Source organism: Pteronotus mesoamericanus, unplaced genomic scaffold (genome assembly GCF_021234165.1).
Source record: "Pteronotus mesoamericanus isolate MK-2021 breed Mesoamerican mustached bat unplaced genomic scaffold, CSHL_Meso_final contig_42, whole genome shotgun sequence".
In the NCBI taxonomy this organism is placed as follows: domain Eukaryota; kingdom Metazoa; phylum Chordata; class Mammalia; order Chiroptera; family Mormoopidae; genus Pteronotus; species Pteronotus mesoamericanus.
In genome coordinates, this window is record NW_026555157.1 from 9,636,548 (window position 1) to 9,708,636 (window position 72,089).

The 72,089-nt window shown below is 35.2% G+C and overlaps 1 pseudogene; it reads right to left on the reverse strand.

The window, feature by feature from the left end:
* Nucleotides 1-6,034: 6,034 nt before the first annotated feature.
* Nucleotides 6,035-40,174, reverse strand: LOC129073639 (peptidyl-prolyl cis-trans isomerase A-like; annotated as a pseudogene).
* Between the last annotated feature and the right edge of the window lie 31,915 nt (nt 40,175-72,089).

Sequence of the window (72,089 nt, forward strand, 5' to 3'; positions counted from 1 at the left end):
GGAGGGTGGCTGCCGCTGCAACTTTTGCGTTTGCCCTTTAAATGTCTTTTTGCATCCCCAGCCACCTGTCTCTGGCAGAGAGCGCCCCTAAGCTTTTTGGGGTTGCGTTTTGTCTGTATTTTCTCGGCTTTAGCTGCTGCAGTTTAGGGGTTCCTGTTTATGATTCAGACCCCGTTCTTCTCGGGGGGAGCTAACTGACCGTTTCAATGTCCCTCTGGTGCCAGTGCCCGTGGGCACCCAGCCCACCCTCTCGAGCCTCCACCGCAATTCTCACCCGTTGGGATGTGTGAGAATCGAATCCACTGTCCGCGGCACCAAGGCTCCTCTCCCACTATCGCTCCACTGCTTTCCAGGTGATTACTCCATTATTTAGTTGCAATTCCAGTTTGGTTTTGGGAGGAGGTCAGCGTGACTCCCTTTCACTCCTCCGCCATCTTTTTCTCTCTCCATATGCCTATTTTCTAAGTTAATAGCAAATTGCATGCTTAATAGATGGCATAGTTATTGAGCTAACAAGTTGTTGAAAGACATACTTCCTCTTTTGCCTATCCATACCATAGTCAGAAGGAGCAAAGTCTCCCTAAATATTTTTATTAGAAAGAAGAGACATAATTATTTCTAGTAACAAAACAACAACAAAAATCAGACTCTTATGAGAGAATCTATAACATTTAAAATTTAACTATGTAGCCTGCACATCAGCATGTTTATTAGTTTATAATCAGTTTGATTCCTGCAGTAGTGACAGGTAATAATATGAAATGCTTCTCTACAGAGGACCAAGATGTACACAGGGCACCAAAATTTATTGTTACTTTCAATCAGATACAGTTAAGAAAGTTATTTGCAGAGCTACATGTAGACTTGTACCCAGGGCCTTGACTCCAACACATTCTCTTCCCTAGGAATCTTTACTTACAATGTTTTTATTTCACAAAGTCACTTTTTTGTAAGCCATAAAAAATACAATAGGTATCTACTATTTTACTCAGTGGAATGTGAGTAAATGCACCAAAAAGAAAAGAAAAAAGAAACTAAGCAAATAGAAATAAAATATTTGTCAGCTGCCAGGGTGAACAAAATTATCTTATTCACCAACGACAATTACCCTTCAACTACAGCATACCCTAAGGGAAGATAAAGAGTATGAAGCTTTGTTAGTTTATGAAGAGATTTAAGTAATCCATCCTCTCCATCAGCTGGAGAGACATGGGGAGTCCCACAAGAGATGGAGAGGCTTTGCCAAAATGTAATGTGACACCGACTATGAATTTGTTTACTGTTTTATGTTTATTGTTGTTTGATTTTGTTTTAGCATGTTTAGTATGCTTATAATTTGGTCTTACTTTTATTATTGGTTTCTAAATGGTGGGTTGAAGGTCTTGAAAAACTTATGAATAATTCCCTCCATTAAGTGGGATTTGTGAAGAAAGCCTGGGAAGACTTCTGAATACCCTAGGACAAATCAGAGGCCATTGTAAGGAAGAGCCAATGGCTCTTAAAAAAGGAACTGAGTTTCAGGATTCCAGAAATGCAATAGTAGTTTCTCAGTTCCTTTGAACTAATCTGAGAAGTATGTGAGCAATTGGATTCTGATTCTCCAATCAATGGTACATTGATCTTGCCTAGAATAAGTGCAGTAGGTTCCTTCTAATCATGTGTAAAAATAAGTCTGAAGTTTTTATTAATGCATGAAAAATCACCAGTAAAAATGTTATCTATATTTTCCCATAAGTAAAATTTTAGGAAGGAAAATTTATCTTAAAATAAATGGACTTATATTTATCTATTTTTTTTTTGGAGCTTTTTAGGTGTGATGACTTCTGAGAAATTTTCTTGTTCAGCACATTCAGTGTAAGAGCCATGTTTTTAGAAAGCTATTATAACATACACTATATTTTTAGAAAGTAAAATGTCCTATATTGAGGGAAAAGTGATTAAATATAGCCTAAATACATAGAACATAACCTTGAGCTTGAGACTTTCCAGGATAAACTACTGTAGATTAGAAATCAGTAGAGTCTTGGGAAGATTTTACTTTTATATAATCTCCTAAAGCCACTATTGTAGATTAGAAATCAGTAGAGTCTTGGGAAGATTTTACTTTTATATTATCTCCTAAAGCCATCTCAGTAGCTAACAATTAGTAGCTAGTAGTAGCTCAGTAATTGGGACTCTATACTTGGTTGTTTACTTGCAATAATAAGATTAACAATAAAATGCTCCATGTGGTGCCAGAATGTCAGGCCAAGGGTCAAAGAACAGTATTGGGTGATGTGAAGCAGACAATAGTTTTAAAAATACAGCCAACAAAAATTGGAGTCTGCATCTGGGATGTCTTTGGCCTGCTGTTGTGTCTGCCTCAGGGGTAAGATTGGGAACCAGAATTCAGTCCAGAGTAGAGTTTGCTAACGAGAGCAAAACAAATAATGTCCTAGTAGTTCTAAGCTGATTTTTAAAAATGCAGTGATAAAATAGATGCATAGTTATCATTATCAGAGTACAAGATTCAACCTGAACTCCTGGCAAGGGTGTAAGAGGTGAATCTCAGTGTGCTGGGCTGGGAAGCTCTTTGTTGTTCACTGCCATGGTTTCCTTTCCACAATGGGAGTGTAGGGAAGAACTGCAGAACCTGGAAGAAGCCTGGCAATACTCTTTTCTCTGTAGTCTTTAATGATGTGGAACTCTCTCCTACATTTTAAATAATTTTGTCAAATACATAAATAATGATTATGTCTCTTTTACAGAGTGTGATGTCAAAAGTAGTTTAAAACTCTGTCTAATAAATTTATCTTGACAAAGTTCCGATGTAACAGAATTTTTGAAAAAAGTATAAGGAGTAAAAACAATCTTCTAGCAACTTTCAAATATATAACACATTTGTAACTATGTGTGGTGATGGATATGTGATAAGACATTAGGGTGATCATTTCTCAGTATATACAAATATTGAATTACTATGCTGTATACCTTAAACTAATATAATGTTATGTCAATTACATCTCAATTATTAAAAATGAACAAACATATAACAACAACCTTTTAAAAATGGTATTGAAATCAGGTACCCATTGTGAAGGACATTTTGATGTATGTCTATGTCTGGATGTACTAGATTATTGAGTTTAGGTTTTCTAATCTGTAAAATGGAATACATAACTGCACTAAATCACAGTGCTTTGGGAAATCAGTGCTCTAATGTAAGTATAAGCACACTTCGGGGGCGTCTGTTACAAAATTAGTACTCAGGAAATGCTCACTACAAAAAATCTCAAAATGACGTAAGTTATAAATTCCCTGTAACATTATATCTTATAATTGATAATAATATTAGTAATTAGAGTTATCATTTATTTGGAGAGTTATTCTTATTTTAATAAATAATCTAACAATGTCCTGAAAGGGAGCAAGCCAAATGACTAGAAAACGAGTTCACTGAATGAGTAGCTTATTGAATACAGAGAATTTTTTTCCTAAAAGTTTAGTTTATGTGCTGGGACTGCCCTGCAGCTATTTTGCCAGAGCAATTTTAAGGCAGCTCCTTTACAGAGCAACTGGCTTTAATCTCTCAAGGGTTTTGTATCCTGGAATTCCCATTTGCTAGCCAATGTTGGGTCTTTCCCTCTAATGCAATTCTTGTCTTTCTTTCTGCAGAACTATTTCTGCCCATTCTCAGTTTCCCTGTCCTCAGCCCTGCCAAAACCACCTCTGCCCAAGTATCTGCTTGCTTCTGCCTCACTTTTGCTTTTGCTCCTTATTTTTCATCTCTTGCTCCAGCTCGTGCCTTTTCAGCCTCACCTTCCCCAACCTGTCTCCGCCTTGGCCTCTGTTAAAATATTTGTTAAACCATTTTTCATAAGTTGGCTTTTCAGTTCACCAAAGTTTTGGTGAATTGACTTCCATAAATTAGCAAAGTAAGAGACATCTTGAAAACTTCAATATTAAAAAAAATCGCATTCTTCTTTTTTTAATTGTGACTGTATTTACCTGACTGAGATTTTCAACAACTTTTATTTTTAAGATTTTATTTATTTATTTTTAGAGAGGATAAGGGAGGGAGATAGAGAGGGAGAGAAACATCAATGTGTGAGGCAAACATTGACTGGTTGCCACTCGAAGCGCTGCAACCAGGTACCGGACCACACCCAAGGCATGTGCCCTGGCTGTGAATTGACCCCCGACCTTTTACTTTGTAGGACAGCGCCCAACTGACTGGGGCATGAAGGTCAGGGCTTGACAACTTTTCTATTCACCATAGCTCTCCAATGACTAGGAGTCTTTTTCTTGAAGATTTTTTTTCTTTTTTCAGTTACTTGAGGAATAATTTATCTGGGTTAAGTAACACACATGATTTGAGTTTATGTGCATACATACACATACACATAATACATACATAAATAATATACATTTTACATAATATATATATTTTACATACTAGTGGCTTTGATTTTCTCTTACCAAGTTTGTTCTGCCCTTAATAATCTAAAGATCAGTTGTCTTGTTAGGAAAATATGAAAAAAGTCTTATTCTTCAACTTCTACTTCCCCTTTTGTCTCCTTTATCCCTTCTTATTTCTCCTTTTTCTTACTCTTTTAAACAGAAAACATCTCCTTTCATTGTACTTATTTTATATTACTCTAAATTTATTATGATCTCGATCCTTTAATACTGCCCTTAATACTACTTAATGATACCTTTTGAAATGCTCCTGTTTCATTTGTTTAAAGTATTTAAAAATCTGAGTTATTTTTAGAGCTCTTTTTGTAGTCATCCCAACAATTTTTATAAGCTTCTCTCTTTTTCATAATACTTTTCAAACAGACAGTGTGCATTAGTTTTTAAAAAAGGCTACACAATTAAAATACATAAACAATAAGAGAAAAATCCCCTACAATTTCAACAAAGATACATATAATACATTATGGAATCATTCTAGAATTCCTGTCCATCTATATGTATAGATATGTTTATATATTATATGTATATATACAAAGTAGAAAGACTTATAGATACAGAGAATGGATGGACAGATTTCAGAGGGAAGGGGTGTTGGGACCCTGGATAAAAAGGTGAAAGGATTAAGCAAAAATAAAAAAAGAAAGAAAGAAAAGAAAACCTTAAAAACACAGACAACAGCAGGGGGAAAGCCGGGGTGGGAGGAGGTAGAGGAGTGTAAAGGGGGAAATAAATAGTGATGAAAGGAGACTAGACTTGGGGTGGTGAACACACAATACAATATACAGATGATGTATTGTAGAATTGTACATCTGAAACCTGTATAATTTTATTAACTGATGTCACCTCAATAAATTCAGTTAAAAAAATAGATAAAAATAATATTCTGAATTACAAGTGACTTTGTCTAAAAAAATAAATAAAATACGTAAAATAAGAAGACAAACCCCCCCACAATCGTGCCAAAGACAGTCTCTCTCTCTCTCCCTCTCTCTCTAAATACCCATATAATATTTAGTGGTATAAATACATGATTTACCTAATCAAAATTTTACTATTTTACTTTTGCCACTTAGACTAATTCTAATTTGGCACAATTATAAACAATGCTATCTTAAACATCATTGTGCTTATCTCTAGGGCTCTTCTTAATTCCATATGATTAATTATTGAAATGGAATTTCCCCATTTGTATACAAGCCTAAACATATATGTATTATTAAGACTTTAGACAGGTATTTGCCAAGTTTTCTTCCAGGAAGAGTAACAATTTTACTGAAATTCTTTAGCGATGCATATTATAATGTAATTAACTGCTGGTTTCTATTATTTTTGGTAAAGTTGATTTTAATAATAAATGAGAAATTATATTACTTTTTTGTTGTCATTTAGTTTTTACTTCATAATCATAAATTTGACTCTACAGTCCAGCTAGACTTGGACAGTGTAGAACCCAATAAACTTCAGCGAGAGCAAGAATATTATAGAATATTTCAAATCAATGGGAATAAAGTATTGTACTCTCCTGAGCTACAGAAGGAATGGACTTGTGGTTAAGACAAAACATAAGTCATATTGATTAGAGCTGTCCACAGTCAGCGACAGTGATCTTTTTGCTGGTCTTGTCATTCCTACACCTAAAGAACTCCATGGCTACCACAATATCCATGTGGTCTTTCACCTTCTCAAAGACCACCTGCTTGCTGGCCAACCACTCAGTCTTGGCAGTGCAAATGAAAAAGAGGGAACCATTGTGTTGGGTCCAGCATCTGCCACGGAAAAAACTGCAGGACCCATGTGCTTCAGGATGAAATTCTCATAATCAAATTTCTCCCCATAAATGGACTCGCTACCTGTCCATTATGGCCTGTGAAATCACCATTCTGGCACATATATCCCATAAGAATTCTGTGAAAGCAGGAATATTTATAATCAAATCCTTTCTTCTCCATTCTCAGAACATGAAAATTTTCGGCCATCTTTGGAACTTTGCCTTCCAACACCTGTGAGATGTGGCCCAAGGGCTTGCTGTCCACAGCAATGACAAAACACCTAGCTAGGGGTGTTGACCAAGGCTGGACCCAGGTGGCTCTCGGGTGCCAGTGTTTTGTTTTTTTTAAGTGAAATTTCTGTTCACTTTCTTAGGCTATTTTTATTTGGGGAAATTTATCCTTTCAGATTAAGTCATGAGGGTCTTTAAATATATTTGTTACTTTTGTTTGCCCCCTTTGTTTTTCAGTTGTCTTTAAAATTTATGTCATGATTTAAATGTTGCTGCAGAAAATTTAGTTTTTAAGACTTCTCATTTTCTTTTCTTTATTGACCAATCTCATAAATGATTTTGTCCAAACTTTTTAAAAAGATTATTTATTTATTTATTTTTAGATAGTGGGAAAGAGAGGGAGAAAATAGAGGGGGAAAAACAGCAATGTGTATGGGTACCTTTTTCACGTCTCCTACTGGGGATCTGGTCTGCAGCCCAGGCATGTGCCCTGACTGGAGAAGGAACCAGTGACCCCTTGGTTTGCAGGCCGGCGCTCTATTCACTGAGCCACACCAGCCAGGGCTCCAGACTTTTTTCGATTATATTTGTACTTGTAAAAATTGAAATAGTGTATAAACATCTCTATACCTTTGTCCAGACTCATCAATTTTAAATATTTTGTCACATTTATTCTCTCTCTCTTTCTGTCTTCCCCCATGTCTACACACACCAAAGATGTTTTTATATTTTCAAGTCTATATATTACAGCATATGTCTAGGAATAAGGACTTTTTTCTATAACAAAATGCCATTATTGTATCTTAATTTAGCAGTAATAAATACTTTCATATCTAAGAATTTAGCACTGATAAAATAATATAATCTGTCATGTAGTTTATGTTCCAGTTAGTTTATTTATCCCCATTTTATACACACACACACAGATATATATACATACATATTTAAGTTTTCTTACCTAGGTGGGTAATCAAGAGTCATATATTACATTGGATTGTGATATCTCATTAATTACCTTAACTATACGACTGTCTCTGGGCTGTTTTTCTCTTTTTCTTTTTTCTTTTCTCTTTGCCAATAATATTGACTCGTAAAATGTTCTATGTGTCTGATGATTTTCTCATTAGATTCAAACAGTTTAGGCATTACGTTCAATCCATGACATTTAGTACTTCCCATTGCATCACACCAGGAAACACATCATGTAGTTTGTCCCATTGCTGGTTGTATTAAGTGTGATCATTTGTTTAAAGTGTTTTCCACCAGAGCTCTTTATTATAAAGTTACATTTTCCCCTTTATAATGAATAAACCATACGAAGAGTGATGATTATGTTGTGAAAATATCCTAATGGTTTTAGCAGCCAGTGATGATACTCGTCTGAATTGATTATTACATTGGTGGTTACAAATGGTGGCTTTTTAAAATTTTTTATTCTACATTTATTAGCAAACAGTCTTTTAAAAACAAGAATGTGTCTTGTCTGTTCATCCTCGTTTTGAATATCATGGAGGATTAATGGACTTTATTTTATTCATTTTACTATAATATATTATAGTCATTATTTTTATGCTCAATTTATCCCATATTTGGCTTCCAGGATTTCCTACAAGCTGGATGAAGAAGTCCCCATTGTTCTCTGAGATCTTCCTTGCTTTCTGACAAAAAAAGTTATTACTCACTCAGATAATTTTTTAAAGAGTTCTGGTTCCTTTAAGTGGTGATGAGAAACCTGATCTGGTTACTTTGCCCATGGCTCCTGTGGTTATATGCTTCTAGATCCGTTCAGAGGGCAGACCTAATGAGGAATATACCTAAGCATAATTTCATATCAATAGCTTCAAATCCAACACTATAGAGTTATTTCTCTCTTTTAAGTATACTTTATTGATTATACTATTAGAGTTGTCTCAGTTTTTCCCTTCCTTTTAGCCTCCTCTGCCCTGCACCCACCTCTAGTGTGCCCCTCCACTTAGTTCATGTCCATGGGTCATAACTATAAGCTCTTGGCTTCTCCATTTCCTATACTATTCTTAACCTCTCCCAGCCTATTTTGTGCCTACCGATTTGCTTCCTATTCCCTGTTCCATTTCCCCCCAGTCTCCCTGTTTTTCCATTCCCACTGATAACCCTCCATGTGATCTTTATTTTTGTGATTCTGTTCCTGTTCTTGTTTGCTTACTTTTCTTTTTGTTTGTATTCAGGTTCAGTTGTTAATAATTGTGAGTATGTTGTTATATTACTATTCATAGTTTTGATCTTCTTCTTTTTCTTAGTTAAGTCCCTTTAGCATTTTATATAATAATAGCTTGGTGATGATGAACTCTTTTAACTTGACCTTATCTGGGAAGCATTTTATCTGCCCTTCCATTCTAAAGGATAGCTTTACTGGATAGAGTAATCTAGGTTGTAGGTCCTTGCTTTTCATGACTTTGAATATTTCTTTCCAGCCTCTTCTTCCCCGTAAGATTTCTTTTGAGAAATAGGTTGATAGTCTTATGGGAACTCCTTTGTAAGTAACTGTCTCCATTTCTCTTGCTGCTTTTAAGATTCCCTACTCATCTTTAATCTTGGGTTATTTAATTATGATGTGTCTTGGTGTGTTCCTTCTTGGATCCAACTTCTTTAGGACTCTCTGAGCTTCCTGGACTTTCATGTCTGTTTCCTTCCCCAGATTGGGGAAGTTTTCCTCCATTATTTTTTCAAATAAGATTTCAATTTCTTGCTCTTCGTCTTCTCTTTCTGGCACCCCTGTGATTTGGATGTTAGAATGTTTAAAGTTTTCACGAGGTTCCTAAGCCTCTCCTCATTTATTTGAATTCTTGTTTCTTCATTCTGCTCCAGTTGAATGTTTATTTCTTCCTTCTGCTCCAAATCATTGGTTTGAGTCCTAGTTTCCTTCCCTTCACTGTTGGTTCCCTGTATATTTTTCTTTATTTCACTTTGCATAACCTTTCATTCTTCCTCTATTTTATGACTGTACTCAATCATTTGTGTAAGTATTCTGATTACCAGTTTTTGAACTCTGCATCTGGCAGGTTGTCTATTTTCTCGTGGCTTAGTTCTTTTTCTGGAGTTTTGATTTGTTCTTTCATTTGGACCATATTTCTTTGTCTCAATGCAGCTGTTACACTGTAAGGGGTGGAGCAAACCACTTCGCTGCATTGTGGCATTGTATGTGGGGGAAGGATCAGAGAGGGAACAATGCTGCTAGCTTGGTTCTTACCTCATTTTCAGTCACTTGCCCTGCTTCCCACAAATGGATTGTGACCTTTCTGGCGCTGATTCCATTGTGGGTGGGCTTGTGTATATTCTAGGATCTTGTGGGTCCCTCAAACAGACTCTCCTGTGAGACTGGGAGTTTCTCTCACCACCTCAAACCCCACAGGTTGCTTTAGCCAGAGGTTTTGAGGGTTTTGTTTCCAAAGCTGGAACCCTGGGTTATGTGGTCTGTCTCTCTCTCCAGTTGTTCCTCCTGGCTTATCTGCACACAAATGTGGGATATCCTGGTCCACCAGCCACTGCCTTGTTGTGGGTCCTTGCCGCCTGGTTTCCCATCTCCGCCCCTCCTACCAGTTTGGATGAATGTTTATTCTTTAACTCCTTGGTTGTAGGACTTCCATACAGTTCAATTTTCTGGCATTTATGGTAATTTTTTGCTTTTAAATTGGTCATTATCCTTCCTTTGGTTATGTGAGGAAGTGAAGTATATCTACCTATACCTCCATCTTGGCTGGAAGTCTTGTCTGTTATTTCTTATTTTTTATTCCATATTTATACAGCTCTTCCTATGGTGATGACCTTGACTACTAGAAATATAGTAACACATATTTTTCGTATCCTACAATAAAACGAAAATTTAAGAATTGCAATACCAATATCATGATCCAAACAAACATAATAAGTAAACCTGTTATGTATATTACAAACATCTGCATTTCTTTTTGATTTTAGACTATAGCCTACTAAGTGTATGGTTAGAACGAAGTGCTCACTAGTTTCTGTACTGTTACTTTCAATTTTTTCCTTATTATTTATTTAATTTTATTGTAGAAATATATAAAATATTTACATGTTTCAAAGTCTAAAGTAAAAACATTTTCTTAGTACACTCGTATTTTCAGATGTATTTCTTCTCTCCTCTACACTCCCCATTTGTGTATTATTTTCAGCAGTTTCTGGTTTATCTTTACAGAATTTCTTCTTTTAAAGCAAAGGGTGCATAGGAACACAAATACACACACACTCACCTAAGCCTCACCCTAGGCTAACTCAGCAGGAACATCAGGGAAAAGTTGCTATGAACAGATTAAAAAAAAAACCAATTTCTTTCATTATACTAATTTGATGCCAAGGCTGAGGGAAAATGTTCTAAAGGTTTTTAATCCTGTCTTCTGTAAATCCTGGGCTGCAGTTTTTTTCATTTCCAAGCCTCACAATGATGAAACTATCAAGCAAATCAAGAATGAATTCAAGTCAGTACTTTTAGGTGGGTAAGACAACCATCTGCATTGGTTGCTGTTTTCATCAGTCTACATCTATTAAAAGGCAGAATGATTGAATAAGTGTGTGAATGGGTGCAAACATGAATTATCAATGAATAGAGTGTGGGAGTTTTCTTTGATGATTTTTTAAGTAATCATGCATTCCCTGCAGTTCTCCAAGTAACTTATTGTAAAACACTGCAATAATATCATCAGTGCATTGATTCTAACACCCTCTTCCATAAGACTTTACGGCACATTTTTGTATTAACTGTATGGTGTTGGAGAGTATCGTTGAATTTTTCTGAACTTAATCTTTAACAAAGGGAAGTATAATAATGATGCCCTCACAGGACTCTATTGAATATATACATTAAATGTATGTAACATCCTTTACAAACTTCTCCTGTAGAACAGCAATATCTGAAAGGTTGAGTTTATGTCTTTGTATTTAAACTATAGCTGCACTCCTTGTGTTACGAATGCTCTGTGAATTGATATGTAGAGACCTAAGACCATCAGTATTATTTTTTAGTTATCATTAGATTTTTTCTAGTTTTCTTACTTTATATCATAATGTCTTGTTTTGCAGTATTTCAACTGATTTTCTTGGAAATAATTATAATGTTGCAAGCTGAGCATTATCACTTGACATAATAAAGAATTAATGAGATTATCTTTTTAAAATCTGTTTTTATGTAAAAATATCCCAGTAAAAATAAAGGAGGAGAGGGCTTCAAGATGGCAGAAGAGTGAATGGAAGTCACATTTACATCTTTCCAGGACCAATCTGGAATTGTGGAGAAAAAAACCTGGAAAACAGCAGAACAATAGTGAGAGAAGAGCCTTATAACCTCGGACAGACAGAAGAATCAGGTTTAATGCAACCTAACTGGTAAGGAGTGTGGTAGAGACTCAAGAAGGCGGGCCAGGCACCCATGGGCAGCAGCACCAGAGGGATATTTAAACAGCCACTTAGAACCCCTGAGAAGAGCGGGGTCTGAACCATAGGTGGAGATCTGCAGCCTACAGCACCAGAGCCCAAAAAGTACACCTATAACAGCCAGCTATGAAAAATGGCAGGGTTGCTGTCTGCCAGAGACAGGCTGCTTGAGATGCAAAGAGCTTTTTAAAGGGCCAATGCATAAACTTGTACTGGCAGCCACTTATCCTGGGCTCTGGCAAAGGCAGGGGAAGAGTGGGCTGGATCCACCTGAGGAGATACTGGGGAAGGCTTTGGGGAGAGAAATGAGAGAGTAGCCAACGAGGCCTCAGTGCTGACTCATCCCCCATTTGGCAGCTACTATGCTGCTATCTTTTTCAGGCAGATAATTCCCTTGAGTGGCAGCAGCTTGAGAGGACACAATTGCCCTGCACCCAGGGGGCTCTGCCCTGGCCTGGTGGTGGGCAAGCCAGACTGCTGAGTACAGAGTGGCAGTCACGGATAGTAGATCCCTGGCAAATAAGGATGCAGAGTGGTCTAGAGACACTTGAAGAGAGCCTGGAGACAGAGACATTATGGATAAAACTGAGGGACTAGCCAGCAGGGTCCCAGTGCTGACTCCTCTCCCATATGGCAGCAGCCACCTGGCTCAGGTAGACCACTATCCTGAGTGGCAGCAGCTTGAAAGGACACCATAACCATGCCCACAGGAGGGACTCTGCCACGCCCTCTAGTGCCTAAGCCTGACTGTTCAGTGCAGAGTGACTAGATTAAAAACTAGAGGAGACAACCACAGGCAGTAGACTCCTAGAAGTCTCTAAAAGACTGTTAAGGTCAGAGGGGGTCAATAGCTGACATCGTCAAAGGCAGATCCAGAAAGAAAAAAAAAAAAGCACAGTCTCCTACCATAGAAGTTCACACCACAAAGTCAAGAAGTCAAGACAGATCAAATTAAGAAGCAGAAACAAAAAAGAAGAGTCTCACAAATCATGGGAAGACAAAGAAACATCCCTGAATTGAAGAGAAAGAAAGAATCCCCAGAAAGAGAACTAAATGAAATAGAGGCAAGTAAACTATCAGATATTGAGTTCAAAACAATGGTTTAAGGAAGCTCAATGAGCTCAGTGAGCTCAGAGAGAATTACAAAAAACTACAGGGAAACTATGAGGAACTTACTGCAAAGTATATCAGCATGCAAAAGGACAAAGAAACTATCAATAAGAGACAAGAGGAAATGAAGAATACAATTTCTGAATTGAAGTATACAATAGAAGGAATAAAAAACAGGCTAGATGAAACTGAGGACTGAATCAATGAGCTGGAGGACAAGGTAGAAAAAAGCTCCCAGAAAGAGCAAAAAAATGGAAAAAGACTCAAAAAGAATAAACAGACATTGAGGGAAATACAGGACAACTTTAAACATAATAATATCCATATAATAGGGATACCAGAAGCAGAAGAACAGGAGGAAGGGATAAAGAACTTGTTTGAAAAAGTAATGATGGAAAACTTCTCTAATTGGAGGAGAAAAAATGTCACCCAAGTCCAGGAAGCACAGAGGATCCCATTCAAGAAGAACACAATGAGGCCTACTCTAAGACACATCATCATTAAAATGGCAAATACCAAAGACAAACAGAATCCTAAAGGAAGAAAGGGAGAAACAGGTAGTAACATATAAGGAAGCTCCAGTATGGCTAACATCTGACTTCTTAACAGAAAAAATACAAGTCAGGAGAGGATGACAAGAAATATTCCAAGTCATGAAAAGCAAAGGCCTGCAACCAAGACTGCTCTACCCAGCAAGGCTCTCAATTAAAATGAAAGGGAAAATAAGGAGTTTCCCATACAAAAGAAGGCTAAAAGAATACATCTCCACTAAACCAGTGCTGCAAGATATGCTAAAGGGGCTGCTTTAAGAAGATGAAGAAAAAGTGAGAAAGAGAGGAACACAGGTACGAAGGGAAAAAATGAATAAGTATCTATCAATAATAGCTTTATATGTAAGTGGACTAAATGCCCCAATCATAAGACATAAGATAGCTGAATGGATAAGAAAACATGACCCACACATATGCTGCCTACAAGAGACTCACCTCAGAACAAAGGACCTACACAGACTGAAAGTAAAGGGATGGAAAAAAAATATTCGAAGCAAATGGACAGGGGAAAAAAAATGGAGGTAGCAATACTTATATCAGACAAAATAGGTTTCAAAACAAAGGCCATAAAAAGAGACCCAGAAAGATACTTCATGATACTCAAAGGAAGAAACCATCAGGAAGACAACATTGTAAACATGTATGCACCCAACATAGTAGCACGCAAATATATAAGGAAAATCTTGGAGGACGTCAAGAAAGGTATAGACAGAAACACACTGGTAGTAGGGGATTTTAACACCCCACTGCCAATAATGGATAGAGCTTCCAGACAAAACATCAACAAGGATATTTTAGAACTGAATGACACATTAGATCTAATGGACTTAACTGATTATATCTACACATATAGATATATGTGTAGATGAATAAAACTGTTCATCCCAAAGAAGCAAAATACACATTCTATTCAAATGCACATGGGATATTTTCATAGGTATACCACATGATAGGACACAAAGCAAGCCTCAACAAATTCAGGAAAATTGAAATACTAACAAGCATTTTCTCATACCACAAGGGCTTGAAACAGGAAACCAACCTCAAAGAAAAACCTCAAAAACATTCAAACTCATGGAGACTGAATAGCATGCTATTAAACAAAGACTCGATCAATAATGAGATCAAAGAAGAAATCAAAAAGTTTCTGGAAACAAATGAAAATGAACATACAACAGTCCAAAACCTAAGGGTCACAGTAAAGGCAGTCCTGAGAGGGAAGTTCATAGCAGTACAGGCCTACTTAAAAAAGATAAAATATTTCAAAAAAACGACCTAACCCTACAGCTACAGGAACGGAGAAACAACAGCAAACAAAGCCCAGAGCAAGTAGAAAGAAGGAAATAATGAAGATCTGAGCAGAATTGAATGATGTACAGAGTAAAAGAACAATTCAAAGGATCAACCAATCCAAAAGCTGGTTCTTTGAAAAGGTAAACAAAATTGACAAGCCTTTAAGCAGACTCATCAAGAACAAAAAGGAGAAGACTCACATAGATAATATCAGAAATGAAAGAGGAGAAATCAAAACTGATACCACAGAAATACAAAGGATTGTAAGAAATTACTGTGGCTAATTATATGCCAAGAAATTTGAAAACCTTGATGAAATGGACAAATTCTTAAAAAAATATAAACTTTTTTTAAAACAGGAAGGTAGGGAGGAGGTTTCAGGGGAAAGTGGTGGTGGGAAAATAGAGACCAATGTATTTGAACAATAAAAAAAATTAAAAATATATAAATAATAAATAAATAAAGGAGGAGAAAATAACTGAAAAAGTAAGGAAATGTCACAAAAAAGTATTTTGATTTTTTCTCATTAGAATCAAAATAATTAAAGTGTCATGTTAATAAATGGAGTTAAGTATTAAAAAACATTTGATCAATCAACAAACATTTTAATGTGATATAAACTGAGGCTAGATAAAAGGATAATATGTAGGTCCATATACATACCACTTTTTTCTTTTGTCTTATTTATTTATTGCTGCTACTTTTTCCTTCTTCCAGTCAACCAATAGTTTTCTTTTAGACTTCAGACTGAGAATTTTGGTTTGGGTATGAATACACACACACACACACACACACACACATATTTATATACACACATATTTATACACATATATGTACAATTTTCTCTTTCTAAAATATTCAAGAAGTCCTGAAAAGTCAGAAATATTCATAGCTTATTAAAGAAAATAAAGATATTTACTTTGCAATTTCAGTTCTGTTAAAATACCTTTATAGACGAGCTTATGTCCACATGCCAGAAAAAATAACATTTATTGGTAAGACAGTAATGCAAGTACTACAGATTACTATGATAGTTTAAATTCTGAATAAGAAGGCCAACCACTTCAAATCAAGGTCAAGTTCATGGCCATGTGACCTGGACAAGACTTAGAAGGCCTTACACTCAGAAGGAACTATACTTGGTCTAATATTTTGTTGTCATTGTATTAAAATTCTTAATAATTTTTAAAAAGGGGCCCACATTCTCATTTTTCACTTGGCCCCACAATATATGTAGCTGGTCCTGACCAAAATCAATTATTTAGACAGCTTTAAAAAGTGGTCCTTAAAAGTAAAAACCAAGTGAAGATTAAGAAATCAATACTATGCAGGAACCAGTATAATTAGCAAGAGATTAAAAAAAAATCTATACAGCTTCAGTGGATGTGAAACATAGTCTAACAAAACTTAGCAATAATCATATGGGACCATCCTCAGCCATGTATAATCACCTCATTCCCTGAACCCACAAAGCAGTGTTAAGGCTTTGTTTCTTTTTTATGTCCATCTGAAGAAGAAAGGGAGTTGGTCAAGGGACTCAAAACATGATAATTCCACATAAGATTAGTTTTTAATTGAGATTTAAGCAAGACTGAGAGCACAAGAATGGGCTCACTTCTCCTTAAATGTTAAATGATGACCATGGAGAAATAATATTTTTGTGATAAAAGACATACTTTAAGGTAAAGTAACTATTAGGATACCTATTAGTTTTGTTTCATGAGAATAGTATTAATAGCTAATATGACATTGTCTTAGTCTTGTGCCACACATTATTTAAAGTGGCACAAATATATTAATTCATTTAATATTCAAAAATCTTATGATGTAGATACTAGTTATCATGCCATAGTTTAGAGAAAGGGAAGTAAGAGGCAGAAAGGTGAAGTAGCTTGGCAATACCCTGGCCAATGTTAATAGCAGGGTTCTACCCTGAGAACTGATGACAGCCTTGTTATTGACCTGCACATACTACATTGTCTCTTTAGCAAAAACGAATTATAGCCAGAATATCATGAAACCTTTGTTTTGTGACACAGGAGTCTAACTCAACATTTTCTAGTAATATATATCAAACCTTTGATTTCTGGCTGTTGTGTCTTTAAAAAGACCTTTCTAGGGAAAACAAAATCTCTTGTCTCAAAATTAACACAAAATTTGATTTATTGTAAGGTGTCCAGCCCCAAAAGCATACTTTTAGAGTCATCATTTAATGGTCTCACAGTCCTTTTTCTCCTGGCTCACTAGTCACCAGACTGAGGAAGAACGTGCATGACAAAGGTGATAATATTAGCCTAGACTTTAGGCTGCCTTAGCCTCCTCTGACAATAAACGGACTTTGGTCTCTGGGGGTGTCAGATGAGCAGCGACACAGATGCTAAACTTCCTGCAAATTAAGCACATGTAGGAAAAAAATTACAATTACAGCAAATGCCACCCTGCTAATGGTTTCAGTAGGAACATTAGTGAATTAAATGGGTATGGGAAACTAAATCTCTTAATTTTGCTTCTGTCAGAATGGCAAATTATCTATATTTTATCATTTCTTTAGTTTTTGTATATACCACAGTGGGCTTTTTCTTTAAATCAGTTCACAATATTGTTCTTTTTTTCCTTCTTTAGAATGATAGGATACTTGTGTGACTGGCTGAATAGCCATTCAGAGCTGACCTCTGCTCTAGCCAACTAGTGCAATTCATTGATGGATAATTCAACATATTTTTGTATCTGTCAACCTAGTTTTATATCAACATCTGCCTTGACAATTCAGGGAGAGAAATCAGAGCATATTTATTTGGGTCCATGTGCAAATGAAAAATTTAAGAAGTACATGTTAATTGTCCAGCTTAACAGCTAGGTGTGATGGGCTGTGTGCTGAACCATCACCTGCCACTTTCTCCAGCTGGTGGGTTTATTTTTATCCTCTCTTTGTTCCTTGTCAGTTGTTATATAGCACCATTTCTAATTGTAGAAATTGATTCATCTGTAGCTGGTGACTAGAGTACTACATAACAATTGGCAAAATAATTGAAATGGGATGTCAGAGGTAAAAACACGTGGCTCTGTCAGCTGTGTTTGGTAAAGAGCCTAATTGGAGATTTCTTGTTCTTTAAAGCCTTACATTCCCTGCTGGGAACCGTCCTGTCTGGTTTCAGGGACTGTAGCCTCCCCAGTGGGCAAGAGGGCCCCAAGGTTGGAAATAACCAAGGAGGCCTTTGGAAAACAGGCCACTGAGGAGATGAAACCTGTCCCCCTGGGTTCCCTGCCTCCCTCACATTACCCTGCTTGACCCTGTGATGGTTGGTTAGTCAAAGATGGGTAAGATTCTTCAAGGGGAGGGACAACCTAAGCCAGAAATGGAGGGCATGGGCAGCAGACGAGTTCTTGGGGGACACGAAGAAAGGGCAAAAAGGCCTGGACCTGTCACCTTGGCCTGGACACAGCTGGAGTCCTCATTCTATCTGAAAGAAGTCTCTTTCTCTCTTGGTGGCTCTGTCCCACCTGCCAGGCTCACGCTTGAAACAATATTAAAGGCAGGTACAGCCCTAAACTGGATCAGGTGGTTCCCAGGGACAATCAGGCCTAGAAGTAAGTTCTAAGTATGCTTTGTTCTTCCCTCAAAAGCTATGATAACCAGCTCATTCTGGGAAGGAGATTTACATTATTCATAGATCCTGACCTGAGGCAGATCTCTTGTGTTCCTTCAATTGTTATCTATGATCTCTATTTTCTGTAAACATAGCCTTTTGACATTGATTGATGAGTTTCATGGTGTACCCCTGCATATATTGTTCTCAATAAAAGCCTTTGGACACAGGGGTCCGGGGCCTTCTCTCCTAGAGGGAAGAGCCTTGTCCCCTCTCCTGGCAAGCAGAGAAGTGTTTGTGATGAATTGTGTTTATTCCCCGCATCCATGACAACCCCAGGAAGGGCTCTGTGGGATTCAGAGTCCTGCTCCCTCTTCAGCTGGTTCCAGACAGTGACCCTCAGACCCAGGAGTGCCCCGCACATCACTCCCATGACAATTCCTTAAAAAATTATGTGCATCTTATTTGTGTTTAACATTTAAATAATTCTGAAAACTTCTTTGGAAGCCGAACAGTGATATTATAAATCCATATCACTCTTTTTCAAAAATCTTCTGTACCATTTTCTAGAAAGTTGTTTAAAAATAGCACTTTCTCTATTGTCAGATATGATATCAAATTGTTTGTATGATATATGCAGTTTTGGCTTTTTAGTACATGCAGATTAAGATACTATACAGTGTGATATGAGCTATTGGGAAGTCTCATGACCAAATTTCAATTCTTCTATACCTCGTTAATACAATGTGTGTGTTTACTATTTTTTAACTTGCTTTTTGTGAAAAGTTCAATTGGATAAACTCTATGGCTTTTTGCAGTTGTAGGATTCCATGGCTAACTCATCAGTCAATGAAGCAATGAGTACATACGAATCACATAGAAGTGCTTGTTAAAAATGTAGATCCTATACTACATATCCACATACTCTGTTTTCAAAGCTCTATGTGAGAGCCAACATATGTGCATTTTAATATATTTCCAGAAGTTATTAATTCAGGTCCTTTGCAAACCGTACTGTGAGAAAAATTGCCATAGAGTCACTTGAGATGCTTATGACTTAATCTTCTATTGCTCCTTATCATCTTTATAGTCAGCTAAGTCTTATGAAACTTCAAAAAGTTTGTGAACACTGCAGTTGACATTGGATATAGTAACATACCTAATACCTGGTAACTACCATTGGGAGATTACAATTAGGTAATTGATGGATGGATGTTAACAGGAAGAAAAACAAAACAAAACCCAAACCCCCCCGCAAAATGAAGAGTAGAAATAAAGTGCTAAATGAATGATACATGCAAAAGTGTCATAGGGTTTAGTGTAGAATTGGCCACTTGAGATTTCAGATGTAGGTAAAGGCTTCCTGAAAGAAAGGATCCTTCATTTCATCTTGAAGTAATAGATGGACAGAATGGAAGAAGAAGCTTCAGACAAACAAAAAAAAATTAGCAAATGAATAGAGATGGAGATGCATAATAAAAGGAGAATAACAAGATAACACTGTTAGAGGTCTATGGTTAAAAGGAGCAAAAACCAATTAAATATAGAAAAAGAAAATAAGTTCGGAGGGTTTAGTCATTAAAAACACATGCATTTCCTATTTCAGGGCCATGTAGACATGAGGTATGTGACTGTATTTGTGTGTGTGTATTTGTATGTGATGTGTAACCTAAAAACAAGGACACACATTTTGTTGTATAACAATAGTAATGTTTTTAAAAATATTTTATTTATTTATTTTGAGATAGAGGGGAATGGAGGGAGAAAGAGGGAGAGAGTCAGCCATGTGAGAAAGAAACATTGATTGCTTACTTACTCTATGCTCCCTGACCGGGGACTGAACCTTCAACCTAAGCATGTGCCCTGACCAGGGATTGAACTGGTGACCTTATGCTTTGTAGGATGATTCCCAACCAGCTGAGTCACAATGGTCAAGGCAATAACATTAATTTTTAAGGAACTGTAATGAGGACTTCAGTTTCCAATTCCACATGTAAGGAGCTTAGAAGATGCCACTCAGGCCTAACAGGTAAAACATTGAAAACACCGAAAAATCAACAATTCATCTTGGATGCATACCAGAGGGAAGGACACAGGGCAAAGCACAACTCCCAAGATAGGAGAGACAGACAGGTAAATAGAGAAAGCTGCAGCTTACCAAAGCAGAGGGTGAGGAGTAGGGAACACTGTGCAAATCTGAACTTTGGTAGAAACACATGAACTGTAATTGACAAACTGCTAGAGTCTCAGTGGACAACTCTGAGCATTAAATACTCAAGGGAGACCTAGTTATAGAGGAATCCTCAGGGCAGTATGAGGTTTACATCCAGAAACTTGACCAAATTTCCACAGTAAATATTAAAGAAAAACCCTCACATGCTTCCAGAAGGGCAAGGGGAAAAGGTAACTTATTGAAATAACCCAGAGCACTGTTTTTAACAAGACTCAACAACAAAAATTAAACAGTCTAATAAAAAAAGGGCCAGAAACTTTAAAGACACCTCTCTAAAGAAGATATGCAGATTAAAAATAAGCCTATGAAAAGATGCCCCCCATTATATGTCATCAGGGAAATGAAAATTAAGATGACATTAGATACTGCTATACACCTATTAGAATGGCCAAAGCCTGGAACAGTGACAACACCAAATGTTGTGGAACAAAAGGAACTCATTGTTGGTGTGAATGCAAAATGATACAGCCATTTTGGAAGACAGTTTAGCAGTTTCTTATAAAACCAAACTTACAATCCAGAAACTGTGCTTCTTTGTATTTACCCAAAGGAATTAAACATATGTCCACACAAAAACCTGTACATGGGTGTTTATAGCAGCTTTATTCCTAATTGCCAAATTTCAGAAGCAAACACAATGTCTTTCAGGCAGCGAATGGATACATAAATTGTTCTACATCCAGATGATAGAATATTATTCAGTGCTAAAAAAATGAGTTATCAATCCAAGAAAGGATGTGGAGAAACCTTAAATGCATGTTATTAAGTAAAATAAACCTATCTGAGAAGGCAACAAATTAAATGACTTTTTGGAAAAGAAACTGTGCAGAAAATAGAAAAATCCTTAGGGTTGTGGAGTGGGAGCGAGGGGAAGAACAAACAAAACACAAAGGATTTTTAGGGCAGTGAAAACACTCCATATGATATTATAATGGTGGATACATGTTATTTTACATTTGATTAAAACCATAGAATGTACACCAGGAGAGAACTCCAATGTAAACTATGGATTTTATGGTTTTGATGTCAAGCAGGTTCATCCTTTATAAAAATATACTATTCTTGTGATTGACGTCAATATTTGGTCAGGCTATGCATGTATGGAAACACAGGATATGCGAGAAAGCTCTGTTAACTTCTCAGTTTTGTCATAAACCTAAAACTCTAAAATATTCAATAAAAACAAAAGTTGTAATTAAAGATAGGCAATTGAGAGATATACAATTTCTTATATTCAGAGTTGTAGAAATGTGTTTTTAGAAAGAAACTAATTCATCTCCATAATAGAAGTATTTGATATGATCTTAAACATACTAGGAAGAATCAGTCAGAACCTAAAGTGCCTCGTTTCTTCTTTTGTCTCTTTTTTATACACTGACTCACTTATCTCCCCTATCCCTATCTTTTTCAATTATTAAAAAACTAGACTGAATTTATATTTTCCTTTTTCAAGGGACTAGGATTCTGAGAAAAATAGAGTGAGGCCCCTCTGGATAAAATTTTCACAGATGAATCCATAGCTGGATGAGGGGGTGGAGGACCAATGATGTGGTCAAGAATAGGAGTTTCATAGCAAAAGTTATATGGGCAAGAAAAGGATCCTGAAATGTATGTAGCAAAAGAGTACTTAGGCAGCAAGAAATAAGAAAGAATGCTCAGTTAAATTTAATTAGTGAACATTAATCAAATGTATATTACTCACAAGGCACTGAGGCAATCACTTTGAAGTTTTCCCATGGTTTTATATTTTCTTGAACTCGCTATGTCTTTCAAAGTTAGTTTAGATTTCTGCCATACGACATGTAAAAGAAAGATAATATTTCAGCTGAGAAGGGCTTTGGATAGCATTAAATAATTTGAATTTATCCTGCAGACAAGGGTCAGCCATTGAGCGATTTTGAGCACAGAGAACAGTTGGGCAAAAGACTGTTCTCAATAGGTGATCCTATTGACATGCATCCAGAGACTGGAGGCTGCCTAACCAATTGGGTCGTTATTACAATTGTCCAGCATGAGGTTTGCCTGGGATAGTAAAATGGAAAATAAGGGTAGACTTGATTGGAACTGAGATGCTAGAATGATTTGTTCTCAGTGTCTGCCTATATGTCACGTAGAGGTATCAGACAGAGTCAAGACTTGAGTGCCTTAGCAACAGGTCTTTCTTTAACAAATACTGTCATGTTATTTTGACCACTCTGTTTTTTCCTTCATCAGCGATTATCAGAACATCTAAGCATTTTTCTTTATCTCTGGTGTCCACATTGAATATTTGCCTTTGGTTGAACATCTTCCTCAAAGTCTTTTCTACTAATATTGAAAATACATTTCTTTTTAAGAGATTTCTTGCCATCACTGAGGAAACCTTTAAAAAAATTTAAAACAAAAATTTAAAAATTAAAATCTCTTTTTCCCAAGATCTTTCTGATGCCAAAATGGCCAAGTTGTCTATCTTGTTGTCCAGGTATTTTTAACAAAACAAGATATTTAAACCAGTTAAATCATTCTCCAACAATGTTAAAGTGAAAATAACTTCAACCCATGTTATTATTCATCTGAAGAGTTTAAAACGCCAAAACTTTTCCTTTTGAAATTGTGAAAATAAATTAGAAATAAAAATCCCCTTTAAGCCAAAAACAGGACAAGAATGTTTCACTGTGCTGGTTCAGGGTAGCGTAACTTTTAGTCTCCTGAGCCCTGAAATAACAACCATCACCCATGGGCCACAAAGCATTGACTGACTTCTTTTTACTAGATGGTTTGACCCTGGAAGTGTTTGTTTAAACAAAGGGGGAACTTAAAAACAAAAAGGATGTTTAATGATGTTTGTTGAAGAAGCCAAACAAAACACACTATTCACGGGTCAAACAGAGAGTGAAAAATTTCTATGTGGTATTGTGTTAAGGGAGAGGAGGAGGCAACTCATAATTATGTTTGCTACATTCCAGCATTCACTTACTTGGTGGTTCACATAAACTATCTCATTTAATTCTCAAAACACCTACAAGATATTTTCCATGACTATTTAACATGAAGTTATTTACTTTTCCCTGGGGTAGTGTCAGGATAAAGGAAATAACTTATACAACCCATAAATATTTTGTTTTAGTACTCAAATATTTATTTCTATATCTCCATTAATCATATATATCCAAAACATATTTCTCGACATGGATTCCATATGTTTTTCCTAGAAACTTTATAACTACTAAATGTTCTATTTTTTAAATATTTTTGTTAAAAGAGAAAGCAAGGTATATGATAATTGGCAGGTACAATTCAAACAGTGCCAGGCAGTTGCTATGTAGAAAAGGGGTACTATGATCAAATTGTTATAAAGGCGATATAAAAAAAGTAAGACTTGGAGCTGTTAATGTGCTAACATGCATTGTGGATCTGCGAGAAGGGAGACAGGTTGGGGAATTTATCGAAATATGTAAAAAAAGTTGTTGAGCACCCAAGAAATATCCATTAGTTTATAATGCAGAGAATGTTCACTTGCATCATCAACTTTAGTAATAGAATGTTGTCTTGTGTACACATAGACAATAATTTATTCAGTTAATCTCTTATTGTAGAACATTTAGCTTATTTCCCAAATCTTGCTATTTTTAAACTGCCATGATAAACATTTTATACATATATATATTATTTATCTATACACATTAATATGTGAATGTATAAATGTTTCTGTGTGTTTCTGTATGTATATTCTTGTAATTTTCTGTAATTTCCTTAACATAAGCCCCTAAAGAGGGGCTTCTAGGACAAAGGACATGTATAGTTTTAATATACATTGCAAAACTGCCTTCAAGAAATACTACTATTATTTATACTTCTGCTAGAAGTATGTGAGCAGGCCCTCATATATCCATCATAACTTCTTATTCTATTTTCCCTAATTTTTGTTAGTTGTAGGTAATTTTATAATTTAATGGACCAATATTATATATTTGTATTACTTTATAACAAAAATATATTTTATATGGTCTTTTAATATAAATTTAATTATATATTAAATACATTATTTAATATGTACTTTATAAAATGTATAGGTTATCATACAGTATTAAGAAAATTAAGATAATATATCTAAAGTAATATGATATGATATATATTATATGATATATCTAAAGTAACATACATCATATATTATATTTATTATTATGATTACATTATTGAGATTTATTATTTTAATTTATTATATATAAATGTGTGTTATAAATATATGTATACATGTATTGTATAAAATGCATTAATATATAAGTACATACAATATCATATTTTAAAAATACAAAAATATATGATTAATCATATCACATTATAATATATTACTTTGTAAATAGATTAAATATAAGTACATCTTATATAAATATATATTATATATTATATAATTTTTATTTCAACTTTGCTACCCAGGAAGATATTAAATACAAGATACTGTCCTAAAACTGCTTAACAGATGTTGTACTGGCATAGGCAATTCATCCAAATAATAACATCCAACATTTTTCCATCTATTTATTCGATAGTCCCTAGCAGTCACATAGAAGAAGAACGTTAAAAGTTTATAACTTCCAGAATATAAGCACATTTAAGATTTTAAGATTCAGGAAGATAAAGTGGGCTCCACAGGCTATTGAAAATACGGCATATCTGTCTTTCAAGATTATGAGGTTAGCTTCTGCTCTTAGCTTCCTTCTATAAAGTGAAAGTGGTAAGTCAAATCTTGGTGAAATATAGCCTACTATCAACAGGGCTATGGGGAAGTCTAGCAAGAGTTGCGACCCACTCTTCAGCAGTGGAGCTTAAAGGAGCCCAGTGCCATTCAGAACTGTGAAGGATTTATGTTGAAATACATTCAAAGAACTAATTAAACTCCTTACAGTTTTCCCATTCCTTCCCTCTCACTGTCTTTTAACTTTTCTTTCCCTATGTCCATGCTCAGGATCTGATGAACTGAGCTTCCCAGCTACTAACATAATAAGGGAAGAGAGAAATCTTAACACTGAAGTGTCACAGATCTGAAGTGTTTGTCATGTCAATGAACGATATTTTCATTTGCAGGAGTATAGCTAGAGAGGACACCTTTCTGCCCATCAAAGTCATTCTTGAGTTGTAGAATTTCAGTAACTTTGACACCAGGTGAAAAAGGTACTTATTAACAGAGAGCTTTCTAAACCATGCTCAAATAATAGTTATATTGATTACTATGTCTGACAGTAAGACAGTTAATGATACAAAGACTTACTAAGCCTGCGTTTCAGAAACTGATTTTGCATATTATAGATAGCAAATACACTGATCTAATACATATGTAGAAAATGGTAAATAGTTGAAAACATAATCTGATAAACACTTTAAAAATAATTTCTCTCTCCTGAAATTTTAACTTCTGGCCACATGAGTTTTGTGAATCATTGAACTTTGAAATCAGAAGTCAAGCTATAACTTTTAGAGGCCCCTTGGGCTAATATGATAGTAAGCAATTTTGTTTTCACATTACTGCAATTTATCAAGTCAATAATGTAGTCTTGGCAAGTGGGATTTACCCCTGTGTAATTAGACCCCCCCAGGGCTATTAGTCTTCATTATTGGCCAAAATAATTGCTACAGGAAGATGAGCTATGTAGGACCTGTTGTGCCATTGAACTTGTAAGCATTCTGAATATACCAATCTGCCTCTCCCCACTTCTCAGTTGCTGTCTTGAGGAGGCATTTTAGGATTTCATGCTGCCCAAAGTGGAATATTCAATAGCCTGCCCACCAGGCCTAAGAAAAATAATATTTCAAAGAAATAGCTCTATCAAGAGGAAAGACTAGTAAGCTGATATATTGTATGTAGAGTTCTGCCGGCAGCAGCAGTAGCTAAATGCAATTTTTGGCATTCTTAGTGTTGCCTAATAAATGAACTAGGTTGGTAAAAACATCATTCTTTACCAAATTGGTGGTATTAGAGTAATTTTTAAGGCTCTGACCACTTTTAAATATGTAGAATTTTATACTGTTCAGTGACAGCATAGAATGAGTAACTCATAACTACTTACTGCCTATACATGTTTGCAAATGAACCTTACAGAGAAGGAATACCACCAGGTAGAATGATTATGTATATGAGAACCAAAATTAATTTTAGACTGTAATAAAAATTAAAGAAAAATATTTATTTGAGAAAAAGGACTTGCAGCCTGGGAGTCATCAATCCAGGTGGCAACTTAAATTGTATTCTACAAAGACAATGGAGAGGCCTCTTTTATAAAGAAATTTTCTACCCAGGTTCACAGTTAGGTCCGTTTTATGTAAATGAGGTTTCCAAATCGTGCAGTTTTGGTTAGACATGTCAGGTCTTAGTTCATTAATAGAAGGACAAAACCAGAGTTTCCCTTATAACAGTTTATTCAGATGGCATGAATAAGGCAGGCATAGTGCAGGAAGTGGAGAGTTTAGTTTGAGGTTCTTCTAGGCATACAGAGTATGTGAGAAAACTCTGTCAGCAAATGTCTGCTAGGCTCTTATTATTTGCAAAATTTGAGCTCTGTCAATCCATCTCAGTAGATGAATTCCTTCTCAGAGTTCACAGTAAATGACTCTTTCTTCCTGGGGTTCACATGGATAATATACAGGGCAGGTCAATTGTGTATAAAGGGCCATAACAGAATCATTATTGTTTGATAGCTACCTAGTCAACTGATAGTGCAGATAAAATTGATTCCTGTCCAGCATCCCCACTTATCCCAGTCCTCATTGATCAGGTAAAGTAGTATTCCATTTTTTGGGGGCAAAGGATATGAATTACATGCCTGAAAAAACTTGGGAATAGCAGGCAGTTTCAACAAACAAGTCAGATTGAGGACATCCTATGGAGAGAGATAGATACTTGCTTTGTTTCTGATACTGAAAATTGAGTTTCCACTGAAAAGGGGAATCGATCAATTATCACAAGTATTCAGTCATTTCTGTAATCTCCTGGTTTCAAACATTATTTATTTTCTCATTGCTTGACAAACCTACCTCTTTGCGTAGACCTGGGTAAGTAGAACACTTATGATAGGTGTAACACTCTAGAAGGCCCAACTGTGTCTTCTGGTCAACCTTTCCCATGGACTGTGGTATTTGTGGACACTAGAGGATAAACTCACTCAAAACCTGAGCACCTTCCTTCACGAGATGCTCCACGGCTTTTTCTGGAAATTCTATGCAAATAGTTCTTGAGTAAATTTCCAGGACATGTGAAGTGACTTGACTAGCTATTTTCTCTGGAATATTATGTTAGTGATGGAGAAAACAATAGAATGCAATATTTACAGAAAAAGGAAGACATAGTTTCACAGGTGCAGAGAATTTCTTGTAGTTATTAATAATTAGAAAGAACACAAATAAAGCATAATTAATAATAAATAATGCTTTAATGGTCAAGTAAAATCAAACAGTTCTACAAAAACTCAATAAGAAAAATCAATATAATCATCATTAACAGCAGCTTAACTATAAGTAACCAAAAATTTGAGTAGACGCCTCGTCTCTTCTATGAGAATAGACATTATATAAAAGATACTGTTATATAATTATGAGAAGAAAATATCATACATAAATTTTAAAAACTTGGAAGGAGGAAAACTGACCTATATTGGTCCATGATCTAATTAATGGAGTCTGTGAATACATGACTTTATATGACAAAAAGGACTTTGCAGACATAATTTGGGATTTTGAGATGGGGATTATTTCGGTGGGCCCTTTTAATTTAATCACATGAATTCTTAAAAGTGGAGAAATTTTCTAGGTTACGATCAGGGAGAAATGTTAAAATCGAAAAAAAGTCAGAGAAACGTGTTGTTTCTGGCTCAGAAGATGGGGGATGGGGCTTCAAGCAGAGGAATGCAGCGGGCCTTCAAATACTGGCAAATGCAAGTAGACATTCTGCCTTAGAGTCTCCAGAAAGGACCATAGTTCTGGAGATATTTTGATTTAGCTTACTTGTCAAACATAATATACATAAATGAAGATAATAAACCTGTGTTGTTTTAAACCCTTAAATATGTGGTAATTTGTGATGATAGCGATAGAAGATCTCGGTCTTCTCTATCAAGAAGTTATCACTTATTCGCAAAATCAATGTCTAAATATTTGTGGATATTTTTGTCTTATAAACTGCTACAAAATCACTTAAATATTTAATCCAACCAAAAAAATGTGAATATAAATGATGAATAATTATAATAGTTGCCATTTGTTAAATGAGTTTATTATGTGCCAGGAGTATGATGAATTTTTTAGATACGCTAATGTGATCTCAAAACAACCCTAGGAGGTGTTATTTTTAATCTTACTTTATTCATAAAGGAATTTAATCACAGAGACTATACATTTTTCTGCATAAAGAAAATAATTTTCATAACTAGTAATCAGAGCACATATAATGCCAATCCATATTTATCTGACTTAAACATCCTTACTCATGCCTTATGTTTCTCTCAGGACTAGGGAAGTCAAAGTAGGAGAACTTGTGATGAGCCATAAAATCAGTTAAACACAGAGGAAATAACACAAATATAAGAAATATTGAGACAGATGTATAAATTTAAAATGGTAAGAATTTTTAAAAATATCTAAAGTATGTATTTTTTATTCTGGAAACACAAAAAAAGATAAAAAAGTAAATAAATTACTTTTTTCTTATTATAAAGGTAAATAAGTCAGTTTATTTTTAAAGTTGATAATTAAAGATAATCTAAAATATTTTCATTTCAAAAATTACATAGTTATCAAATTCTGATATAGTTTTTCCAAAATATTAAAGTAACATATTTACCATAGTAAACACAGGAAACAAAAAGGAGGCATATATAGCAGAAATCATAGAACAACATATATTTTCACATCAAATATATTCATTAAAACAATGTATGTAATTATGTCCTTCTGTGAGTTAGAGTGAAATAAATTCTATGAGGAGGTCAGAATTTCCACTTTAACCCCCCAAAAGAATCAAATCAACCGGAGAAAAAAATATCACAAGTAAATTTCTACTCAGCATTCAGAAATGTATTTCCTTCTATACGAATAGCACTCTTGGTGTCTAAGCAAAGAAACACAAACAGGAAGCTCTAAAATGAAATGACCATCAAAGATCATTGACAAATTATTTAACTTGAAATCTGAGTAGGAAATACCTCTGCCAGCTTGCCCTTCTTTGTGAGAGGCAGCGATGCCCTGGATGTGTGTGTGAGCGGGTGGAAGGAAAGTGCATATTCCCCTTACTTTTGTACAAAATTGACACAGTTTAGTCAAAAGACAACATGAATCTTTTATCATATTCTCCTGAATGTCTATGACCAAATAATATACAAGGTCACTTACACCTTCTATTTAAGTAAACAATAATCAACAAACAAGCAAATCCAAAAATAATCTGAACAGGACAAAGGGTTTAAATTGTTAAAATATACAATTCACATTAAATGTGCAAATATTATGAATGAACAGCATAGCACCAAAATACACAAAGATTTGTGTCTTTGATAAAATTTTCTTAACTTTACCAGAGTAGAAATTCAAACATGAAAATAAAAGTCCAACAGATGTTAAAGTAACTGAAAGTATTTATTTAATTGTTAAATTATGATGCTTTTATTTTACTCATAATATAACCTATTGCCTATATACCAATTAAATTATTACAAAAATGATAATATATTAGTTATTGATAAAATGCAATTAAATTCTGGGGGCAAAAAGAATATAACTAGAGGTTGGAAAATATTTTATTAAGAGAGAAGAAAATTATTTGCATGTATATATCAGAAATGGTTTGGAAATAAAATATTGAGTTGGCCAAAAATGTACATTCTTTTCCATTGTATGGCTCTAGTAGTGCTTAGTTGTCTTTAACTTCATTTAAAACAGCTTTATTAGATTGTATTATGACAGTTGTCATGTCATTATCCATTAAAAATACTTATCAAAATTGGTGAATTTTTGTGTAGCCATTTTAATATCATAGATGGAAGAAAAAACATTTTTAGCATATTATGCTTTATTATTTCAAGAAAGGTAAAAATGCAATTGAAATGCAGGAAAAAAAATATTTTTGCAGTGTATGGAGAAGTTGCTGTGATTGAACGAACATGCCAAAAGTAGTTTGTGAAGTTTTGTGCTGGACATTTCTCTCTGGATGATGCTCCATGGTCTGGTAGACCAGTTGTAGTTCATAGCGATCAAATTGAGAACAATCAACATTATAGCACACAGGAGATAGCCAAAATGCTCAAAATACCCAAATCAAGTGTTGAAAATCATTTACACCAGCTTGGTTATGTTAATTGCTTTAGTGTTTGGGTTCCACATAAGTTAAGCAAAAAAACCTTCTTGACCGTATTTCCACATACAGTTCTCTACTTAAAGTAATGAAAATGTTCTGTTTCTAAAACAAATTGTGACAGTTGATGAAAAGTGGATACTTTACAATAATGTGGAATGGAAGAGATTGTGGGGTAAGTGAAATGAACCATCACTGGCCACACCAAAGGCTCATCTTCATCCAGAAGTGATGTTGTGTATATAGTGGGATTTGAAGGGAATCCACTATTATGAACTCCTTCCAGAGCAGTTAATTCCAACAAGTATTGCTCCCAATTAGACCAACTGAAGCAGCACTCGATGAAAAGTGCCCAGAATTAGTCAACAGAATATGTATAACTTTCTATCAGGACAATGTAAGACTTTATGTTTCTTTGATGACCAGGCAAAAATTGTTACAGCTTGGATGGGAAGTCCTGATTCATCCACTGCATTCACCAGACATTGTACCTTCCATTTATTTCTGTCTTTACAAAAATCTCTTAAATGGAAACAATTTCAATTCCCTGGAAGACTGCAAAAGGCACCTGGAACAGTTCTTTGCTCAAAAAGATAAAATGTTAAAAAAAAAGTTTTGGGAAGATGTAATTATGGAGTTGCTTGAAAGATGGAAGAAGATAGTTGAACTAAAGAGTGAATACATTGTTCAATAAACTTATTGGTGAAAATGAAATATGTGTCATTTATTTTTTACTTAAAAACAGAACGAACTTTTTGGCCAACCCAATACTGACATATTTATATAATTTCTCCTCACATAATAAATTCTTAAACATACTAGAATCTGTTTCTCTTCGTTTATATATATATATATTTTTACTCCTGTGATAGCATAGTGTACTTATTATATCTTTATAGTAAATTTTACTTGCAATGCTTTATTCTTCTTTTCAGAACATTCTATGTAATTGCCATCTTTTTATAGCTCCAGAGATATTTTGGAATGGCTCTGTCAAATTAAAACAAAACAAACAAGTACATGAAACACAGAGATTACATAAATACTATAATTATTTTTAGGAAAAAATGACACTTATTGTACCTAGTTTTCTCATTGATCCAAAATTTTACCTTTGGTAAAATATGGTTACATCTTAATAAATATTGTATATATATGATATATTATACATCATATATGATATATATTGTGCTTACTATAAATTATACATTATATACATAATGTATAATGTATATATTATACATTAACTATATATAGTGTAAGTTTTATGTAGTAAAAACTTACACTATAAATATGCAATATACATTTGCTCTCTATTCTATGTTATATTTTGTTATAATAAGTCTTATTAAGTGTAGATATAATGAGTCAATATTTTAGTTATTATGAACAGGATAATTTCTATCTCAAGTAGTCCAACAAACATACCATTATTAAGCAATTACCATATTTATATTTAGATTTGTTGCTTTTAACAGAGCATACACAGTTTTAAAACATTTTTATTTTATCCTTGTTTATTCTATTACAGTTGTCCCACTTTTTACCCCTTTGCCCTCCTCCATCCCACCCCATCCCCCAGTCCCACAGTCCATCCCCACCCTGTTGTCCATGCCCTGGGTCATTCATACATCTTCTTTGACTACTCCCCTCCCCTTCTTTCCACAATTCCCCCCCCACCCCTTTCCTCTGGCAACTGTCAGTCTGTTCCCCGTTTCCATGTCTTTGGTTCTATTTTGCTAGTTAGTTTATTTTGTTCATTAGATTCCTCTTACAAGTGAAATCATATGGTATTTGTCTTCCACTGACTAGCTTATTTCACTTAGCATAATAGTCTCCAGTTCCACCCATGCTGTCACAAAGGGTAGGGATTTCTTCTTTCATTCTGCTGCATGGTATTCCATTGTGTGGATGAACCACAGTTTTTTAATCCGTTCATCTACTGATGGACACTTAGGCTGTTTCCAACAGTTGGCTATTTTTAATGACGCTGCTATAATTACCAGGGTGCATAAGTTCTTTTGAATTGGTGTTTCAAGATTCTTAGGGTATATTCCCAGCAGTGGAATCACTGCATCATAGGGTAGTTCCATACTTAATTTTTTTGAGAAAACTCTATACCGTTTTCCACAGTGGCTGCACCTATTTGAATTCCCACCAACAGTGCACTAGGATTTCCTTTTCTCCACATATTCGCCAACACTTGTTTGTTGATTTATTAATGATAATTGTTCTGACAGGTATGAGGTGATATCTCATGGTTTTAATTTGCATCTTTCTCATGGCTAGTAATGTTGAACATCTTTTCATATGTCTATGGGCCCTCTGTATGACCTCCTTGGAAAAGTGTCTATTCAGATCCTATGCCCTTTTTTTTTATTGGGTTGTTTGCTGTCCTGGTGTTAAGTCATATGAGCTCTTTTTATGTTTTGGAGATCAAACCCTTGTCCAATGTATCATCGGCAAATATGTTCTCCCATATGGCTGGTTCCTTTTTCATTTTGATGATGGTTTCTTTAGCTGTGCAGAAGCTTTTTAGTTTGACATAGTCCCATTTGTTTGTAGTCCCCTGTATTTCTCTTGCCCTAGGAGATTCATGGGATATACGAAATTTTTTTCTGCCTATGTTCTCCTCTAGGGTATTCATGGCATCATGACTTATAGTTAAGTCTTTTATCCATTTTCAGTTTATTCTGGTGTATGATGTAACTGGCGGTCAAGTTTCATTTTTTTGTAGGTACCAGTCCAGTTCTCCCAACACCATTTATTAAAGAGGCTATTTTTGTTCCATTGCATGCACCTGCCCCCTTTGTCAAATATTAATTGACCATAGAGACATGGGTTTATTCCTGGGAGCCCTATTCTGTTCCATTCATCTATGTGTCTGTTCTTATGCCAGTACCAGACTGTTTTGATTACGGTGTTCTTATAATTTAGTTTGATATCAGGTATTGTTATCCCTCCAACTTTCTTCTTCTTTTTCAAGATTTCTGAGGCTATTTGGGGTCTTTTTTGGCTCCATGTAAATTTTTGAAATATTTGTCTTAGATATGTGAAGTACGTCTTTGGTGTTTTAATATGAATTGCCTTGAATTTATAGATTGCTTTGGATAGTATGGACATCTTAATGGTGTTAATTCTTCCAATCCGTGAACACCGTGTACACTTCCATTTATTTGTATTTACCTTAATTTCTTTCTTCAGTGTTCTATAGTCCTCCAAGTACAGATCTTTCACCTTCTTGGTTAAACTTATTCCTAAGTACTTTATTTTTCTTATTGCTTTAACAAATGGGATATTTTTCCTTGTTTCTCTTCCTGATATTTCATTGTTGGTGTACAAAAATGCTATCGATTCCTGAATATTAACTTTGTATCCCACTGTTGTGCCAAATCCATATACTAGGCCAAGCAGTTTTTTGGTGGAGCCTATATAAGGTTTTCAATGTACACTATCATTTCATCTGCAAACAATGGCAGTTTTAGTTCCTCCTTTCCAATTTGGATGCCTTTTATTTCTTTTCTTCTCTGATCTCTGTGGCTACAACTTCCAATACTAAGATGAATAAGAGTGGTAAAAGTGGACACTTTTGTCTTATTTCTGATCTTAAGGGGAAAGCTTTTAGTTTTTGCATTTTCAGTATAAGGTTGGTTGTAGGTTTGCCATATATGGCTTTTATTATGTTGACATATTCTCCCTCTATTCCCACTTTGCTCAGTGTTTTTTATCACAAATGGTTACTGGATTTTATCTAATATTTTTTCAGCATCTATGGATATTATCATGCAGTTTTTGCTTTTCATTTTGTATATGTGGTGTATTGCATTTATTGATTTGTGAATATTGTACCATCCTTGAATTCCTGTCATGTATCTCACTTGATCATGGTGTATGATCTTTTAATGTATTGCTCAATTGGGATTGCCCATTTTTGTTGAGAATTTTAGCATCTATGTTCATCAGAGATATTGGCCTGTGATTTTCTTTCTTTGTTGTGTCTTTACTTGGTTTTGGGATTAGGATGTTACTGGCCTTGTAAAAAGAATTAGGAAGTATTCCCTGTCCTTGAATTTTTTGGAATAGTTTCAAAAGGATAAGAGTTAGTTCTTCCTTAAATGTTTGGTAAAATTCACCTGTGAGGTCATTTTGTCCAAGGCTTTTGTGAGCCAGGAGTTTTTTGATTACTGCTTAAATTACACTAGTTTGTATCAGTCTCTTCAGGCTCTCTGTTTCTTCTTGATTCAGTTTTGGAAGATTATATGTTTTTAGAAATTTATTCATTTCACCCAGGTTGTCCAATTTTTTGGCTGTTCATAGTAATTTTATACTTTCCTTTGCATTTCTGTGATATCGGTTATTTATGATATTTTGGTTTTCTCCCTTTTTTCCTTGATGAATCTTGTTAATGGCTCATCGATTTTGTTTATTTTTTCAAAGAACCAGATCCTGGATTAATTGATCCTTTGAATTGTTTTTTGGTCTCTATGTTATTTAATCCTTCTCTGATCTTGATTATTTCCTTCCTTCTGCTTGCTCTGGGATTTGTTTGTTCTTCCTCTGGTTCTATTAGATGTGGGGTTAGGTTTTTTATTTGAGATTTTTCTATCTCCTTTAGGTAGACCTGTATAGCTATGAACTTCTCTCTCAGTATTGCTTTCACTGTGTCCCATAGACTTGGGGTTGTGCTCGTTTTCATTTGTTTCTGGATACTATTTTATTTCTTCCTTGATCTCACTGCTAACCCATTCATTACTTAATAACCTGTTATTCAGTTTCCAGGTATTTGAATGTTTGAGTTTTTTTTTCTTGAGGTTGGTTTCTATTTTCAAGCTGTTGTGATCTGAGTAGGTACTTGATATGATTTTAATTTTGTTGAATTTGTTAAGGCTAGTTTTGTATCCTACTATGTGGTCCATCTTTAGAATTATCTATGTGCATTTGAGAAGAATGTGTATTTTGCTTCTTTGGGGTGAAATGTTCTATAAATATCAATTAAGCTCATTTGATCTAGAGTATTGCTCAATTCTGCAATATTTTTATTGATTCTTTGTTTGGAAGATCTATCCATTGTTGTAGGATGTTAAAGTGATTCTCTACAATGACTTTATTGCTGTCTGCCTTTTCTTAAAGTCCTCCAATATTGTATTTATATATTTAGGTGCACTTATATTGAGTACATATATGTTTACAAGAGTTATATATGCTTGTTGTACTACTCCCTTAAGTATTATGAAATGGCTTTCTTTGTCTCTTGCTATTGCCTTTGTTTTGAAGTCTATTTTGTCTGATATAAGTATTGCTACCCCAGCCTTTTTTCTATGTCCATTTGTGTGGAATATTTTATTCTATCCTTTCACTTTCAGCCTGTGTATATTTTTTTGTACTGAGGTAGGCCTCTTGTACACAGAATATATGTGGGTCATGTTTTCTTATCTATTCAGCTACTCTATATCTTTTGATTGGCACATTTAATCCATTTACATTCAAGGTTATTATTGATATGTACTTATTCATTGCCATATTTCCCTTTATACTCGTGGTGTTCTCTCTCTCTCTCTCTCTCTCTCTCTCTTTATTTCTTCTTTTTCTTCTTATAGCAGTCTCTTTAGCATTTTTGCAGTTTTGGTAGAGATGCATGCTTTTAGACTTCCTTTGTCTGGGAAGCTCTTTATTTCACCAGTTTAAATGAGAGCCTTGCTTGGTAGATTAGTCTTGGTTGCAGGTTCTTGCCTTTCATTACCTGGAATGTTTCTTGTCAATCCCTTCTAGCTTGTAGTCTTTCTACTGAGAAATCAGCTGGTAGCCTTATTGGAGCTCCCTTGTATGTTACTAGCTATTTCTCTCTTCTTGCTTTTAAGATTCTCCCTTTGTCTTTAAATTTTGCCATTTTGATTGTAATGTGTCTTGGATTGGGCCTCTTTAGTCTGATCCTGATTGGGATCCTCCGTGCTTCTTGGACTTTTGTGAGTCTTTCCATCACTAAGTTAGGGAAGTTTTTCAGTCATTATTTTTTCACACATATTTATTATCCCTTGCTCCTTTTCTTCTCCTTCTGTTATCCCTATCATGCTAATATTATTACATTTCATGTTGTCCCAAAGCTCCCTTAGACTATCCTCATTCTTTTTTAGTCTTTTTTTTTCATTTTGTTGTTCTGACTGTGTGTTTTAGACCTTGTCTTCTAACTCTCTGATTTGATCCTCTACTTTGTCTAGCCTGCTCATAATTAATTCTAGTGCATTCTTCATTTCGTATATTGCATCCTTCATTTTCATCTGATCCTTGTTCAAGGTTTCTATGCCCTTTTTAATATTGATGTAGATCCCACTAAATTCTTTGTAATTCTCACTCAGTTCCTTGAGTATTCTTATAACCATTATTTTGAACTCTACATCTGAAAAGTTGCTTGCCTTAATTTTACTTAGCTCTTTTTTCTGGATATTTGTCCTTTTCTTTCATTTGAAGGTTGTTTCTATGTCTCCCATTTTAGTTGTCTTTTTCTATTTGTTTTTACATATTAGATTGATTTTCTTTGACTTTCTGTGCTGTGTGCATTAGGAGTTCTTGAACCCAGTGGTGCAGACTCCTTGATCTCCTGATTTCGATGCTCTAAGAAGGAGATCTATATGGGTTATATAGACTTTCCTGTTGTATTTGGGTCCTGATTATTACAGGCCTGTTCATTAATGAGACCTCCCTTCCATCTGGCTGGCTAAGAGGCTCAACCTCCACCACATGTTCTATGCAGTTGTATGGGTGCTGGCAGAACAAAGCAAAACACCACCAAAATAAGCAAACCCTTCTGCCCACCACATCAATATCAACAACAAGAGAGCAAAAAATAATGAAAGTGGAGAGAGAAATGGAATAGTAAGGAAAGGGGAAAGGGAAAAAAAGAATATGAGAAGAACAAAGAAAAGTGATAAAGAGAGATCAAAGGGGAAGAGAGCTACTACTCATAATAAATTGATAGAGCAAAAAGGGGAAGAGGAACACAGTAAATGTAACAAAAATAATAAATGGAGAGAAGGAAACAGTGGCATACTCTAAGATAAGAGTAAAATAGGAGATATGAAAGAAAAATTAGAGAACCAAAAATAAAAGAAAAATAAAAAATAGATAAAAAGTATAAATAAAATGGCTATGAAAAAGAAAAAAGTGGCTAAGATAATGAAAAAAGAACCATGTGGATTTGTCCCAGCATGGTTTAAATCTTGCCTTCTGGTTTCTCCCTTTGGATACTGCTCTGATGTCCGCATCTGGTGTAAGCCAATGACAGATGCTGTCCACATCTGGCCTTCAGCCACCTTTTTGAAGTTCCAGGCAATCCTTAGTTTGTGGCTCATTCCTCTGGGCTTGGCTGCTCCCAGGTTGGCCCAAACTGCTCTGTAGAGCTGGCTATCATCAGCACTGGGTATGTGCAAATATCCCAAGTCTCCACAGGATCCACCTTTGCCAGTCTTTGCCTGGTGGTCTGCTGTCGATCTTAGATTAGTCGCAGACCAGACTGTTTCTGGGAGGACCTCTGGTGGAAACAAGGAGCTGTGATTCCTGAATCTCCCATGGCAGGTACCTTTCAGACTTCAGGGAAGCTGGTGGCTTTCCCCCTCCTTTCCTGAGACACTAGTCTGTCCAGGATTATCTCCCTGTGCTTGGCAGGGCAGGACCACTTTGGGGGTTCCTGAGCCCTGATTTTGGGTCTGCCGGATGCCAGGAAGGTGTTTCTGTGGCTGTCCCATGAAGCGGGAGCACCAGTCTGTTTCCCAGTATAGTATATGGATCGGCTGCTCCCCACTGCCTGTCTCAGATGACCCCTCAGTCTGTTTATGTTACTGTCTTCTCAGCAAAGGTTAAGATGCGGGATGGGAGAGAAGGCAGGGCAAAAAGAGAAAAGAAAACAGAAAACCAAGACAGAGCAAAACGAACAGCAGAGTAAAAAAAAAAAAAATTGCTGAGTAGAGCAAACAAGCTTACAGAGGTTTTGGTGAGATTTCCAGAGGGTGGGAAAGGCAGAATTTCATAGGGTAAGGTGATTGTTTTTCTCCTGGGATGGGCTAGCTCTTCTCAAGGAATATGGTTGTTTTGGAGCTCAGGTATATCAGGGACCCCCAAATCCCACAGCTGCTCCCCCAAGACTCTCCCCAGTGCCTCCCACTCCAGGCTCTCCTTGTGTGAATCCAGACTGCACCACTTGCCCTTCACTGGGGCCCAAAGTAGGTAGCCTCACACACAATACCTGTGCTTTGACGTTTTAAGCAGCAGGGGGAGGCGGGGGGGGGGGCCCGGAGGGGGGGCGCAGAAAAAGATGGTGGATATGCCTTCAGCGGTTTTCATCTCTCTCCAAGGCAGACAGCCTGTTTATCGGTAAGGGCTTCCCCACCCCGTCTAGCTGACTGAGATGTTTGGCCCCTATCAGGACTTCCTCCGCCTCCAGAGGGCTTCTAAGGGTGGACTGAATCCCCAGTAAGGGCACTTATAAGAGGCCGCCTTTCTACGCTTCTCTCTCACACTGACGCCTCTTCTCTCTCTCCCAAATCAATAGATTATATCTTGCATGCATTGTCTTCTTTCCTGTCTCATATCATCCTGACGGGTGTGGGAAGGAAGGGAAGAGTCCAGCAGCTATAACATGGGGCTGTGATAAGGGGTGCTAGTGCCACTTCCTCCCAGTGAGTCAGCCTCTGGCTCTTGTCACTGAGCTGCCGTGGCTGTGCTGCTGCCCTCCAGGGGCGGTCTCTGTCACCAGCCTCCCCAGTCAGTCTCTGCCCCTTTCGAGGTTTCTATGGTGTCCTGGATTGGGGAGATGACACTCCCCCCACGTAAATTCTGCAGTCTCTGGACCCTGGCTGCAGATCGCAGTGGGGTGCATGGCCCTGCCCAGTGAGGAGGGCACTGATACAAGTCTGGGCGTCCAGGTGTGGGCTCTCTGGAGGCTTCTTCCCAGGTAGGATATTTTAAATTCCTCAAAATGGCTCCTGGCACAAATCCGCACAGCCAGAGCCGCTGGGCTGGGCAGCGTTGGCAGTAGCTGCCCAACCAGGAGAGCCTGGGGCACACTTTCACATGCGCCCACACACTAGCCTGCTTATACACTCACACATGCTCTCACTCACACTCAGCTGGACTTTTGAGTTGATTGCTCTGTGGTTTAGGTGCGGGCTGGGAGCAAAAGGATGGAGCTTTCAGCTCCTCTGGTGCCATCTTGGAACCCCAGAACATACACACTGTTTATAAGCCCAAGAAAAATTGGCATGCTAAGACAGAAAAGACAACAAGTTTTAAAAAATTCAGAGAATTTTGAAAAACAAAAATTTTTCAGGCCAAAGCACTTTATAAAAATGAAGTAAAACTTGCGTTTACTCACAGAAGTATAAAAAAAAATAATCTGGACTTCTAGAAAAAAATTTGAATATTTTTAGGTGTTGAAGATACTTAAATTTGAATAACTATTTTATGGACAATTCTCACTTTATCTATAATTGTATATATTATACTAATTTTTATATTAAACATGGATGCTTTTCTCTGTACAATGAAAATACTTTTCACAAAATTTTAATTGAATTTATATAATAAATATGAATCAATAATGCACATATTTCCTTTGAGGTAAATACTTAACCATGTGAAAGTTACTTTGACATAAATAATTTAAGTGAGATAAAATTATTACTACAAAGAATATAATTTTTAAATTATTTGACGAGAATCATAAAATGTACATTTTAGGGTGCATTTCTTTAAATTTCTGAATTTTGATATAATTAGTAACTGTTGCCTGAATCACATTATTTTTTAATTCTTACTAGACATAAAACATTACTCTAGCCACTGTGTGAAAGATTGAAATGGTAAAACTCAGTTCTTATTCTCCAGGATCATATAGTTAAATGTGAAAGGCAAATTGATAAAAATACAAATTATGTATTTCTTTTAATCATGGTTACAAATGACAAAGCAGCAGAGCACAAGTGTTTGCTACTCATTTAAATTTCAATTCAACTAACTTTTGGAATGAGATGGAAACATAAGAATGAATTTATAATACTTAGGGAAAATCTGTATCATATTTAGGTAAAATAGTAGTAAAGATTATAATCATCAACACAACCCAGTTTGTGCAGTAGTGTGTTGTATGGCTTAAGATTTAAGAATATTGACTAGAACCTTACTACAAAGATTAAATTCTGGCTGTGCTACTTACTAGCTCTGGAACCTTGACCTCTCTCTATGCTTTACTCTCATTACCTCTATAATGGGGATGATGAGGTTAATAGTATTTATCGTGAGGGTGTTTTGAGTCTTATGAATTTATATTTGAAAAATGATTAGAAAAGTGATTGGAAAAACATGTGTTTTCATTATTATTATTTTTTATTGTGATGGTAGAAGTATTAAGAAGTAATCTTCAATTATTGAGTGACATTTTGGAAGCCTCCGTTACTCATATTCTGCATCACTTTAACCCCAGCAGTCATAATCTCTGTTGAGGGAGAGTCTGGAGTAGGATTTAGCAGCGATTGCCCCTTTAAGACAAACTATGTGTCTTTTATTTTTAAATGTAGGTTTTTGAAGCAGCAAGAAAAAATTGGATTGTAAATGTTGTTATCGGAGGTAGTATGATTTAATAAATTTGAAACCCAATGAATCTAAATGCTATTCCTGATTCAGCCACAGCAGATGTTAAAACATTGATAAAAGCCCTTTTGAGAGGCAGTTTTGCACTTAAACACAAAGTAAATAATCAAGCAAACTCAGCATAAGAAGAACAATGTAGACTTGTTTTACTGTAATGACTTTATAAATAATAGCTCTAAATATAGATAATGATTTTTGTAATAGATCACTTTAGAAAATGTACTCTGCAGTGAACAATAGATAATGATCTTTGATTAGATTGTTTTTAAATGTTAACAATTCCTAAAGAAACTACATCAATAAATTAGAATGAATAGAAACAGCAAAATAAAAAGACTTTTGTCCTGGTCAATGTGGTTCAGTTGTTTGGGTAGTCGTTACACCAAAAGGTCAGGGGCTTGATTCCTGGTCAGGGCACATACCTAGGTTGGGGGTTCAATCCCCAGTTGGGGCATGTATGGGAGGCAACCAAACACTGTTTATCTTTTACAACAATGTTTCTCTCTCTGTTTCCCTTCTTCTCTATCTAAAATCAATAATCATAATGAAAAATAGAAATACTTTTATAACATGTAAAGGGGAAATATCTAGAAAAAAGTTTTTAAACAAAGACTCCATGATTTGTAGCTCCCACACCCACAATAGATATTCTGATCTACTCTGGGGTGGGAGCCAGGGTTTCTTCTATTTCAGTAAGTTTGATATTCTGTGTCTGATGGTGTAGGACCCAGGCTTTGAGAAACACTGTCCAAGTAACTGTGTGCCCCTGTATTCTAAAAGTGAGAAGACTGCTGGAATCAGCTAGGTCAATAATCAAGTAAAGCAGGAAAAGAACCAAAAAGATAAAACATATCAATATGAACTATGTATAGAAAATATTAACTTTAAACAGATGCTTTGCAAAGCTATGTATAACTAATTTTTTAAAAATTTTCTGTGATATAATAATTGAGACAGATGAGAAAAACACACAGAAACAGTGTCCAAGCTGGAAATTACTTATATGTTTAATGAAAAAGGTATGGCTTAGAGATCTTATGAAAACCATGATGTCCTTGGAAGTTATGAATAAACATGGGAAGTATCTAAAGACATGATGCCATTTGAATAATATTTGAAAACAATTACACTGATAAATACATATACAAGTACATGTAAAGATAACATGTAAAATTGTGGAAATAGAATAAAGGTAATTTTATTTTTAGAAAAATTATTTATAATGATATATAGCTATTTCAGCAGTACATTTTGTCATTTGATTAATAGTTTGTTCAAAATAGGCTCATGTCATTTACTGTATCTGTTGCTATTTGTTTACAAACACAATGCATTTTTAAAATATACAGAGTTTAAAGTATTCAGTATCTTTGGAAACCCATAATGGTTATCTAAATATTTCTGAGTGGATGCATCTTCAGGTAATTATGCAAACATAAAAATATGAATTAGAGAATGTGATGGCTATTGCTATATATACATACACGGAAGCATGTATACACACACAATTATACAATTATGTGTCTATGTGTGCTACATGTTTCTGTTAAACAATGTAAAATGCTGAATATAGAAGTTTTGTGGTATTCCTTTGAGCATATGTTAGATTAATGACTTATGAAGTAAAATAAAAGATATATTTTATGATGCTCCTTCTCTAAGGCTTATTTCTAAGTGGTAGATAAAAACACTTGAAGAATGTATGAAAATGATATTTTTAAAGAGTCCATTCAGCAAACTTTCTGTTTTAAAGACATGAGTTCATACTGTCATATTTCTGCCTCTTTTAAAAATTATTTTTCTCCCTAAGGGTGTGAAGGCCACATTTTGAAATGCATAGACATGTGGATTGACCCAAGGCTTAAAGAGCTTACTTTCAAAAGCCTTCTCTCTGCCTCTCAGTTTCAGTAGAGAACAGTAATTACAGGGTAAAATGAGCCCTTCATGATGATGAAACATTGCTATATTGATCTCTTAAGCCCATTAAATATGGAAGCTTAAATCCATGTACGCAAGCAACATATGAGAAATCCTGATAATTTAGAAAGATTGTAAATCTGAATGTGGAAGACATGAAGGAAGGAGTCATTGATCTTGGTAATGTTCCCAGGGAGGCAGCCATAAGATGTTCCAGTGCCAGACAATCACAATTACATCTTCATTCTTCATTTTTGGAGAAAGCAACAGCTAGATGGATAGCCCCTGTATTCTACCATCATGATTGAAGTTCTTTTTTTTTCTTTCTTTTTTTAAGTAGGGAAGAATAAATCAGCATCGCTTGGTCATTGTGCTTTGTACTCCTTGCGATGCAATATTTTAGCTGTGGTAGGCAGAAATTTTTAAATGTCCCTCCAAAGATGTCAGACTCTAATTCTAGAACTTGAGAAATGAAACCATGCTCATGATTGTTGTGTTTTATAGCATAACTGATCTTAAAGTAGGGAGCTCATCCTGGATTATCTGTGTGAGATCTATCACTTGAGCCCTTAAAAACAGAGAGCTTTCTTTCACTGTGGGCAGAAGGAAATGTCAGAGAGCTATCTCTGAGAAGTCTGAGAAGAACTCAACGTGTCATTTCTTGTTGAAAGATAGAGTCACATGTGAAAAAATGCCAGTAACCTTAAGGAGCAGAGAGAGGCCCCTGACAGCAAGCAAGGGACAAAAATCTCAGTCCTCCCCAGCAATAAACTTGATTATGTTAAAAACTTGAACAGATTTCAAAGCAGATTTCTCTAGAACTCTGATTTTTGCCCTTGAGCACAGAACCCATTTGAATTCCCTTGAAAATGATCTACAAAACTGGGAGGTAATGAATGAATGTTATTTTAAGCTAAATTTGTGGTAATTTGCAACACAGCAATAAAAAAAACCCTAGAATATAGCTTGAGTAGCTTGAAAGATTTATTCTCACTGTGATTCATTTTAATGTTATATATAAATATTGTATATATTAAAGACAAGAGAGTAATAAAATTGGGTAATTACTGTTGTTCAAGTGAACTGAGGTTCCATATTTATGACCTAGTCTACCAAACCCAACCTCCTTCTTTTAATTCTTTTCTCCCTGGCCTGTGTCCATGGTTCATATATGTACCCTACTGCCTACCTTCTAGATGTGGACACTGTATATTCCGTTACAGATAACATGATATAACTTTTAAACAAGATATTTAAAAAAATCTATAAGGAAATCAGCTATCATATAGTCATTTCTATTTTTACAGTTTATGAGTTGCTTTTATTATAAAAGTGATGCATGTTAACCTTGTAAAATATATATATATATATATATATATATAGTATGAGGTCAAAGAGATAGATTGCTTAGTGTCTCATCAAGCAATGAACCAGAAATCTGCATCACTGAGCTCAATGATTTTCTATTTTACTTTTCTATGTGTTCACATACTCATATATCCCTACCACTACCATAAGAGAAGGAAGAAAGGAAGGAAGGAAGGAAACTTGGCATAAAATAGATGTTTAATAAATATTAAATTTTTAATTTTTTATCTTTGAATTTTCCATAGCAACTAGAATTATGCCTTATATACACTTGATGTAATCTGTATTATAAAAATATTTATGAATTGCCTACTTGGTTCATAAATTCAGATCATCCTCATTTAGGTTTTCACTGGTTTGATTACAACATAACTTCAAGGAAAGGGATAGATTGCAGATAAAAGAATATTAACCAATCAGACTATCATGACTTAAATTCAGAGCATGTAAAACATGGGGAGCCTTTAACCTCACCATCTCATTTCTAGGAAGGACCATATATGCTTTTCCATCCACATGTCCCACTTATTAAGTGGTCATCCTAGTCCTTGCAGCTGCTCTTCTCTTAGCAACTGTTTTCAGCTCTGTATCCCTCTGCTGTACTGTTTCTTTCAGACCCATTAGCATCTGTGCCTCCAGCATATAATTGCTGTTATTAATTACTATAGCTCTTGCTGCTGTTTTTGGCCCCACTAAAGCAACACAGATGGTGCCACTGACTTATCAGTGACCTCAAATGCCTCCAGACACTGCTACTCCTGATTGCAGTGCATTATTACCTCCTTCTGTTGAACTCTGGATCTCCTAGTTTTCTCAAAGTGTACAGGGGGTCTTTGCAGGTGGGATTGGAAGAGGAGTTGGTAGAAATGCTGAATATGAGTAGAATCAAATGCATCTGTTTCCTGAACCTAGAACAATTGTCACCTTTGACCAAGGCATTCCCTTTTCAATTATAGCTTGCCCTGTCAGACATATTTTCACATTTCAGGGAATTTCTTTAGCTTTTATTTTAAATAAACAATCCGTGTTTTCATTCAATATGCAGATATGTTGGAACATTAGTAAGTGACTAAATCCCAATAATAGCCATAATATTTCAGGGGACATGCTTAAAAGTATAGACATTTATAACAGATATCTCATATATTTTAAAGTAGTTAAGAATTTTTATTCTACTGAAAACACAGAGAAATTTCAATGAATGGTTATTTCTTGGTTAGTTAGGACACTGACACATATATTTAAGTTTATAAAATCTTCTAGAATAGTTTTCTAGATTAACTATGTGTATTCAGCTTTAAATACAGTTTCTACTAATTAAACTTCTGTTAGTGTTTTAATAAGTAAGAATTTTTTTCAGAGCAAATTGTGTGCTATGATAAAATGTAAGTTATCCTAAGTACAAACCTTGAGTTTCTTGAATGGTATATGTGAAAAGTTGTGCTTTTTTTTTGTTGTTATCCATTCTGTTTTTTAAACAAAGGTCTGGAAATATATTTCATTCTGTTTTCCCATTCCTCTGTACACTTGCCCACACCTTTTCACTGTGCAATATTTTTTTCTTAACACCATGGTAATGCATCCCCACAGTAAATTATCATCACATTGTACCTTAGAACACATGTCACGTTCCAATTAAAACATAAAACTCTGTTCATTTGGCCACCCAAGAAGATTTAATACATTTTGATATTTTAATTTAGTATATGTGTCATGAAACATTTTCTTCCAGAGAAGACTTGCATTATAAACTTTCTTTTCTTACCCAAATGAGGAAATACCATTCAATTTTAGATCTCTTGTAATTCATATGAATAAAAAGATTAGGACACTTAAACAGATAAAAAAATATATTGGCTATCTTTTTATTCAGCATATTAAAAGCTATTCAATGACAAAGAGGATTTCTGCTTTTTGTTTGTTTTTTTCTGGCCAGTTTCCAAAGTTGGCTCTCATTTCCATACCACATGTGTTGATACCCATCACCTGTTAAATACTAATAACAATCCCAGGTCTATGGTGTGACTGTTTTTCTTTTCATGGCATGCGTATTGAACACTAATATGTACAAATTAGTGCCCAATATATGTGTGCTATCAAATAGGATTGAGTTCATTCTGAGGTATTCAATAAAAATTATTGAATTTGTATTGAAAAATTGTATTGTCCAGTTTTGAAGTCAGTCAATTTCTGTGTCATGAGGACAAACTTTCCTTCCAAAACCTTGCATAAAATGACCTTTAATCATATAACTTTTTAACATTTGTTCTTAATTTTCTCTTCCTTCAACTGAGACAGTCACAGAAGTTGCTCTGATATTCTGGAAAGTGACAGAGACAGTAGGTGTCATTGTCCCTACATTAGTTGGTTATGAAGAAGGTAATGCCAGTGTTTGAAACTTAATGTTTCATTTTGAATTTGGGGCACTTAGACACTACTTATTTTATAATGGCATGATTTGTAAATGCATTTTAAGCATATTATACATAATTCTAGCTTATTTTAGAATTGATAAAGTGGAGTCATTTATTGCATTGATGAATTTTTTTGTTTGTTTTAATGTTCACTGTCCTCGATCACCCTATTTCATAAGTGAGATAATAATATTTAGAAAAGGTATGTGGTACATTTACAGGACAGTCCATAGCCCCTGATTTTTCGTCTGTCTCTTGGTCTTGGACTCTTAAGGTTGATGTTACGGGCTAAAGGGGCAAATTCATACCTCTGACTTCCAGCTCTATACAACTAGGGTATAATTCTACCTGCAACTCATTGGAAAAGACTGTATGGAAGCATAACGAGGAATGCAGTAGCACTATTTCTGTCATGTAGTCCTCTGTGAATATATTAATTGGTAAATGGAAAGTAAATATTTAACTGATAAATGGAAATTAAAATCTTGGTTTGGTTACTGAAACTTCAGGGGTCCTGAAAATATATATCAATAGTAATTAGGTATTATAAAATATAATTCACAGATAAACAAAATTCATAAATGAGTGCATTCTGGAACTCATAGTCTTCCACAGAGATACCCTATTCCTCAAAGAGAAGCTCATCCTCACATATAATGTTATTTTACAGCCTATTTGTTTCACCTCAAATTAGCTGCTGGCTAAATTGTAACATTATCTCTCAAGCCACCTGTCTCCCACCGCCCCCCTCCAACTTGCCCCGCTGCTTGGATGGCTTTCCGAAGCACCACATTCATGTGTGTGAGCGAGAAAATGGCTTCATTTTGTCACTTTTTTGAAATACATTTCCAATGGATTCTTTATTACAGGTTAGTAGCTCCCCCCACCCCAGCATCCAGTCCTTTAAATATGTCTTTCTATTGTCTTTTGACTTCCTTTGTTTCAGTTGACAAGTCAGCTCTCCTCAGCCTCCTTGTCCCCCTCCCCAGACCTTGCAGTTAAGATATTTTTGTTTTTCTGTCTTCTTCAAGATTTTCTCTTTGACTTTGGTCTTCAGCAATTTTACTATAAAGTACCTAGCTGTGTGTTTTTCTCTGTATATCTTTAAAGGGGAGGGGATCGTATTTCTTCCTACGGTAGTATTACCATAGTCCTACAAGATTATCAGCACAATTTTTTCCTTTTTTTTTTTGCTACCAAAATAGAAAGTAACTGGAAACTTAATTTTGCCTTAAGGGAGAGCACACTAAACTTCCAATCTTTTCACAAGGAGGGATCTCCTAGCTAATAAAATTAGGAAATGTGTTTCAGAGATTTCAGAAGCAGAGACTAAATATCTGGATGAATGCCTATGGAACTGGCTATCAGGGCAGTCCTCTAAATATATAAATGCAAATTGTTTGAAATAAATCAGGAGTTATATAACAAAGTCCTCCTGTTCCCCTGAACTTAGAATTAATTTTCTATTTGGCATATGTAAATACTTAGTGATAAATAATGCCAGGTTAAGGAGGGACAAAGATGAAATATAAATACAAACCAGAGGTGTCTTCATTAAGCAGAGAATTTCCTATGTACTTGGGTGTTTCTATACATTCAAAAATAAAAGTATAGTTATACTGTATGAATATTCTCTATTTTGCTAACAACATATTTGTTGATGCTGTCCCAAAATTTATATCTGAATTAAATGTATAATACGCACAGATATAATATACATGCATACACACACACACACACACACACACACCTGTTCACACTTAAGTATAATAAAACTCTTAGAAGTATTGTATTCTTTAACAGTCATAATCTTGAGATATACTTTTAGCTTTGGTTATTCTAATGTCTCATCCCACTTTATATCCCCAGATCTAATTATAGTAAGCAATAATTTTGGAAATTAAAAAGAAATTTGTCCTGAAAATAATGTACATTGGTAATTTATGAAGAAAAAGTACATGAATAATGCCTTATATATTTATGTAATTTTTCCTCAGGGATAAAATAGTAAAAATTGTTTTTGTCTTATAATATTTTCTCCCAAGATTATTATTCAACTCTGATAATATGACTTTGTTTTCTAATTTGAACATTTGTGTGTGTATGTGTGCATGTGATATATATGTACATGTATAAACTGGACTTCATTAAATACAATTATTGACAGTGCTCATTTATGGAATAACATAATTAAAACCTTCCACATTATGTTTTAAAGAATAACACTTTTTTCCTATTTAGCAACTTTCATATGGGTGAAAATTAGTGATGGCAACTGACTATTCTCCCTGGTCACTGGAACGCCAAAATCCTTGGCATTAGAATGCCAGACATGTCTCTCAGCATGCTAGTGTTGTAAGAGCAATCTGAGCTTAAAAAATAATCATAACTTGGTTAACTATGGGAAACCTAGGAAGTAGCCACCATATTTCTTTCTGTGAGTTATTCTCATAATTCAGGGGCATAAGGAAAATATTCCGATAACTTTGCTGTGTGGATTAATAATAATTTTACCATTGTCCAGTTCCTGCTTTTATAAAACTCTTCTGAGAAAATTGAGACTATATGTTAACTTCTCAGGAAAGTGTGTTTGTTTATGTGTTTTTTGGGGTTTTTCCCAATAGTCTCAATTAAATTAAGATGGTAGTAAAAATAGCACTTTAGTATTCAAATTATTCATTAAATCACTCCTTTTAACATATAAATGATTTAGCTGCAAGCAATTGCTTTGTATCTTTGGAGTGATGGTCATGGAAATATAATGACTGATTTAGAAAACAATCTTCTCGAGGTCACTGTGAAGATAATCTCTTCAGGCACCACATTAACTCTTATTTAATAAAGACTATTCATGTCCCTCTGAAAATGACCAATTAAATCAATGAAATGGTGTCCAGTCTAATGTTTATTTTTAAGGACTAACCAAGAAGTGAGAAAAGGACTTGGGTATTTAGTTTAAATTTTAAATATGTATTATTCCATTGGTTCCCTTAAATTGGAGGCTGTTTCTATTTAAGAACCTGCTCTGTTTTAATAGGCTCTCATATTTAATTTGAAAATGAAAAAGAGAAATGCTATTTGAGGAAAATAAGGTTTGGGATACTTGTTGGACATTGAGGAAGAGTGTCATGTGAAAGAATAACTAATTTTTGAGAGAAAAACTACCAAAAGGATCTTGGAAAGAAGAGCAAACGAAGGAATTTTGAAGGGCCAGGAATTAATTTCACTTCCCAGGAGGAGTTGGGTATTCTGACCTAGAGAAGGATCATTGTAAGAAAACTAATTTGAACTAGTGTTTCAGGTTACTTCAGATAAATTCTCAGAAGTGAAATTGCTGGATCAATAAGCATCCCTAAGTTCATTGCAGTGTTATTTACAATCGCCAACATCTGGAAACAGCCCAAGTGTCCATCAGTTAGATGAATGAATAAAACAGCTATGGGACATTTACATGATGGAATACTATTCAGACATAAAAAAGCAGAAAATTTTACCCTTTGCAACAGCATGGATGGACCTGGAGAATTTTATGCTAGGTGAAATAAGCCAGTCAGAGAAAGACAACTGTTATATGATTTCACTCATATTTGGAATCTAATGAACACACTGAGATAACAAGCAAAATAGAGACAGACTCACAGATGGAGAGACGGCAGACAGGTCTGTGTGGCCATGCAAGGTTAGGAGGTAGGGGGACCCAGTAAAAAGGAAAAAGGACTCATGGACATGGACAACAGTGTGGTGATTGTGGAGGGGTAAGGAGGTATAAGGGATATGAATGATAATGGGGAAAAAAAAGAGGCAAAAAAAATGAATCTGAATGTCGTGGGGGTGGGCATACTGACACGGAGTCTCCCAGACCATCCCACTTCACTCAAGCAAGGGCCAGCCCCTCTGAGCTGTGTGTCAGCTCAGTGCTTCCTCAGTTGGACGCATCGGAGCACCTTGCTACCTGTGTTACCATGTTATCTGTCAGGTGAACAGCAGAATGACAGGCACCCTTTCTACAAGGGTGTTTCTGTGAATCTGTCCTGTGTGGGTAATTGAAGAAGAGTTCGCTGTAAAAATGCCCATGTGGACACTTTTCCTTTAGATGTCTTCAAGGAAATCAGACACCTAGAAGGCGGGTAGTAGGAGAAATCTTGAACTGCACCTGAACTTTTAGAAAAAGCCTGCATAAAGTTGAAATCCTCAAATGGAATTAAAATGACTGATTAGTGACATTGCAAAAACATTTGTATTATTAGAGGCTCTGTATTGCCACCAATGACTCTATTTTCCAAGGATAGAACCGCTCCTTTACCAGGCCTCTCTTACTGCGTGAGCGCAGGTTTAGTGACTATGTTCAAATTCCTATTCCATTCTTTAGGTTATACTCTTATGGTTATAGAGGGAAGAATTGCTGACTTTATTGTCTCAACATTTTTGTCATTGTTGACATTTGAAATTTGTTGGCAATTAATCACCAGGCAGTCATAACTTACGTAGAGTGTGAAGAATAGATGAGGATACAAAATGGATAATCAATAAGAATGTGCCTGCACCCTAGTGACCAATTCTGATCTTATCTTGGTATTGTAATTTGGGGTCCTTAATGATGCAATAATTTTCAATAGCATACCAGGCTGAGTTCAACCTCAGGGTAAGGACATAAAACTCATACTTCAAACAAATTTTTAGCCTGTGGTCATTAAATGAAAGCATTAAAAATATTTTTTTCTGCTCACTCCTTTGAATGACAAAAGTTTCCTATTAAATCATGCTTTGGTCTTCCCCAGTGTGTTTACTTCAACAGCAGATACTTGCAGCCTCCCCGTACCTGTGATCAAGGATGCTTTAACTGAAAAGAATCTGGGAAATGGTGTTCATTTATCATGCAAGATGTGGCAACATCTATTAAATTTTGTAATTGTGCCTTTATGTAACACTCATGCTGTTATGTATTTCTACATGCCGATTTCTTTTTCCTTATAAACAACTGCTAACACAGTTGTCCTTCTTAGGAAAATAAACCCTTAGCTAAGAGAATGTATTTGTGTATTTGAAGCTTGAACATCTGTATTCAAACACAGACCGCATTTCTTATTTTAAAACTGAAATTGATGTTGACAGCTCAATTCTTTCCCCACTGGTAGTGGGTGAAATGCCTGTCTTCTGGCACTAATTTTAGAGATCTAACTTTGTTTGAAATTAGTTAAATTAAAGACCATAAACTTCAATGAGAGGAAACATATTGTTTGGTTCTGAGTCGAATACAGTGCGCAGTGGTGACCGAGGCTCCAGTCCAGGGTACCTCTGGGAGAGTTAACATTCTCCCAGAATTTCCAAATATAAATTAAATGTAGTAACGCATTGAGTATGTAGTTGTTTTTTATCAGGGGTATTTTGCCAAAAACATAAATATTTTCTTCTTGAAATAGTACCTCATTTTTTTTAACTGACATCGACTCTTTTTTTTCTTTGCTACTTAAATTTCTGACCTCTTAGAAATAGTTTGTGAATAGAAAAAAATCACAGGCTTTTATGGACATGGTCATGACAGAGAGCTTCATCATGAATGTACATCACCTACATCTCAGCCCAGTAAGGAGAGGGAGAATTTCGGATTTCTATTTTTGTCCCTGTGCACAATGCTCCTAGTTTATCTGAGTTCAAGTTTAATGTCTAACATTTTTAAGGAAGTCTGTGTCTAAAAATGTGATGAATACTGAATAAGACAGAAATTACTCTTTGATTTGATATAATTTCAACCAATATTTACAGGGATCTACTACGAGGCTTAGACTCTTATTGGACAATAAAGATGTAATCATAAATTATTTTTAATTATCACATAGGCAAGTGCCAAAAATGTATGGGAACAAATGGAAATCACTTCTTGGGGAGTGATTTTAGACTGGGAACATTTTTTTGTAGGAGTTGGGAATGCAATTGTATTTGAAAACAAATATAATTTAATGAAGTAGAGAAAAAGAGATGACATTTCAAGAAAATATTGATGTGAATAAGGGGACAACTAAGTAAAAGATATTAATAAGATGACAAAATATATCATTCAGGTATGCATAGTTAACATAAGAGTATGTGATAAATTAGACAGGATTATAAAGACAAAAGTGATTTCTTCTACAGCACATTGTCTTATGATTATTGGTCCAAACTTTACTGTGCATTTTTAAAATTAATTTTATTTATATAAAATAAATTTATAATATAATCTAAAATTACACATATATATATAGTATCCAGCCATGTAATATGAAAAATAGAGACATTTATTGAAGAATATACAAGAAACAGTGTACATAGGATGATGATGCCTCAGTCCCCTTCAAAGTAGGTAGCTGAGGACCTCACACAGTTCTCCCAATCACCATCAGCTTCCTTGTCGTATAATTTTTCATATTCTTTGTATTTTACATATTTTTAGTCGTATTTATGAGATTCCTGAATCTCATCGATGATCTGAAATATCTTCGTTTCTAAAGGGAATTTAGTTTGGGAAAAGCCGGAAGTCACAAGGCACCATATCAAGGCTGTAAGGAGGTTGAGTCACCTGGGTGATTTGATGTTTTGCCAAAAAACTCTTCACAAGACATGATGCACGAGCAGGTACGTTGTCATGATGAAGCTGCCCATAACCAGTTGTCCATAGCTGACCTTCTGAATCATCCAAGTAGTTCCCCTGGAGGAATGTTCAAGCTTAACGCAAAATTTGATGTAGATTCATTGCTATGTGCCATGGCCACACAGTACACATGCTCACTCAATGGTGACTGTTGCCCCACTGACTAGTACAGTGAAGTTGTCGTTGTTCATGCATGCGCATTCCAGCCCACTCTCCTTGGCTGCCAGGTTACATTGATGTCACACAAACTGTTCTCATTATATTAACAATGGGTGGACTTTTTCCAGACAGACCTTGTACATGCATTCATATTTATGCATATATATATATGTACACATATACACACACGGACTTAAATAACAGCAAATAATGTGTAAAAAGAAGCATGTGCCCTCTCTCTGCTTCCTTCCCCACGACACTAACCTCCTCCCTAACAGTAGATACTTTACAGTATTTATCTGTTTCTTGTATTATTTACCTACACATTTTGAGTTAATATATATGTATTATTTTAATTACCCAGTTGAAAATCACCCATAGACTTCCTATTCTGTTTTTAAAAGATTTATTTATTTATTTATTCTTAGGGAAGGGAAGGAGAAAGAGAGGGAAAGAAATACCAATTTGTGATTGCATCTTGCGCACCCCCCACTGGGGACCAGATCTGCAGCCCAGGCATGTGCCTACACTGGGAATCGAACCAGCAACCCTTTGGTTCACAAGCCAGTGCTCAGTCCACTGAGCCACACCATCTAGGGCTGGACTTCCCATTCTTAATCACAAATTTATGACTATATTCATTGTTGAATCAAAGTAGGAAGTAGAATATCATTATGTTTACTCTTCTGTATGTTTTTTCCGGAGTTTATATTTCTTCATTAATAAAAAAAATTCTGAATTTTCTTCCCATTCTTTCCAACAAAGTTTCAAAACAAATTTTCATGCAAAGCTATCAGTTAACTATTTCCCCTCCATAAACCTGTCATGGATTTTTTATGTGGACTGGTTGCTTTTTAGGTCTATTTAACTACTTTTACTTCATCTTACATCCATTGACCAAACTCAGTCACATGACTGCAGCAAATGAGGCAAGAAAATACCTTTTTGTGCATTCAGAAAAAAAATAAATCAATTTTAGTGTACACATACTGTTGTTTCTGTCATATCATATCTTTTTATTATTTTGATGGAAGACTTTCTTAAGCTGATACCTAAGAAAGAGTGTATTTGGAGACACATTTATTGAGAGCTTGCTTTTAGAAGAGTAATGTTTTCTTACTTAATTGACAATTTGGCTGGATATAGATTCCTCTCTACATTGAACCTTAGAATTCTGGAGGGGCTTCTTCAATGGCATTTAACTAGTATTTTTCTTAACAGCCCTGATGCTTTTTGAATAGTTAATCCTATAAGGCAATATTTTTTTCCATAAATCTCTCAAAGCCTATGCTTCTAATTTTTATCATTGGTGTTAACAATAATGATGGGATTTAGTGTGAGCTCTTGCCATTCATTATAACAGATGAACAGAAATCCTTTTCCACTTAGAGGTTGAGTCCTTTAATGCAGGAAAATACTTGGAAAAATAGACACAGACACATATAAGGGAGGCTGACATCTCTGGGAGGCTTGGGGGATGGAAAATTGAGCAAAAACGAAAAGAGCTCACAGACATGAACAACAGAATGGGATTTTGAAGCGGGGGTAAAAGGGGTAAGTTGAGGTGGGAGAAGGTATAAGGGTAATAAATGGTAATGGAAAAAATACAATAAAAAATAAACTTTTAAAAAAAATTTATTTTTAAATTTCCTCCTACTTTTTTAAAAAAACATTGTGAAACTTTTATTAAAAAATAGATTCTGTAATTTTCTTGTTCTTTTTATAGTATTGTTCTAATTTTTAGTTCAACTCTCTGATTTCTTGACTCCATCTTTTAGTTATTTTAATAATATTGTCTTTTGTCTCTTATTTTGCATTTGATTTTTTATTTACTTTCTGAAATTTAAATAATTTTGACCAAGTATTGCATTTGCATTATTGTCAAAACTCCTCAGGAAGTGAAATGATACATACAGATTTTGCTTCCATCCTGCCTTCTCTACCCTGTTTTATTACTCCCATCTCATCTATAGTCATGGTATCATTCCACTGTTCCTTCTCGTAAATAAAGCCATGTGCCCGAGTCTCTCTGTGTGTAGACAAAGATAGAAAAAGATTCTTATTATCCAACACCCTACCCAGAATTCTGAAACTGGTTTTTATATGTACTGTTCTATATCTTGATTTTTCCCCTTACTATAATGTATGTATATATAGTTATATGAATACAAGGAAATTATTTTTCATTATTTGTAACAGATGCATAGTACTCCAGGCACACCATGGTTTCTACCTCAGTATTATTGTTATTTTGTACCACTTCATTATTTATCTTGAGAGGTTTCCCCCAGCAGTCCGTAATGACTAGAGACAATGTGTAACCTTTTGTCCTGTGTTGTGACAATGAAAAAAGTCTCCTAAAAGTATCAAATGTCTCCTAAGGGGAAAATTTCCCCCTGCCTAGAACAACTTACATAGATATACCATGGTTTTGTAGTCGATATTGCTGTTGTTGTTGTTTTCAATAACGGCTCTATTATTGGACATTGCAATTATCTTAACTTTCGCTGTTATAAATGATATCATTAATAATATTTAAAATTATGTGCTTATATAATTGAACAGATAAAAGAGACCCTTGGAAGTGGGTTGAAAGCCAGCTGTTAAGGTATTTTTGGTGGGAGGGGGGGTCCTATAAATATCTGTGTTTGTATTGGATCTTGAGTTCCTACTGACACTCCTAACTTAACTTTAGAATTATTAGATTGTTCCTTAATTAAAAAATATTGTTTTATTTATATCCCTTGCTCTTACATGGAAAATCTTGGTTTCTATCAGCATTAACACACTTGTATACTTATTTAATCGTATATATGAGTGTTCAACTATATATATAAATCAAATATATTTACATATAATAATCACATATAAATTCACATATAAATACTTGTGTTGTTGTAGGGTTCGTGGAGGCGATCTGGCTCTCTCACCTAGATGTGTGGGTAACCAGACGGAGCAGCTCCTCACAACCTTGGAGGAGTCCGATACAGCAGTCTTCCCACATGCTTTTTTGCCTGGGTCCCACGGCCTTGAGTCCCGGGTGTGAGAAACTGCCCTGTAACCTTGAGTAGGATCACATGCGCAGCTCATGATGGTTACTTCACCTTCTGGCTTGTTTGCCCTGCTTTGTTTGGGGCTAGTATAAAAGGGATAGGAACTTTGGATGGGGTGGGGAGTTGGGGCGCCGACTAGGACGTGGACTTGTGGTGTGTGTGACTCCCTCCACACGGGCTCGTGTCCTGTGTGCTGTGCGGATACAGGCTTTGTGGCCTGTGTGATTTCCCCTGACCGGGCTTGTGCCTGTGTGACTCTCCTAATAAAGGCATGTCAAGCATCCCCAAGGCTCCACGCACCTTCTTCCGTCTACTTGAGCCCCGAGGGGACCTGTCCAGCCTAGAGAGGCTGCAACACAGTTGTTATGCCACAATTAGCTATGCACTGTTTTTATTTTATCCTGCTTTTATTTAATTTCAAGTTTTTAAATTTAACTTTTTATATAAAATATGTAATTCCAAAGTGAAAACTACAATTAAGATATATATCAAGAATTTACCTTCTTTGTCTATTCTGTTTTCTCAATCATCTCCAGCAGTCACTTCGCTTTGTTTAAATTTTTAAAATAAAATAAACATTTATGCATTTGTATTCTTTCCTATCATAAGTTGTCGTACTATTTATACTTCTTTCTCCCTTACTTTCTATCACTTAATGTATACCCCAAATTATCCCAAAGCAGCATATAAAAATAGCCTTCTTCCTTTGACAGATATTTAGCACTCAATTGTGTGATTATACTACAATTCTTCCCAACAAAGAATAAAGATAGAAACATGTGCTCAATCTGCCATCTTTATCTTAATGTGTCACATTGGCTTTCAGCTTAGGTCGAAGTTCACTTTAGTAGCTCCTGAAGTATACTGAGTTAGTTAGAAAATAAAGTTTCATTCTTAAATAAGGATAATTTTAAATAGTAATAAAATAATTGAAAATTGAAATAATATGAATTAAAGATTGAAGTAAAAATTAAAGTTGTTGTTCAGAGACTGTTCTGAACTAAAAGTACTTGACTAGTGTGTAAGCAAGTGGAGGCTCTCCCTCAGTAGTGGTAATAATGAGAAGAATGGCATGTATTTACAGTATTTAAAGGAAAAGAGTTGATTAGTTTGGTTAGTTACTAATACATTCCATTAATGAAATAAAATTCAAAGAAAATTGGTGAATTAGAACTTTAGTTATAAGAATAAATGGTATTCTTCAACATTGTCTGACATAATTGCGACAATATTTGTAATAAATATGATGGATGGATTGGTGTTCTCCTTTAAAATCTCCTTTAATCTGAAAAAAATTAGGACACTTATGGTCATTCTTAATATGGTGTTGCATTAAAACAAAAATGTTACACTCAAATCTTTACTAAATAAATTGTTACTATATTTTTTATTTAGAGTTACAATAATGAGGGTAATATTACTGCTCTTTTTTTCTCTTTCCAAAATTTGATATCACATATCACATGAAACTTGTACAAACCACTTTTTCTCTCTTTCTATAAATTACTTTTCTGTAGACTACAGTGCTTTTAAGTAATTCTCTTTATATAGTCCTGAGAATTATATGCAAAATTCTCTTTATATACTCTGAGATTTCATGCTTCCATGGGCCCTTGAAAAATGCCGAATGCTTCCAGTTCTAAATGTGTTTATGTTTGTTTTGTTGTTGTTGTTGCAAGATATAGTATTTTTGGGATCTTAGTGGGTAATTATCTGCCTTATAGTTCAATGAGAAAAATATTATACAAATATATTAATATATAAACAGATACTTTTTACTTAAAGGCAAATAAGAAACTTGGAATCAATATTAATTCTACATAAAATAGAAAATTGGATAATATTCTTAATAGATAGTTAACTATCATCAATTAATAAGAATCAACCCTACGGGAAAATATGAAAAGAATATGAACAAATAATAATGGAAGAAACTCAAATGGCTCAAAAGCACATAAAAAGTTCAATTTCACATGTTATAAAAGAGATAAAAATTAAGACATGAGACCCTATTTTCCACCAAAACATTAAAGTGATTAAAATTATGATAATAACTGTATTTGTGACAGTTTGAGGAAATAGGATTGCTTTCTCATGTATTGCTAATGGGACATTAATTTTACAACATAATTTTAGAGTGTATTTTAAAAAATGTTTCAAAAATCTTAAAATTTTACTCTTCTTCTGCAAATATTTTTTTCTTGTCAGAATATAATGAAAGGAAATAAGTGAATGCTTACTTCATTTAGCTTGCTCACATTCTTTCTCAGACCCCTTTTACTCTATGGCTTGGATGAAGCAAGATTTCATGTTTTGAACTGCCCCATGAAGAGGCCCATGTGGCAAGCAACGGAAGGTGCCTTTCAATTAACCAGCACCGATTAACTTAAGCTTTAAGAGCAAACAACTCATGAGGGATGAAATCCTGCCAACAATCCCTGAAAGAGCTTGGAATTAAATCCTGTCCTTATTGAACCTTGGCATGACTGTGGTCCAGGCTGACACCTTGATCTCAGTCGTGTTTGTCCACATGACCTGGAGAATTTGCCCAACCATACACGGATTTCTGATCCACAGACACCATAGATCGTACCAGAGATAGCAATGTGGGCTATCACTTTTAAATTCTGGATTAATTTTATATGCAGCAATAGATAACTTACAAACATGTAAAAATTGTCTTATTGTACAAAAGATGAGACATACATGATCTAAGTAAAGCAAGTTAAAGCATAATCTAAGTTTGGGCATAAATGCACATGCTCACATATAAAAACATGCATTAAAATGGGAGAATATAAATAAAATAATATATTTTACTGTTTTTGAGCTATGAGAGAACATGATTTTAAAATTATTTTGCTAGGTGTTTCTATATATTTTAAATGTTTTAACAATGAATTGGTTTTAATTCTGATACCTAAGGGAAAAATGAAACAACAAACAAGTCTGTAGAACAAAATACTTCCAGAGTCCAGACTAATGCTTTGCACATAGTAGTAGGAAATTAGTAAATCTTGGGTAGAATTTCCTTTAATGGATGAATTAAATGTGACTTTCCAGAAGTTTTTCTCAAGGCCAAAAGAACTTTACATATTTCTTTAATACTGATATTTGTATCTGAGTTAAGACACTGGTTTTTATTTCATATTTTTACTTTACAACTTGTCAACATGTGATAATGCACTAAAGGAACAATTATGTTTAAATCTGGACCATGGTGACGGAACCACTAGATAACCCAGAGCGTATCTCACTATGATTTACATAACTGTAGAGCACATTATTCCAAGAGGGAAATGATCCCTGTAAAAGATGAAGATAAAACTATGCGATGAAAGTTCATCAGAGAGTGAAGACATCACGAGGGCACCTACAGAATGGTTGCTCATTTGCTGCAGGAAGGGCACTTACCAAAGCTTATTGGTTTAATATACCAAACCTATTTCCTGTGTTAGTTACATTGAGCTTCTCTAAAGGTCTATATTATGAATCATTTGGTATATTATAGACACGCTAACTTGAGATTGAACAAGAGACAACATACCTGAGAGCAGACACTTAAGTTGAACTATCCATCTTTTTAATATGTCTAATAGGATAGTCAGCCGCACTGAGTTGCACGGTTTTATGTATTTGGTAAACCGTAGACTGGTTTGGCTGTGCACAGGTTTTTCTCCCTCAGATTTTTCTTTTCAGCTCTTATCCCTGGTGAATATTAATGTGACGTGCCTGGAAGATATGCTATAAAAGCAAATGATAATTGTTTACATATTCTATTAAAATAGAAATAGCAAGGATTCTTTCTTTTGATATTTCTAAGCAAAAAACATTTATTGAAAACTGTTTACCTACATATGAGAATAAAGGAAGGCTGTAAATCTTAATGGTTTAGTTGTAGGTTTTCAGAGTTAGGAGAACTGGAGTTGAGTTTCAGTTTCAACATTGACTATGTGGGTAAAGTTTGGCGTGCTACTTAGTTTCTTGGAATCCCCACTTCTCCATTATAAAATTAGTTTAACAATCAGTACTGACTTCAAGAAGTTGCAATGGGATAGTTCTTTTAAAACATTTAGTAGAGTAATTGTCACAGAATAAGCGCTCAATACATGTAACTGATATGTGCATCTATCTACATATGTATTTATCTACATATATTTCCATTTTTGTAGTGAATTCAGTTAGCTTATTTAACAAATGTTTATTAATCACCCACCAAATGGTTAACATCAAGTCACAAGTTAAAAATACCTTTTCACATCTAATTGTACCTACTTTCTAATTATATAGCAAGACTTGTCTCTATACTTTATAATTTTTTTTAGTTCTAATTTCAAAGGTTCGTTTTATGAGATGCATTTCTCAGTGGGTTTGTTGGTGGGGGGTTTTGGCTTTTATTGTACATTCCTTCCTGCTATGTTCTCAGAGCATCAATTAAGTTGAATTGCCAAATTTCTTCCCTCAGGAAGAACATAGAACATTTAAAATATGTATTTTCTATAATGTTTATGTGTCTTTCTGCTATCAGTGCATACTTATTAAACTATTTCCAACAGCAATTTTTGTCACACCTCAGTTTTTCTTTTAAATCTCATGATAAGCACTAAATAAATAGGAGAAAATCTGGAAAATACCTGCCATTCCTCTTTTTCTACCCAGAAAGGTACTGTTCATATACTAGTAAAACCCCTGCAATTCCAAGTGGCTGCCAAATACACTGCATTTGTGCCAGGACACAAAGAATGTATACCTCCCTGAAGCATATGCTCTTAGACCCTCCACCTGGGTAGTCAGTGAGCAGAGAGAGAGTTTTTGGGGCAAGTACTACTTGTTGTGAAATGACTTTGTAAGAACTTTGTTCTTTTCATCTGAGCCATGAATAAAACAGAGATGTGAGTTTGATATTGTCTCCCATAGATAGGAATAATAGCTTCTTTGCACTTCAATGCAAAATTTTTTCATTTTTAATTAAAAGTATTAAGGAAAAAGACAGGCCCAAAGGACTAATGTCTTGAGAGAGACAGAAAGGAAAGACCACCCTGGAGTATCTCTAAAGCTAAAAATGTAAGACTAGGACATGGGAGAAATTTCTGAAATTCTTCTTTGCCTTCGTGAAATAGCAGGAAGTTAGGGTCGTGTGTCTGGAAGAACACTGAATTGGAACTCAGAAAATTAGTTCCAGTCTAAGCTCTGCCATTAATCTGTTTTATGGATCTTACTATCCCCTTAGGCTCTAATAATTTAATTTCTTCATCTGTAAAATATAAAGGTAGAATAAGAAAATCTAACGTTCTACTGTAATTCCTCCCAGCTTATGTTTTCTATAAAGATAATATATGTCTTAGTTTTTGTTTGTAAGAGGACAATGGTTAGGTTCACAGTTTCATCATTTCTTCCCACATGTGAGGCCACTTCTCAGTACATAGTTATCCACTAGGGTTCTAGCTTTTGCTAAAACTACCTTTGCTAAAATACCTGAGCTTCGCACAGGTTTCTTAATAGATTCTTTTAGGCATCCTCACAGGTTTTATTTCTCTTTCCTCTCTGCTCCTTTCTGCAGTTATGGAAATCCTACTTAAGTATATTCCTGTCCACTACATTGTACCAACATGTTCTTGAGGGCTAATTGAAGGGCAAGTCCCCAGGATCACTGCTCAGATACACTATCCACCTAGGACAGCCAGCTTTACACAGGCCTGTGAGGCCATATCAGCAAATCACACTGAATCTGTTATCTCATCTTTTAAATGGGGCTAATAATGGTGCTCTCCAAAATCTGAGGAAAATAACTAGCTCCATGAACTCTCAGAATGCCTTATAGTAATCATGTGCATTTCTTTTTGAAAATGGTCATAACACAATTTCTACAAATAACTTCTAACACCTATTGATGGTGAATGACAAAGTCAGGCCTTATCAAGGGCATCTTTTGACTTTAAATGCAGAGATCTCAGAGAGTCTAGTATACATGGTGACTCATAATTTTTCACAAGAACATGGGTGTGCTAGGTAGTCAGAGTTGGAAACCAGCAGTCTGTCAATAAAGTACCATAGTCTGCTAACACACATTTCAAGACCTACAGAAACGTTTGCCAGGTGTTTCTAGTGTCTGGAAGCAAGAAGAAGAAGGAACTCTAAAAGAAGTACAGCTATTTGTCATTTTATGAATGAGACAGTCAATTTGTAGGTATTTTAGCTCAGGTCATTTTTCATAGACTCTGAGGTTGCATAAATGCACGTTTGTAGAGTTTGAAAGGTACAAACATTGAGAGTTGGTAGTCTTTTGGAGCCTACTATTGAAGAACATGTGTTTTCAAAGTAAGAAAAAGAAAACAGACAAAATAATTTTCTTGACTTTAAAACTCCTCCCTTCTCTTGCCGTTGTATTGTCCTTCACAAATTAAGTAATTTATATTGTTAAAGCCTCTGTATTTATAATCAGTAACAAAAAAAGGAATTCTAAGAAAGAATATCTCTAGTGGATATGAATTATTATTTTTTCTTTGCTATGTTTTATTTATTTATTTAGGTAGTGCTTTCATAAACCTGTAAACTCTTTGGGATGGAACGATGTATTCTTTTCTAGCCATGCAGTGCACTGCTTAGAATTCCGTACTCATCATTTCTCATTGGCTATGCATGGAGACTGATGGTAAAAGAGCTTTTACTGTGCTTTCAGGAGGCACACATTTAAACATTTTTTCTATTTTCTTCTATACCAAATATGTATTGTTATTCTTTATATCTCAATTAGATGTCTAGTGTATTGTAGGATCAATACACATTTGTGCATTGAATGGAAAAATGAATGAATAAATATTTGAATGAACAAATATATAAATCAATAAGTCATTGGGTTATTTGTTGTCACCAATATGTTTTGTATTTCTTGGATTTAATAATGTTCCCTTAACACTTGCCTTTGATTGAGGATGACTTAATGGGGCTTATATGAAGTTTGGAATCAATGACCATATGTGTAAGTCCAAATTCCACCATACTGTTTACTCTTGGCTATAACTCAGTTCTACTTTTCTATTTTTTTCTGTGAATAGATGATAATTCTGACTTTTCCATATTTTTCTGAGATAACATGAAATATAAGATTGTAAACACCTGGCTGTGTGAAGCAGCTAAAGCTTAATGAATGTATATATTTTTAAATCACTTTGAGTGTAAAGACATCTAAAGGAAGCAAAGATCTTTGGAAGAAGACAAGAACATTTTATTTGAATTTTCTTTCAAGGCATAACAATTACCTTGGAATTGTTGGACAGGAGAGCATATAGTCCCGCCCAGTAGCAATACACACAACATATTTAAAGCCATTGAAAAACAATCTCCAAAGACTCCTTTATAATTTTTCTATGGCTATTCTTCCTATTCCAGCATTAAGGTACTTCCCTTTATCTACTAAGTATATCTGAGTAGGAAAATATATTCTTCTTATAATTACTTTTTCTTGTTTTCTTTAAAAGTAAATATATCGCCCTTTAGTTTTGAGAATTGATTACAAATTCTTATAGAGAAACTGATGGTTAATAGTAAAATACACAAACATTAGAACATTAGGTATTTATAAAATTTTGACCGTTGTGGACTTCTTTCTTTCTGACTAAACTGGTAAGTGGTGATATTGATAGTATCCCTTTTCTTTAATCTCTTCTAGGCGGACCTTACCAATTTCCCCACTATCCCAGATCTTCTTTATAACCATTCTCTTATGGATGATGGGCAGGTTCTTCCTTTCAAGCCTGAGCTCTTTCCAATCTAAGGGTTCCAATAATTTGAAAACAAAGAAACAAAACACTATACAACAACAATAACAAAACAGTCACTTCCATCATTGAAATTGGTTGTTTGCTGTCTGAGGCCAGCAGAAAGACTAACATTTTATTTTATAAATATACTCAGTTCAAAAATGGCTTTTTTGTTGATAGTCAAGATTTATATAATTTATAGTCATAGGCTTTTTTTTAATGCAGTAGAAGTACTCAAGCTATCTCAAATAAAACAAAATAATGATTACAATGACAATAATATTTGACTTTAAAATTATGAATTGTTGTATAAAGTTCTTAGGCTAATTGATTTTACAGCTTAATATGGAAAAAGGAAAAAGAAAAAGAAGAAACTATTTCATTTGTCACTAGAATAATTACTTGATCATTAGGAAGGAAAAAACTCTGTATTCTGATTCTAAAAATCCTGTTAAGTATCACATTTGAGTAAACACATAATTAAAAATTTTTTTTCTTATTTTATTCCATCAGCTAATCAATCACATAAAGAATAATTTAATTAGTATTTTTGAAAATAATTTTGTATTTCTTATTTTTGTTAACACTGTATTTGTTGATATATGTCGTACATAGTGTGCTTTCAAGTCACATCTTTCTTCAGTATGTGAAATCCCCTTGCCAAGCAATTTGTAGCTCTTCATCCCCTTTGGTGGAGAAATTCTGAAGCCATGACAGTTTCCATGGTATTTATATTTCAAGACTGAAATAGAACTTAGGATGGTTAGCAAACAATAGTCATGCTGACTATTTTGGCTATTTTTGGCCTTACAGGTCTTTCTGCGGACCTTTTGACTCAGCCTGATGCTGACACAATCTTTTGCCCTGCAAATGTATTTTCCCAGTGAGTTTGTTTTGCATAATTGTAACTGATTTGCATCTTAGAAACAAAGTTTCAGAGCTCCAGTTTTACAGTTATTGGAACAACATTTGGCCACAACATACTCTGGTAAATTCATGCTCATATGGTCCTCTGAATTTTTTCCCCAAATGTCATCACCTCATTGCTAATTATAACTACTGTACTTAAACTCTTATCAGTCTAAGTTATCTGTGTACCATTTTTGCTATTCCTGTAATTCATAAGGGGACTCTGCCAAAAAAAAATCTCATTTGAGCAGTAGCCATCAGAGCACAAAGCTGAAATAATATTGCATAAGGTAATTAAAAATAAATAAGGTAATTCCTCCCAGTGTTGCAGCGGAATGTATACATGATCATAAGCATTTCTGTATGAGGTCTTTGGAGTATAATAATAAAGGACATTTTCTGAATTTGTGCGATTGCCTGGTGCCCAATTCTTTCTGGGTCATGTATTTCTTCTGCTGTCAATTTGTTATTTATCTGAGGTTGTCATTTATTCTTTTTCTGTTCTCTTTAAGTAAGTACAACACCACAATGTTATTAAGAATAAGAAAATAATTTGAGAATCTGAGAAGAAAGATAGGCAGCAAATTATAAGTCCCTTAACTTCCCCACAATTGTCCATTTTATTTTCATATAGTTCATTCAGTAAACACTTTGGAAATTACATTTTCATCATAAAGTGATTTCTCCTATTCAGAGACTTCATGTGTGGTCAGATAAAAGGAGTGAACTAATTCTTTGGAGTCAGAGGACATAACCTAGTATTAGACTCTAGAGAGTTTAAATGCAATACATGCTTTCCATTATCTTCTAAGTGAAGAGGCCAGGAAGATTCTCTTGATGATATTAGCTCCCATCAGCAATTAGGCACTCACTCCAACTTCATCTATCTTTCTTCCCTGCCTCTTTGGCTGTTGGACATTTTGCAATAAAGCTATAATAGCTGAAAGAAAACTGGTCATCATTAGTGTAGAAAGAAGACTAAAAGAAGCATGTTGCCATTCCCAAAGAAAAAGAGTTTCAGATTCTTTTCTAGAAGAATACCCACAATGCATTTCCCACCAGCAAGTCACTAAATATTTCATGCTACCCGAACAGAACACCTTTTTTTTTTTTTAAAGAGCTGTGACTTGGCCACAGAAAGGAGCAGGGTGTAATGTATTTGTACATTTGTGTGTGTTGGGGAGGGGGCATGGAATACATCGGCCATTCAGTTGTCATTCCAATCACCTCCTAGATTCTTCCAGAAAATAGAATCAATCCATGATAATGAGGAGTGTCTCAAGGCCCTAGCACATAAATAAATCATATCAAAGTGTAGTTAGTTTCCAAATATAGCTGACTCAATATGAACAACAAATTTAAAAGAAAAATCTCTTGTTGGAACATGAAAGAAGGAGAAAAAACTCACAGGAATCCAGGAAATACCATCACTAACATAAAATAGAAATCGTCACAATTCTCTTATTGCCTATAGCTTCTTGCAATACCATTAGTCATTGTAGAAAGTTTTCATAAACCTTGCCTTAACGAATCTTGTCTGTCACTCTGTATCTGCCTGCCTCAGTGTTTTTCTTCCCTCCTTCACATTCCAATAACCTCTCCTTTTCAATTTTTTTTTACATGCTGACATATTTGAATGGAACATTACTTTCAATTGATCTTAAGCAGAGGTTTCTAGCTCTTTGGTCCTGGCACTTGTCCCATGAGGAACATTTCCTTGAGGCTTGTGTTTTTGCTGAGTGAGAGGGGAGAGTTTCTTCTATAAACCATCTTTTTCTCTGAGCAATTCTAGCAGGGCAATTCGCCCATTTCTTTAGTCTACAGAACTGTGAGCTTGGGTAGGTGCCAGTTAGGGTTTCTCCCAAAGAGCCATTTCCCAGAGAGAGCAGAGCCTGGGAAAGATGCAAGGGTAGGATTCCCTTTAGTTCCTAAGTTGTGAGCTTTTTTCTTTTTTTAGTAGAAAAAACATTGCCAACCTGCCACCTTCTTCCTTCTTTCTATTCTCATTCGAAAACACTTCTAAATATAGCAAAAGAACCCATTCCTTGGCACAGAAAAATATGGGAACCTTTTTCAGTTCTATTAAGAACAAAGCAATGCTGGTGCAGTGATTATACTATTCCTGTGAAATACTCCTTCCTTTCCAAAACACTGCCTGACAAGGGCCTGCAACTTCAAATACCCAACTGGGTGCGAGAAGCTGGGCATGGGCAAATATCACCAATTCAGCACACTAACTAACGAGTTATCCATGCCTCTTCATTTTCTGTGACTCTAGATGACCTAAAAATTTTATGTAATTTTAAGTAAGGAGTATCCACTGCCACCTACTTAATCAAACAAGTAAGCTTAGAAAATACATACTTAAAACCATAACCTAACATTCTTGCTTTTGTAATCCCATCCATTCTGGGGTTGTATTTCTTAGACTTTTCAAATTATATGAATACACATGTAAAAAACTTTAAAATATCATTCCATAATTATTATTCTAACTTGAGTTTTCTTTTTTTAACCTAATAAAACATCTTGCATTTTCTTTTTTAAAAATTAATTAATTTATTTTTTTAAGTACATTTGTCTCTACCTACCCCGCACCACTTTCCCTTGCCCCCTCCCTCCCTCCCTCAACTCTTCCCCTTTGGTTTTGTCCATGAGTCCTTTGCTATATGTTCCTTGACTTTCCCCTTCCCTTCCTTTTCCCCCGCACCCCCTCCCTCCTTCCCTCTTGTCTCTGTTGGTTTCTTTTCCTTTCAGTGTTGCTGGTCTTATTTTCCTTGCATCTTTGTATTGTTGGTTAGGTTCCACTTATAGGTGAGATCATATGGTATGTGTCTTTCACCGCCTGGCTTATTTTGCTTAGCATAATACTCTCGAGTTCCATCCATGCTGTCGTGAAGTTTAGTAGTTCTTTAATTCTTTCTGCTGCATAGTATTCCATTGTGTAAATGTACCATATTTTTTGATCCAGTCATCTACTGATGGGCATTTAGGTTGCTTCCAACACTTGACTATTGTAAATTGTGCTGCTATGAACATTGGGGTGCATAGGTTCTTTTGAATGGGTGTTTTGGTGTTCTTTGGGTATAGTCCTAGCAGGGGAATCACTGGATCAAAAGGCAGTTCCATTTTCAGCTTCTGGAGGAAATTCCACACTGCTTTCCATAGTGGCTGTACCAGTCTGCATTCCCACCAGCAGTGGATTAGGGTTCCCTTTTCTCCACAGCCTTGTCAGCACCTGTTGTTTGTTGATCTGTTTATGATGGCCATTCTGACCGGTGTGAGGTGGTACCTCATGGTGGTTTTGATTGGCATTTCTCTGATGGCTAGTGATGCTGAGCATCCTTTCAAATGCCTCTGGGCCCTCTGTATCTCCTCCTTGGAAAAACATCTGTACAGGTCCTTTGCCCATTTTTTGATTGGATCGTTTGTCATCTTGGAGTGGAGTTGAGTGAGTTCTTTATATATCTTGGAGATCAAACCTCTATCTGAAGTATCATTAGCGAATATGTTTTCCCATATGATTGGCTCCCTTTTCATTTTGCTGATGTTTTCTTTAGCCATGCAGAAGCTTCTTATTTTGATGAGGTCCCACTTGTTTATTCTTTCCTTTATGGTCCTTGCTTTAGGACACATATCAGTGAAAAAATTGCTGCGTGGGATATCTGAGAGTTTCCTGCCAATGTTCTCCTCGAGGACTTTGATGGTGTTGCGACTTACATTTAAGTCTTTTATTCATCTTTAATTTATTTTTGTGTATGGTGTCAGCTGATGATCCAATTTCAATTTTTTGCATGTAGCCATCCAGCTCTCCCAACATCATTTGTTGAAGAGGCTATTATTACTCCATTTTATGCTTCTGCCCCCTTTGCCAAATATTAGATGCCCATAGAGACCTGGGCTTATTTCTGGGCTTTCTATTCTGTTCCACTGGTCTATGGGTCTGTTCTTGTGCCAGTACCAGATGTTTTGAGTATAGTGGCTTTGTAGTACAGTTTGATGTCCGGTATTGTGATCCCTCCTACTTTGTGTTTCTTTCTCAAAATTGCTGCGGCTATTCGGGGTCATTTATGGTTCCATATAAATTTTTGAAATGTCTGTTCTATTTCTGTGAAATACATCATTGGTATCTTAATAGGGATTGCGTTGACTCTATAAATTGCTTTGGGTAGTATGGACATTTTGAGGATATTAATTCTTCCAATCCATGAGCACGGTATATGCTTCCAGTGATTGGTGTCTTCCTTCATTTCTTTCTTCAATGTTGTATAGTTTTCTGCATACAGGTCTTTTACATCTTTGGTTAAATTTATTCTTAGGTACTTTATTTTTCTTCTTGTTATATCGAATGGTATTTTTTTTCCGATCTTCGCCTTCTATTTCATTGCTGGTGTACAAAAATGCATTTGATTTCTGAATATTGACTTTGTATCCTGCTGTTTTGCCAAATTCACTTATTAGGTTGAGGAGTTTTTTTGGTAGACTCTACAGGGTTTTCTATGTACCCTATCATGTCATCTGCAAACAATGATAGCTTTACTTCCTCCTTTCCTATTTGGATACCTTTTATTTCTTTTTCTTGTCTGACCGCTGTGGCTAGGACTTCCAATACAATGTTGAAAAGAAGTGGTGAAAGCGGACATCCTTGTCATGTTCCCGATCTTAGTGGGAAATCTTTTAGTTTTTGCCCATTGAGTATGATGTTGGCTGCAGGTTTTTTGTATATGGCCTTTATTACGTTGAGGAATGCCCCATTTATTCCCATTTTGCTGAGTGTTTTGATCATAAATGGGTACTGTACCTTATCGAATGCTTTTTTCTGTGTCTATCGAGATGATCATGTGGTTTTTGTCTTTGATTTATGTGATGTATTACGTTTACTGACTTGCATATATTGAACCATCCCTGCATCCCTGGGATGAATCCCACTTGATCATGGTGGATAATCTTTCGAATGTATTGGTGGATGTGGTTTGCCAATATTTTCTTGAGGATTTTAGCATCTATGTTCATCAGCAAAATTGGCCTGTAGTTTTCTTTCTTTGTAGTGTCTTTATCTGGCTTTGAGATTAGGGTGATGCTGGCCTCATAAAAAGAGTCTGAGAGTCTTCCCTCCGCTTGGATTTTTTGGAATAGTCTGAGAAGGACAGGCGTTAGCTCTTCCTTAAATGTTTTGTAAAATTCACCTGTGAAACCGTCTGGCCCTGGGCTTTTTTGTGCTGGGAGTTTCCTGATGACTGCTTCAATTTCCCCAGCTGTTATCGGTCTGTTCAAGCTTCCTGTTTCTTCCTCCTTTAGTGTTGGAAGCTTATACTTTTCTAAAAATTTGTCCATTTCATCAAGATTTTCAAATTTCTTGGCATATAATTGTCCATAGTAGTTTCTGATGATCCTTTGTATTTCTGTGGTATCAGCTGTGATTTCTCCTCTTTCATTTCTGATATTGTTAATTTGGGTCCTCTCCCTTCTATTCTTGATGAGTCTGCTTAAAGGCTTGTCAATTTTATTTATGTTTTCAAAGAACCAGCTTCTGGATTGGTTGATCCTCTGAATTGTTCTTTTCGTCTCTATGTCATTCAGTTCTGCTCTAATCTCGACTATTTCCTTCCTTCTGTTTGCTCTGGGATTTATTTGTTGTTGTTTCTCCAGTTCTTGAAGTTGTAGTGTTAGGTCTTTTATTTGAAATGTTTCTATCTTTTTTAGGTAAGCCTGTATTGCTATGAACTTCCCTCTCAGGACCGCCTTTGCTGTTTCCCATAGGTTTCGGACTGTTGTCTGTTCGTTTTTATTTGTTTCCAGAAATTTTTTGATTTCTTCTCTTATCTCATTATTGACCCATTCATTGTTTAATAGTCTCCTGTTCAGTCTCCATGAGTTTGTAAGTTGTTGAAGTTTCTCTTTGAGGTTGATTTCCAGTTTTAAGGCCTTGTGGTCTGAGAAAAAGTTTGGTATTATTTCAATTTTCCTGAATTTACTGAGGTTTGCTTTGTGTCCTATCATGTGGTCTATCTTTGAAAAACTGCCATGAGCATTTGAAAAGAATGTGTGTTTTTCTTCTTTGGGATGTAAGGTTCTATATATGTCAGTTAAGTCTATTTGATTCAGTGCGTCATTCAGCTGCACAATATGTTTATTAATGTTTTGTTTGGAAGATCTGTCCATTTTTGACAGTGGGGTGTTGAAATCCCCTACTATCAGTGTGTTGCTATCTATATCTTTTTTGAAGTCGTCCAACAATTTCCTTATATACTTGGGGGCTCCTATATTGGG